The sequence below is a fragment of the Palaemon carinicauda genome, chromosome 22, assembly GCF_036898095.1.
Source record: "Palaemon carinicauda isolate YSFRI2023 chromosome 22, ASM3689809v2, whole genome shotgun sequence".
In the NCBI taxonomy this organism is placed as follows: domain Eukaryota; kingdom Metazoa; phylum Arthropoda; class Malacostraca; order Decapoda; family Palaemonidae; genus Palaemon; species Palaemon carinicauda.
In genome coordinates, this window is record NC_090746.1 from 112224616 (window position 1) to 112287873 (window position 63258).

The 63258-nt window shown below is 35.9% G+C and overlaps 1 protein-coding gene across 5 annotated transcripts; it reads left to right on the top strand.

The window, feature by feature from the left end:
- The first annotated feature begins 9849 nt into the window (after positions 1 to 9849).
- Tao (Serine/threonine-protein kinase Tao) lies at positions 9850 to 59138 on the top strand. Of its 5 annotated transcripts, XM_068346638.1 has the most exons (14): positions 9880 to 10085; positions 20477 to 20710; positions 20833 to 20982; positions 25446 to 25641; positions 26714 to 26826; positions 28113 to 28328; positions 28479 to 28635; positions 37860 to 38452; positions 49347 to 49508; positions 51868 to 51975; positions 54774 to 54866; positions 57241 to 57356; positions 58243 to 58516; positions 58993 to 59138. In XM_068346638.1, exons 2-14 carry the CDS (start codon positions 20555 to 20557, stop codon positions 59116 to 59118), a joined length of 2460 nt encoding a protein of 819 aa, XP_068202739.1. In that variant the 5' UTR covers positions 9880 to 10085; positions 20477 to 20554; the 3' UTR covers positions 59119 to 59138. The 5 variants fall into 5 exon arrangements, 1 of the variants encoding a protein (XP_068202739.1); XR_011039483.1 differs by lacking the exon at positions 58993 to 59138 and having other exon boundaries at positions 9850 to 9919; positions 54774 to 54863; positions 57237 to 57356; positions 58243 to 58308; XR_011039481.1 differs by lacking the exon at positions 58993 to 59138 and having other exon boundaries at positions 54774 to 54863; positions 57237 to 57356; positions 58243 to 58308.
- Positions 59139 to 63258: the final 4120 nt, after the last annotated feature.

Genomic DNA, 63258 nt, shown 5'->3' on the forward strand with positions numbered 1-63258 from the left:
AGCCCTAGTTGGAAAAGCAGGATGCTATAAGCCCAGGGGCCCAACAGGGAAAATAGCATTACGCATTATGCATTACAAAACCCTTTAGAAGGATAAACAACATCGGTGACAACACATTCCCTTGGAGAACTCACCTGTTCACTGGAAATTCACTCGATATGACTCCACTAATATTAACTTTGCACTTCCTATGCTCATGAACAGACTTGATCAAATTTACATATTTAAGAGGAACTCCATAATAACGCAGGACTCTCCACAAAATTCACCGGTGCTCACTATCATAGGCTTTTTCATAGTCCTCAAATGCCATTAGAAGTGGCCTTCTATATTCTACACATTGCTGTACAGCATGTCTTAAAATGAAAACTTGGTCAGTACAACTTTCACCTTTTTGAAATCATACTTTTTCATACCCCAGCTTTTCATCAATCTCTCTCTCTCTCTCTCTCTCTCTCTCTCTCTCTCTCTCTCTCTCTCTCTCTCTCTCTCTCTCTCTCTCTCTCTCTCTCTCTCTCTCTCTCTCTCTCTCTTTATATATATATATATATATATATATATATATATATATATATATATATATATATATATCGTGACACACACAAACATACACACACACACACACACACACACACACATATATATATATATATATATATATGTGTGTGTGTGTGTGTGTGTGTGTATGTATATATATATGTATATATATATACTGCATATATATATATATATATATATATATATATATATATATATATATATGTGAGTGTGTGTGTGTATATGTATATATATACACATATGTATATATGTATATATATATATATATATATATATATATGTGTGTGTGTGTGTGTGTGTGTGTGTGTGTGTGTATATATATGTGTGTGTATGTGCTCTGATACTCAAAATACTTAAAACTGTACACGACAACAAACTATTCTTGTAGGTCCTGCAGGACTCATGAGCGCATTCCCGTGTGTTACAGGAGCAGGATAATATTTCTTAAAGAAAATAAGAATTATGATCAACACATCAGTAGCTTATCAAGTATTTAGAAATATTTGGGTATTTTACCCAATAATATATCAACTCTTAGAGAATTTTCTCAACCAAAATAATAATTACTTTATGAATTGAATACTACGGTATAAGGAAAAAAATTCTGGAAGCAGCAACAGATATTGAGAGACTCATTAACTATGGTGAGCAGCTCTTCTTGGCGAAGGACACTCCAAAATCAAACCATTGTTCTCTAGTCTTGTGTAGTGCCATAGCCTCTGTACTATGGTCTTCCACTGTCTTCGGAAAGAGGTACACTCTGGCACACTAATCTGTCTTCTTGTTCTTCCTCTTTATTTGAAGTTTTTATAGTTTATATATGAAAGATCTACTTTAATGTTTTTACTGTTTTTTTTTTTTAAATATTCTATTTCAATTGTTTATTACTTCTCTTGTAGTTTATTTATTTCTTTATTTCCTTTCTTCACTGGGCTAATTTTCACCCTCATGACATCATAACAAATTATGAAGTCATCAGGATTATTAGTGGGGTAAAGAAAACATATTTTACGATTGGTCCAAGGCCAATGTCTGAAGTAATACGCGGTTAAAAATTTGCTGTAAAAAAAAAAAAAAAAAAAAAAAAAAAAAAAAAAAAAAAAAAAAAAAAAAAAAAAAAACCGGTAAAAATCCTGGAATAAATGTTGCCAGGCATTTACAGTTTTAAACGGATACATTGACGTAGAGTGACAGTACGGTCACCAACCCGTAAAAGAAAATAAGTAGGGTAAAAATTACGGTCACCTGTATTTGAAGATTGGCTTAGCATTGTGTTCATGGATTACATGGTCTTTTAAAAGAGGAACTCAATAAATGGTTTTCAGTCAAAATTTCCAGGGTTTTTTTTTTTCTTTTTTAAGGTATTTAGAGATTTATGCTTTTACAACTGCAGTTAACTTTCAGATTAATAAATGGAATATTTCTACTATTGTGATCATATACAGTATATGATTTGTTTATTATGGGAGGCCTTCATGTTGGCCCATTCTCTGGCATCAATAATTTAGTATGAGTGGTTTATGTATTTTTTTTTTTTTTGGCAATTACTTGTTCCTCCTTGTCATTACTTAGTTTAAATCAGCATATGTTTAACTTCTTTAAATTTCTAAACATACTTAGCTCTTTAACCTATAGTAGCATCTCTGCGTCATTTGCCTGTATATGTACATAATCCTATGTAAATTCACGTTTCTGTTTTAACCCTTTCGCCCCCAAAAGGACGTACCGGTACGTTCTTGCAAAACACTGTTATTTACATGTTTTTGCATATTTTTGATAACTTTATGAGAAACTTCAGGCATTTTCCAAAAGAATGAGACCAACCTGACCTCTCTATGACAAAAATTAAGGCTGTTAGAGCAATTTAAAAAAAAAATATATATATATATAGCAAAATGTGCTCGAAAATTTAACCTTACCTTGGGGGTAAAAGGGGAATTCTTTTACATATTTTCTTTTTATTATGGCGAATTACGCCAAAGCATATCCTGTACCCAAGATCATTATAAACACCTTTATATTGATCTAGTTTAATGAGTGAATAATTTAGTAAGCGACACACTTTTTTTAGTATGCATTTGATAAATCTATTTCCTTACGTACTATATTTCAAATGGTAATATATTTTTTGGACTAAAATAAACTAAATTGATCTAGAATATTCAGATTCCATCGTTTAGAATTCCCCGATCACCATCTTCAATATTTGCACATCTATGTTTATTCTAAATTCCTTTATACCAGTATATTTATATTTCTTTATGGCACTAATCGTCTCATTATCCTTTATTTTAATCTTCCATCTCCCATCCAGTTATTCTTATAGTTTCATTTTGGTTCGAATATCCACTCGGACTTTAAACTGCTTAGCACACAAAATTCCCAATAAAGTCGATATGCCGAATGTAGAATCAAGGATTTTTATCTTTAAGAGCAATACACTCGGTCGATGCGCATTGCTCGCCGACGAGCATGTAGCCGGTGGGGTGATTTCGCCGAAAGGAACCTTTGCTCAATTGCGCCAAAGGGAGATTATTATTATTATTATTATTATTATTATTATTATTATTATTATTATTATTATTATTATTATTATTATTATTATAATTAGTGTTGCTGTTGTTGTTATTATTATTATTACTAATATTGTTATCATTATTATCATTATTATTATTATTATTATTATTATTATTATTACTATTATTTTTATTATTACTACTACTATTATTATTATTACTATTATTATTATTATCATTATTATTATTATTATTACTGTTGTTGTTGTTATTGTTGTTGTTGTTGTTGTTGCTGCTGTTGTTGTTATTATTATTATCATTATTACTATTACTATTATTGTTACTACTATTATTATTATGATGATTATTATTATTATTATTATTATTATTATTATTATTATTATTATTATTACTATCGTCATTATTATTATAATTATTATTATCATTATTATAATTATTATTATTATTAATATTATTAGTTAAGCCACAATCATAGTTGGAAAGGTAGGATGCTATAAGGCCAAGGGCACCAATAGTAAAAATAGCCCAGCGAGGAAAGGAATTAAGGAAACATGGAATATTGTGCCCGAATGTACCCTCAAACAATAGAACCCTAACCCAAGACAATGGAAGACCATGGTACAGAGGCTATGACGTAACTAAAGACTAGAGAACAACGGTTTGATTTTGGAATGTCCTTCTCCTAGAAGAGTTGCTAATCTCGCCAAACGAATGTTATGAACAGAGAATTATTATTATTATTTTTTTTTTTGTATTTTTATATACCTTAAAAAACGGAAAAATTATTTATGCCTTTTAAAAAGGTGACGCAGTTCCGGTAGGCCCTGCTGCTGCCTCCGATGCCTTAGATGACCGCGGAGGTAGCAGCAGTAGGGGATTCAGCATTATGAAGCTTCATCTGTGGTGGATAATGTGGGAGGTTGGGCTGTGGCACCCTAGCAGTACCAGCCGAACTCGGTTGAGTCCATTGTTAGGCTGGAGGAACGTAGAGAGTAGAGGTCCCCTTTTTTGTTTTGTTTCATTTGTTGATGTCGGCTACCCCCCAAATTTGGGGGAAGTGCCTTGGTATATGTATGTATGTAAAAAGGTAATTATCTTTTTCCAGGCGTTAAAATATGATAAAAATACTTTCTCTTTTTTTTTTTTTTTACCATTGCCATATTTAAATATAAACTGGATACGAAAACAATACTCAAGAAATACCTCATGTGTTTGAAGGCCAAACGCCCTTTCCGGTAAAAGCAAATCTGGAATGTCCCTTGGCCCAAACTATTACTTTTCATAGCTAAGATACAACCCTAGTTTGAAAAGCAGGATGCTATAAGCCTAAGGGCTCCAGCAGGGAAAAAATAGCCCTGTGAGGAAAGGAAATGAGGAAATTATTGAACTATATTAGAAGAAATGAATAACGGACATAAAACATTTTAAGGTGAGTAACAACGTTAGATATGAAATATATTATTATTATTATTATCATTATTTTTATTATCATTATTATTATTATTATTATTATTATTATTATTATTATTATTACTATTATTATTATTATTATTAGCTAAGCTACAACTCTAGTTGGAGAAGCAAGCTGCTATAAGCACAAGGGCTCCAACAGGGAAAAAAATAGTCCATTGATGAAAGGAAATAAGAAAATAAATAAACAGTATGAGAAATAGTTAACAATTGATAAAATATTTCAAAAATGCAGCAACAACATCAAAACAGATACTGCATATATAAATTATAAAAAGAGATTTATGTCAGCCTGCCTGTTCAGCATAATAATATTCTCTGAAAGTTTGAGCTTCTCTTGCTTGAGGGTACGCTCGGGCACTAATCTATTTTTATTTCTCTTCCTCTGGTTTTGTTAAAGTTTTTTATAGTTTATATAGGAAATATTTATTTTAATGTTACTGTTCCTAGAATATTTTGTTTCTCCTTTTTTTCCTTTCCTCACAGGGATATTTTCCTTGTTGGAGCTCCTGGGCTTATAGTATCCTACTTTTCCAACTAGGATTGTAGCTCAACAAATAATAATAATAATAATAATAATAATAATAATAATAATAATAATAATAATAATAATAATAATAATAATGAAGTTTCACCAATTAAAATGCTTGATTAGGAAGATCATTCCACAAGCTGGTCACAGCTGGAATAAAACTTCTAGAATACTGTGCAGTGTTAAGTGTTATGATCTAGAAGGAAAAACTGTTAGTACAATAAACCAATACACCAATTCCCTAATATCGCAAGAGGGTCTGCCCCTCTCTATTATTCTTCTCCTGTACTTCTCTTTCTCCCTATTTCCTTAATCTTTCCCATCCCGAGTACCTGCCTTTGATCTATAAACCGGATTGTATCCAGGGGTACTCTTCCTTTCCCCATATTTCCCACTTCCCTATCCTTATTATTATTATTATTATTAATATTATTATTATTATTATTATTATTATTATTATTATTATTATTATTATTATTATTATCATTATTATTATTATTATTAAACAGTATATTGGGTACTACGTACATGATTATTCAATCTGGGAATATTCAAATATAAAGGATGGTCAGAATTATGAAAAAGCTTATGCAACATGTATGAAGAACCAGCTGAACGACGGTGCCAAAGATTAATATATGGATCAGGAATAAGAACTTTATTCTTTATAGTTTCTTCATTTCTTATTATCCTTTTCTCACTGGACTATTTATTATTATTATTATTATTATTATTATTATTATTATTATTATTATTATTATTATTATCCAAGCTACAACCCTAATTGGAAAAGCAAGACGCTATAAGCCCAGGGGCTCCAATAGGGAAAAATAACCCAGTGAAGAAAAGAAATAAGGAAATAAATAACTGAAGATAACAAATTAACAATAAATCATTCTAAAAAAAGTAATGTCAAAAGAGATATGTCATATATAAACTATTAACAACGTTTGGGCTTGTAGTATCCTACTTTTAGCTTACCTTAATAATAATAATAATAATAATAATAATAATAATAATAATAATAATAATAATAATAATAATAGTAATAATAATGATAATAATAATAATAATAATGATAATAATAATAATAATAATAATAATAATGTAATGTATAGCACAGCTTATGATGATCTGAATGCAAAGGATGGTTTGCATTATGAAATATTTTAAACAGCACAATGAGTTGAGTGAACGATATGGTGTCAGAGACTGATATCTCCACTGAGAATAATTAACTTGCTAGAACTCTAGTTTTCATCCAACAATTGACAATGAGATTCATCTGTTGAAGACCAGACGGGAGAACAATAGGTCCACTCCAAACATGGCAGCATTGACAGGTTCCGACAAATCTTGAAATGTTTACTCAATATATTATTTTTTTGCAATTGAGGGAGATACAAATTTGACTTGGTTCTCAATACTTAATTTGTAATAATAGAGGCCATTAGAACTCTAAATGGGTTGCTGTGGCCTGATCGGTAACGTCTCTGCCCGTCGGGGGTTCGAGTCCCGCTCAGACTCGTTAGTGCCATTAGTGTTTGCAACCTTACCATCCTTGTGAGCTAAGGTTGGGGTGGTTTGGGGGAGCCTATAGGTCTATCTGCTGAGTCATCAGCAGCCACTGCCTGGCCCTCCCTGGTCCTAGCTTGGGTGGAGAGGAGGCTTGGGCGCTGATCATGTAATATATGGTCAGTCTCTAGGGCATTGTCCTAATTGCTAGGGCATTGTCACTGTCCCTTGCCTCTGCCATTCATGAACGACCCACGGCGTCAATGACCTCAGATGTCAGGATGCCTGAAAACTTTAAATCAATCAATCAATCATGAACGACCTTTAAACCTTTAAAACGTGGTTAATTTAACACAGTCGGTTAAAATACCTGCGTGTGGGGGATGGAGGAGAGCTACCCAGTATTCCCACTTTACGATTTTTTAATGATTAACTTCTTCCCAATAATTTTCATAATCCACTAATTTTATCTAGATCTCTACAAAGAGATTCAACAATCTCGGGCCTACACTCAAGAAAGGAGAGTGAAGCAAAGAGACAAGAGTAGTATCACCTGCATAAAGTAGGCTAACAATCGTTTTATCAAAGTCCCCATCTCATAAAAGGCTAAAAAACGGTGTCCAAAGGAACATCAGAGATTACAATCCTTTAGTCACTATAGCTCATAAACAACAGTTCTTTGTATTTTATTGGTTTAAATTTCAATAATGATACAAAGAAATTATTAATTATTCATCAATTCCCATCGATATTCGTTTGAAATTAAGGGGCTTATAACTAATATTATCCTATTCATGACTAATCATATGAACTTCATGACCAGATTCTATGCAAGAGCTAAGGACTTTGTGAAAGCCAAATAGCAAACCCAGGAAGTATATATATATATATATATATATATATATATATATATATATATATATATATATATATATATATATATATATATATATATATATATATATATAATCTAGAAGTACTAAGAGGTACACTTAAAAAAACTGTAATTAATCAGAAATTCTCCGTAAAAATATACTTCTTTCATCCGTATTTTAGTAAAATACAGGAGACCGTAATTTTGCCCTACTTTGTTATTACGTTTTACGGGTTGGTGACTGTAATACCACTCCTTTACGTCAATACATCTGTTTTCAAAATGGTATATGCCTAGCAAAATTTATTCATGGATTTTTACCGTTTTTTAGGATGACCTAAAAAAGGAATTAGATAGCGTAGAAGATGTATTGGAAAGAAAAGGATCTAATATTTGGGACAGGAGAGAGTGTGAATTTGTGCGTTTTAATACGTTAATGATGATCCTCCTGCGTAGCGTCCTGACAAGTACAGTGGTAAGGTGTTTGCCTACCATTTGCATGGCAGCAGATCGATCCCCGCCCAGGACTGTAAGTTTAAGCTGTTTACTGGGGAGGCCACTGCTGTGGTAGGGCACTACAGTGGGGGGTTGGGCTTGCCCGGCTGATGTTCTGGTGAGCATCTATTCTGATGGAACTGGAACTGAAACCAGACACCTTCAACCTTTAACCTTAGGACAATGATGTGTAAGTTTTCTGAAAGGGCTGTTCATCCACGCTTCAGCACTTGAAGTCAGCATATGGTATTATTATTATTATTATTATTATTACTCTCTAAGCTACAACTCTAGTTGGAAGAACAGGATGATATAAACCCAGGGGACCCAACAGGGAAAATAACTAAGTGAGGAAAGCAAACAAGGAAAAAATATTTTAAGAAGAGTAACATCATTAAAATAAATATCTCCTATATAAACGATATAAAATTTAATAAAACAAAAGGAAGTGAAATAAGATAGAATAATGTGCCCAAGTGTACCCTCAGGCATGTTGTCTTTTCCTTTGGGTCAATCACTGATGGGGATACTACTGTATATATACAGTATGTATATATATACATATATATATATATATATATATATATATATATATATATATATATATATATATATATATATATATATATATATACACACACACATATATATATATATATATATATATATATATATATATATATATATATGTGTGTGTGTGTGTGTGTATATATATATATATATATATATATATATATATATATATATATATATATATATATATATATATATATGAGAGAGAGAGAGAGAGAGAGAGAGAGAGAGAGAGAGAGAGAGAGAGAGAGAGAGAGAGAGAGAGAGAGAGAGAGAGAGAGAGAGAGATTACCCGAGTACCATATATGGATGAGATCATCATGGTGAGTGGTAGATGGAGATGGTCTGGGCATGCTCTTCATACTCCACGAGAGAGGTTAGTTTACTAAACTTTCAATTGGGCTCCACGAGGCACTAGAAGAGTTGTAAGACCCAGGCCTACACTGCTGAGGACTATGAAGCGTGAAGTAAGAGTTGATGAATGAAGTATTGATTTGAAAGCTCAAGATAGAGACGACTGGCGAAATCTAACTAACCGATGCCCTTTGCGTCCATAGGCGTAGGAGGATATGATGATGATGATGATTATGATGATGAATAGGCTATTGCCCACAAAAATATTGGTATCAAATGTTTCTGATGTTTACTGTTTTTGTTTTTATTACATACTTTGATAACTATGACAATATTAATGACAATGGCTGGGTGAAATCTTGAGAAAATTTTACCTAACAATCATTCATGTATCTTAATGTGACTGCAATTCATGCTGGTCACATTTTCAATATGACATAGAATAATAATTGCAATCATATGATTACTACAGTATTTTAGAATACAAATTCTTTTATTTCTGATGTGCGAATGAAATTCTAACTCTTTCTAAACATGAAGGTATTGACATATCTCATAGTGAACTGCTTTTTTACACATGAACCCGAGTCTAAGATTACTTCTAAGCACTGAACGTAGATCAACAACTACTACAAGTCATCACGCAAGGTTGCAACATCGATTAAGTTTGCTATATAAAACTCTAAATAATGATTTTGACTTTTTATGACGCTGTTAGATATTGTTACGTTACATATATTAACATATAATAGGCTAATTATTACATATTTAACTTTCTACATAACATGAAATTTTGGTTAATGATGTCTTGCGAAACTTATAGTCATGAAAGAAATGAAATTATTGGAATTATTTGTATGAACTCTATTTCACACTTAGTACCGTACTTTTACTTGTGAGTACATTGTTGGAATAGCCGTATATTTTGTACCGTATATCTGTGTGAAGTGAGTGAAGTGCGCATGCGTCAAAAGACGCCATTTTCGTTGAGATCAGTGAGAGAGAGAGAGAGTGAGTAAATTAAATCAAAGTTGGTGTCTCCAGAACGCATTATGATGAGTGGATAACCCAGATACCAGGACTATGACACCACTGAATACGTCAACTGACGGAGAATGTCAATATTGAGGCGATTGCTGGAGGCGTTGTTGTAATATAGCAGGAATATTGTGATGAGGTAGAGTGTTTTGACTGCAACTAAAGATGATGATGTTGGGAGGGGGGTGGGGTGCTCCGACGTCAATTTTAGCTCTATAACTCCTGCAGGGGGCAAGCGGATGTGTCCAGGAGCTTAATAACGATAAAGTGTCGCTCGTTTTGCGTTATGTGAGGTCAGAAGGAGGATTCTGTGGGAGGGGCGAAGAGGGCACAGGCGATAAGAAAGGTGGTGGTGCATTCACCAACGATTTCCTGTGGTGGGAATTCTTTTTGAGACCCTTCACTTTTAAAAGGCCTTCACAAGGCTGCTCATTGACCTTAGTTATCGGCTTTATCTTTCGAGGTGGGATTTTGGACATTTGAATGAGAAACAGCTGAGTTTTCGTGACCTCTCATACACTGGACGTTTGGAACAGGTGTAGTGGTGCTACGTAAGTTTGCTCACAGTGGGCCACGATAGTTTGCAATAGGCAGTTCGAATGACATGTTCTACTAGATCTACTTTAGGGTTTTTTGTAATTAGCTATCTATTGATAATAGATAATGTTAAGAGTACTTTTGAGTTCTAAATTCGTCAATAGATTTGTGAAGGACTTAACATGACAGTAGGATGAAAGATGGTATTGACCAAATTTTAAAAAATTCTATTTATCTTCTATTTATCCTAATTTTAATAGATATTTGAGGGTAGTGTAAGTTATTTGAACTTGTATTTATTTTTTAACTATATAAAATTCTGAACCTTGACATTACATTTAAATTGTACCTTAAATTGTAAGTGCCAAAGTGTGTGCATGCTGATGTAGCCTCACAGTGAATGATGGCTATTAATAAGACTTATTTAGTTAAACACACTTTGCTAAGAATAGATAAACCTAGATAGAGTAACAAAACAAGATTATAACTTGATACTTTATAATTTTGACCCCACGGCTTTGCTGTCGGAAATGTTCAATAGTTATGGTAACTCATTTGAGGTTTTTTTTTTTTATATAAATAAAGTGCTTTAATTGGGAGCATATGGAGCAAGTGAATAATAAAGTGCTTTATTTGCAAGTGGTGGTTAGACCATTTTTGCTTATATTTATTTTATAACCAATTACAAGGAGCCTTTGTATAACAGTGGCCAGTTCCTCATGCGTTGATTAAAAATGAACATCAACTAAACTAAACTTTCTCCCCTAACCTAACCTTCAAGCTGTGTCCTTACCTACATACCATTAGGGGGGGCTGACGCTCCCCTGCGACCCCCTTACACTGCCGTATTCTGAGTTATCCATAATAATACGTACAGATGGCCGCTATCATACATACACCCCAATTACAATATCGTATTTATTAAGAGTTCAATGCATTCCAACCTTTATTTTAGTTTGTCATGCTCCCTATACAAAACAATGGTGGGGGTTCCAAATGGAAAACCTATAAGAATTAGGGGTTTTATTTATGATAGCCGCCGCCTGTATGTATTATTATGGCTAACTTAGAATACGGCATTGTAAGGGGGGTCGTAGGGAGGCGTTAGCCCCTCCCTATTAGGTATGTAGGTAAGGGCACGGCTTGTAGGTTAGGGGGGAATAGTTTAGGTTAGTTGATGTCCATTTCTAAGCAACGTACGAAAAAATGGCCGCTGATATACAAAGGCTCCAAAATTAGTATATTTCACACTGCAATATTGACATGTCAAGGAAAATTCGGGTATTTGGGGTTGGGAAAACGGGGATTATTTTATTGTAACCTAGCCAAGGGTGTCGGGTTCTCCAACTTACCAGGAGTAACTATATGACTTGGTCCACAAAGCTGTACTTGGTGATCCTTTCGTAAAACATCCATGTACTTCACACCTACATTAGATAAATTAATAGATATTAATTTCCTAAAACATTTATTAATGGCAGACTGAGTAAATTACAGGGTTGATAGGCCTGTGTCTCTAGATAAACCTACATTTCAGTTTTTCATTTGCTGAACCCTGTAATAAAGGTCTAATTATAATTAGTTAGGCATGAAGTGAAACACTTACAAAACTCCCAAGTATGATAGTAATTAGGTCGAGGACAATGGCTCCTCAACATCCTGGTCTTTCCATTGCCAATGTCTCTTTAACTACATATCATCTCCTACTCCTATTGGCGCAAAGGGCCTTGGTTAGATTTCGCCAGTCTAACTATATACAACTTTAAAATTCTGTGGGTGATTCTGAATTGTGGATTTTTTTTTTTTTAGAAAAAATTGATTTTTCAAATGCACAAAATATTGACATATTGAGAAAGCCTTTAATGCCTTTTCAGCAATCAATCTATCTTGAGGAAAGGCTTTGATTCTTTCATTCTACCATGTTTGAAATATTGTTCTCCTGTCTGGCCTTCAGCTGCTGACTCTCATCCTAATTTGTTCGATAAAAACTTGTGGTCTATACCTATTCTTGTTATTAATCTCTGTCACTGGTGTTCAGATGGTTCTTTTTGCATGTTGCATAACATGTTTCAATGCTGACCATCCTTCGCTTTTAGATCTCACAGGCTTTACCATTCTGTCTGTAATTAATTCTAACATTCATAGCTTCTCCATCATATGATTAATTACTACACATCATTCTTGAAGTTTTATTCCATATGAACTCTAAAGCAGATGGGTACCCTATGGAAATTTACTAGGCTCAATCTTATTTTATATCTTATCAAAATTTCTACAGAGGTATGAAGTGAAGTTCAAGCTATATGCAGATGATACACAATTTTATTTCTCCATTTATAGTGTCTTGGAATGGACGATAATTAAACAAATGATATCCTTATACACCTTGGTGTATCACTTTACTAATTGTGGAAGGATGATCTTAATCTCTCTGTTGAACAGGTTGTCATGTCTCTTCCCATAGTTTATATATGGCATATTTATTTTAATGTCACTACTGATTTAGAATATTTTATAGTTTTTATAAATTAGTTTCCTCATGGGGCTATAGTACTTCCCTGTTGGAGTAGTAGGGTTTGTGGCATCCTGATTTTCCAATGAGGATTGTAGTGTAGCCAGTAATAATAATAATAGTTCTGTATTATTATCATGTTACATTCTTCATTGGTATGCATAGCTGGCAGTAACTCGGCTACCTCTAGTGTTCAGTGTGTTTTGTGAATATTGTATCATCCTGAAAATCTGAAAATAAACGGAAGCATAACAATTTCATCAGTGATTTGATTGAAAAGAATATTAAAGGTATCAGTTTCTAACAATTTCTCAAAATAGATTAAGCCACTAATATGAACATTTTACATATATCTATGCCATGATTAAATGAAGTACTATGGAATTATAGTAGCCTGGGGAAAAGATGACCTAGATTGTTCACTGTTAGTATTCATGTTATCTATTGAACTACCTTATCTACTGCTTTGTAATGGCTTTTGTTTACTTCTTGATTAATGTATAGGCTAAGAGAGACTTTGTGAGTTGCAAACTATCTTAAGATGCTGATAAAGAAATCTGTGACTCCTGGTACAGGGAAGACTCCTCTGCTTTTTCTGTAGCCATAGGTCAGTCAGTGCTGTAAGGTATTTTCTGTACCTTAATAGACACTACCCGACCGATGTGCGGACATTAGTAGAGGAAGAAGTCATTGTTGTAGAATGATCAGTTGGGTGCTTTTATGTCTTTGATCAACCTCTTCATGCTTATGCTAGGATGGTTCATACCGCTCTAAGAACAGTATGTACCTGGTTTGTACTAAAAACAGTTCTTTCAGTACGTAGCTTCCTCTAGTTCTTGATCTCGTAAAGAAAAGCACTTTCTCCTTAATCAGGAAGTAGGGCTCTGTCCCCTTCCTTTCTCCTTATTCAGAGAATTTCTAAAGTCTTTTAGATTTGGTGACATCCAGGCAGCAGGGAAGGATAAAAGAATACAGTATCTCCTTCAGTAATGTGTTTAATGTACATGCCCTGATGGGAGCATGCCTTCATTTGCTCCTTTGCTCGTGCCCACGAGTTCTCTCCTGTGCATGCTTGTGCTCCTACAAGAGTCAGGATAAAAGTTCTCCTTCAGTCCGCTCCAGTAAGGCTCTCCTGTGTTCCTGCATTCATGAAAACACTCCTGTGCGCTTGAGCCCTCGCTACTTCGTGTGCATCTAAGGGCGCTCTCCTACAATAGCGTGCTCTCACCTGTTTTTGCACACTCTTGTGGGAGCATGCCCTCACCTCTACATGCATCCTCTTCTGCAAGTGCACAATTGTCTTTAGTAAGGCCAGAAACTTGATAGCTCTACATTTGTTAGTGTTTCGTGTGGTGAAAGAATACATACAGGTAATGTTCCTTTCCCAGAAATATGTATCTGTTGCAGACAGCTGTTCACTCTAGAGGAGGTGATCTCTGGCTACCTACAGTATGGTCTTTTCTTACAAAAACCTGTGTGCACACTGCCGGTAGAAATAAGGGCCTCGCCCTTCTCCACCCTTGATGGTCATTCTCTCTCTCTCGGGAGAGAGGGGGAAAAGTTGTATTGAGAGTCCTCCCTTTGGGAATAGACATCTGTACATGCTGCAGTGTCGAATTGTCTGATCACGGTAGCTGCGTGTCTACTACAATCTAAGTACTTCAGGATGTTATGTACTAAAACAGTCAGTACGTACTAAGACTGTACTCGGTGCCAAGCAGTTCATGATACAAGTGCTCACACACCTGTTTCTAGCACTCTGTCTCATAAGAAATGGAGCTCTCTTGTTCGGGAGAAAAGGCTCCTCACCTATTAAGTAAGTTGGACACCTAGTATGTTCTTTCTTCATACACGAGGCAAGAGGCTACATTTCTGTAATGCTGAATTCTAGAGAATTCATTATGCTATGGGGTTCAGGTGTTCATCACTCTTGCTTGTTGCTGCAGGATTGGATACTTCACATACTGTATGTTCCTCTGTGTTTCTAGCATAGAACTTGTGGCATATGTTTCTTTCCTGCTCTTCCATTACATGATACTGTAGAAGAGGAACCTAGGACTGTTCTCTTCGCTTGTATAATACGGAGGTCCCCTTGTGCTTGGTCTCCACGATCTGCATTTCCCATGGGATCGGCCATGCCCTGTGATTGGGAAACTTACTGTTACAGCGACCAGGAACCTTATGAATATTTACTACTGTTGGAAACATTACGATCTGTTTTATGACCCGGAACGACAGTTGGAAGTTAACCTCTTGCATCATGTGATCGTCACTTTTAAGTCACCATGGAATTAATTCTCATGTTCCTGGTATCTGTTCCTTTCCAGCATTTCTACCACCGAAGAGGAGGAAGGACTTATCAAAGTACAGTACGACCAAGAGTCTCAAGACTATGATCGATTCCTCGTCAGTGTTTCATGGGAGTAGCATTTCTATATCAAAACCTAATCCTGAGATTGAGCGTGAGTGCTGCTAGTCAAGACATTGGCAGCTGCCTTCATTTCTCTCCTGCCTTGGGATGTTCCCGAGACTCATCGGTGACACCCTTGTGAGAGATCTCCCTACTCGCTGATATGCTCCTCAACCTAGAACTTCTCACATTTGGAGACTGATCCCAGGGTGAGTTTTCCCAGACGCCAAGATCTTTCATATAGGTCATGCTTGAAAGGTTGAACTAGGTGACTTCTCAAATCTGATCTCAGCACTCGTACAAGCACTGAAATGTCATATTGTGTGCGTGTAATTGTTAACAAGAATCCTCTCCAACCAAGTTCTTATGTGTATTTTCTTCATTGGGTAATAGCAGAAGAAGGCGCTGGAGACAACTGCTTTTTAGTTTACGGGCCCTTGTAGGGAATTCCTCGTAGTAATGGAATTTTTTTTCATTATAGTGGTCATTAGGTTTGTTGATGTCTTGAATTTTCAGATACCAGCCTAATGGTCTAAGCCTGAACAACGTCCCAACACCTAAGTCCACTGCCATAAAAGATATTTCAATGTTCAGCTTCCAAGCTGCATCAAGGTTCAATCGCTGAACAATTATTGTCACGTGTTACAATACGACCCTGGGCTTGTCGAGCCCAATGACGAGGAAATACATGTACTGTATTTGATCTGGTTGAATGTCAAGAACAAAGGCACCTTGAAGTATTATTCAGCTGCCCCATTGGCCATTCGAAAACCAGATGCAGTATGTGGTTTGTCTCGTGTTAATGGAGAATTTTCCCTGTTGCTTCTGCACAGAAGCAGCATAAAGTCTTGTAGGAAGTCCTTTCTTAAGAGGGTTTGGTTTTCTCTTCATTAGGTAATTGGTAATCTTTAGGGATTTATTATTTTAGGAGTGTCGCCTGTTTTTTTTCCCGTGAAGGTGTACAGTGATCTTATCGATCATTTCCTCCTTGAAGAAGCAGTCTCAGTGGGGTTTAAGTGAGTGCAGTACTGTATAATTTCTCTTGGGCATTTGATGAAGAGATTTATAATGAGTAAGAGGGTTCAGATCCCCAGAATGTAAAAGGTCTTGCAGCATATTTGTAGCCCCTAGTTTCCCTCCTGTTGCAATTTGGTGGTAAATGGCCTCACCGGCCCCAGTGCTGGGCCACAAATTCATAAATCCAATCCAACCCAAACGAGCATTTGTAACAATAGCACATGGGCAAGTTGATTAGAGTAGAGAACTTTTGTGATTAATGAAAAAGACCATTTCTGTTACTTTTAAGAGACAGTATTTTGAAACTTCCATTGAAAGGGCTTTAAGAATAAAAAGTGGGTTATTTTTTAATAGGATCAAATCTAAGAAATGACTTCATTATATGTATGGAAGCCAAAGATGCTTTGTGCTGTTATAAGGTCTTTCATGTTTGAGGACTCCTGTGTACCTTTAATCGTTGTGTTTGAAAATGAAAGGGTTGCAATAATACCCTGGCAGGGAGTGTTCAAGTAAAGCTTGGCTTTATATCTGTTAGAGTGCTAAAGTTTAAAGATCTACATTGTTTCAGCCCATGAACAAAGTAGGTATAATTTTGCACCAAAGTGTAATAATACCAATTGAACCATAACTCTTATCTCCAAAGTATGTGAAGAATGTAGATAAGAGGAAGCAACAATAAGTGGTTCTTATGCTGAACATGAGCATTGATGTTCTTAAAAAGCTGATTGGATAGGAAAGTAAGGTACAGCAATGATGAGGGCTCTAAAATCTGTGACTTCTTACCATTTCCTGGATTCTCACTATTAAAAGGGTCTCGTGGACTACAGAAAGAACACACTTATCAGGTGGGTACTATGCCCCCTTAGATAGATGTATCTCCATCAAGTGGAGAAACTTCTCTCTCTCCCGTTAATCACATTCCAAGATGTATCACACAGAATCTCTGCCTCAAGCTTAATTAAGGGAAGGTTTTAGGGGGTGAAATTTTCATTCACGTCATTGCTTGCTCCAAATAAGGGCAATTCTGTCATCAATAGGTTTTAGGCTTTCTACACAAATGAACCTAGTTTGATAAATGGTGCTGGATCAGTAAGGGTAAAGAAACCAAATATTTTGGGTTTGCTATATACTGTAAATACTATGGCCGTGTTCCATTCTCTCCTAAGGCATATAATCCAAAAAGAATCACTTTCAAAAGTACTCTTGGAAATTCATCCATATACATGAATTCAACAACCCCACATCATTAATTCCATGTAGAAATAATGCACAAAAAACTAAAATATTAGTAATGTGGTATGTTTTGTGGCACAGATTTAAGTGTTATACTATTCAAGATCATGTTAGTAAATCAGTGGTAACGTAATTTGTTCCCAGGAAATTAAACCTAGAGACAATCCATACTATCACCTGGAGAGAGAACCTAAGGTAGCAGCATTTTTATCAGTCATAGAGTAATTTCATCTAATTTGACATCACTTAAGGATAGTAGCATTCAAATCTTCATAGATAAAAAACATAAACTAAAAGATAACAGTGTGTTACATTGTATTTCTTTCAATATACAGCTGTAATTCCCTGCAGAATTGCTGCACACTGCAGTCATATAGAAATTACAGCACAGTATTCAAAATGGCCAATATAACTGTCTACACACACTTATTGCACCGATTTCACTAATTTCTTAACATACTAAATTTCCTGGTGATTTTAGGTAATACTGTATCCCAAAGGTCTGCGTTCCACTTGTCACATTGCTCAAAAGATATGAGATTTTTCAAATAGTGCCCATAGATTGGTCCCAAAAAACAATCAACTTAGGTGTCTCAAAAACGAAGTGCCACATGGGTGAGCATTTTTGTAGAAGACAGATTTGTTGGAAACAGGCAAAGAAAAAAAATGAAAAACTATAATGGAGAAAATGTAGTGTCCCTTTGGTCTCTAGCTGCACTCAATTTTATTCTTCTACTGTACTATACCTCTGTTCCAGTTTCTTTTCTTTCATCGTGACCCACCTCTTACCTTTTACTGTACTTCACAGTGAAACTGCGGTGTTTTTTCCAGTCGTGTATGTGCAATCAATGACCTCCAATGCCCTGGCATGGGCTTGAGGGTCTAATCATAAATCATACAATAATAGTGTTGAAAAGTATTGACCCTTTTACCCCCAGAGGACGTACTGGTATGTTTCACAAAACTCATCCCTTTACCCCCATGGACGTACTGGTACGTCCTTGGAAAAAACTGCTGTTAAATTTTTTTTTTTTGCATATTTTTGATAACTTTATGAGAAACTTCAAGCATTTTCCAAAAGAATGAGACCAAGCTGACCTCTCTATGACAAAAATTAAGGCTGTTAGAGTAATTTAAAAATTATATATTGCAAAATGTACTTAAAAAAAAAACGCCTTGGGGTTAAGGGTTGGAAAGTTCCAAATATCCTGGGGATAAAAGGGTTAAACATACTATTTTGATTTATTACATAACTGCTTAGATTAAATATATCTTTGTTTAAGCCAGTCAGAATTTACCTGTCAAATTGATTGATTAGCTTGTAGAAATTTATTTCTTCAAATTATTAGCAAGACATTTTAAATGACAATCTACTTCTTAATCGCAAGGAAAAGTTTACCAAGAGTGAGATTGTAATTTTTTATCACCTTAATGTTTTCAGAAAAAAAAATGGTTTTACCATAAATTTTAATTAATTTTTATTTAGGCCTGAAATTTTAGATTTAATACTGTAAGTAGATTGCTGCTCACTTTACAATGCTGAAAATGGATGGAATTTTTAAAAGTGGGATCTATGAATGTTAAAATTCATGGCTAGTTTATGGTAGGAAGATTTTATTACTAATTAGGAATTGGTGAAGAGATATGGTTTCCAGAAGCTGGAAAATAAGTGCCGAGAGCTCAAAGATTAAGATGATTTGGATGTAATAAGAGGGGATGGGGAATATACTGTCAGTAAAGCAATAGGTACAGAATTGGCTGGGGGTAGATAAGGAAGCATACAAAATAATGGAATTGGACTATAGATGAGGAAGTAGACCTAATGGGGATTCAAGACGACTATATAACAGAAGGGAATGAATTAAACTCGTACTTCTCATTTCTGAAACTCATAAATGGAAAAGCTGATATAAAGATGTTTAGGATGATTTTCTCTAGGGAAAATAAACTGAAGTCATTATCATAGTCCAAACTTTTGAGAGTCCTATTTTTGCCCTGGCTTGCAGGAGGGAAAGTATGGCTTGTCAGTTAGAGGAGTTGGTGGTACCCCTGTCCCTAATTAATTACTATAAGAACTGTATAATCAAACTTCATTGACTCGGACCAGAATGCTCTGAAGGTATAATTTCAAGGAACCCCCCTCTTACTTTTGTATTGCTTCTTGAAGCTGATTAAATTTTGACCTCTACCCAAAAATCAAACAGTTTTTAATTTTCTTTCGCTAATAGTTTTTGCCCTCTTGTGGATTATTGAGATTGTAGTATGACATGAAGTTCTTCCCACAAATCCAGACAGTTTTGATTGTTTTTTAACGCTTTGACAATTCAGTCCTTGGCGGAATAAGAGTTCGACTGAACAAGGCCGCCGCCATGTCAATGTTTCCTACAAAATAGAATAGGAAAGATTACAGTACTTGAACCTTCATTGATACTGACTGTCATTGATGCCTGTTATTCAATAATGGTAGGGTTGCTTTAGAAAGTGACAGAACTATTTAGTGGGACTAAATAGGTGACAAATTACTAGTGAAGCTTTGTACTGTAGGTTTTATACATAAAAATATTTTGTTGGAAATTTCAAGTAAAGTACCCATATGTAAATGCTTGATTTTTGAGGTAGACAACATGATGTTCATGTCTTGTTGACTTTGATGGACTTAGCATGCAGTTCCCTGTGTTTGATAGGGCTTAGCTGAATTTTATTTTGATAGATTAAGAGTCATCATACTCTGTGAGTAAGAAAACAATAAACGATAGATATCCATTATCCACTAGACTCGGGTAGACTGTAATTTATTTACCAAATTATTTGTTTATTTCAGATGTTGGTGTTTGAGTGAGTGATGTAACAAGAAAGGAAACATAATCATCTCGGGAGCTTCGGCCGCCTCACTCCAGAAATGGCCACTCTTTCTCGGCCAGGGAGCCTCCGTAATCCAGAGGTGGCCGATTTATTTGAGAGAGAAGATCCTGACAGGCTGTTTGATGATCTCCGAGAAATTGGCCATGGAAGTTTTGGAGCCGTTTACTATGCACGACATGTGGCATCAAAAGAGGTTTGTCTTTTTCATATAAATAGGGTTTGCATTAGCATGCCTCCTAAAGGGTTACCTAATATTGATATATAAATCTGTAAAATTTTGTTCATCCTTTTCATTGTAGAATTATTTTTATGCAGGTGGTGGCGATTAAGAAAATGTCCTATGGTGGGAAGCAAAGTGCAGAAAAATGGCAGGACATCTTGAAAGAGATCAAATTCTTACGTAGCCTTCGCCATCCAAATACTGTCACATATAGAGGCTGTTACTTAAAGGAATCTACAGTATGGGTGAGTATGATGACAACTAATTTTAAGTTAAGAAATCTAATGGTGTTCAGGGTTGCAAGTTGCTTGCTTTAATTGGTCATGTTCGGTTTAGGAGCCCACATCAAGTGCTTAATTTTTGACGTTTTCAGAGAGACCTTATTGCTTGGAGGATGGTTTTTGCTCCTATTGCATTTGTTGTAGAGACTAATTTTTAAAAATTTATTTAGTGCCTGATGTACAGAAATAATAGATAATTGTTCTGATTCAAGTACAAACCTTCGTTCTTTACATAGAGATAACAAAAATGCCGAATACACGGCAATTAAAATTCTAGAACATGGTGTAAACAGTGGCTGGTAGTTACCGATCACGAGGGAGAATCCCCGCCCACCCATCCAGCTTGCTTACTGGGTAGTCACTTTTGATAGCAGATGTTCACACTGGCTGGAACTTTTGGCAGACATACTAATATTAATTTTCCTCCAGGGTGTTATTGATTGTACAGTATGTTTTTTTCAGTGGGGATGTGCTCAGAGATGCAGAAATGTCTTGGAATGTTGGATCATAAATGTGTCGCCTTTATAAGTGTGAAGGAGATGGATCCTCTTCTTTTGTACTTATGGTCACCCTCCCAGTTGATGGTGTATGGAAGGAGTAAGTGGAAGAAGTTTAAAGATATTCCAACTTCTTTTGACCCTTGGTACGCTACCCTCCGACCCTTTTCCATCAGTTTCCTCTGGAAGCCATTCGGATAAGATTGGTGCCCCTATAACTTTTAGGGCAAACTTCGGGGCAGGAAGACCTTCCCGTTACCCCCAACGAAACAGGAGTGCCTCCTCAATCTGGAATACTCCTGTTCATCAGCTCTCCCCTTCCTCTGATTTAACCACCAGCAATGTTATCATCCTATCACCAGGGATAAGTGGAGGACTTAACCTGTCGGGCAGAGGTTCAGGCTATGGTAGAGAAGGGGGCTCTTCAGCAGGTCAACAATGGCTCCCAGGCTTCTGAGGTCAACATTTTCTTGTATAGGAGATGTTTGGAGGCTGGAGACCAGTCTTAGACCCGTCCGCCTTGAACAAGTTTCTTTTACAAACATAATTCAAGATGAAGACTGCAGCCACAGTCAGGCTGGAGATCAGGCTTTTAGACTTCATTGATAATGATCAATTGATTGATTATGAGTTATCTGGCATCCAATGATCAACCTCAGGCATTTGTACTTCCAGATCCCAGTCTATTCTGCCTCTGTAAAGTACCTCTGTTTTATCATGGCAAACAGTGTACCAGTTCAAAGTTATTTTTTTGGTGTTGACAGCTCCACAAGTCTTCACCAGGGTCTTTACGCTGATATTAGTGTGGGTACACGCCAACGGCATTTGCCTCTAATGATATCTAGATGATTGGTTGATATTGGTGGACTCGAAGGAAGACTTCCACCCCCAAGACAGACTATTCTCGTTTTGACCACATAGGGATTATTGTGAATCAGGAGAAGTTGATTCTAGTGCCGAAACACCAACTAGTGTCCCTCTGAATGGACCTCAACACATTCCTCGGGAAAGCCTTTCAATCTCGGGAAAGAATAGCATGCCCCATCTTCAGCTCACCAGTTGCAGAAGGTACTGGGACATATAGTCTTTCTAGTACGTCTTGTTCCAAATGGTCGTCTTCCTCTATAGTCCAGTCACTTTAATGGGAGTTAAAGGGACACTGGTCTTTACACATCAACCCCCCCTCTATCATTAATCCCAATAGGGAAGAAGCCAAAAACGTTCATGAACAGTGGCTAGACAATACAAACCTTCTAAGGGGCTCCCCTTTTCAGACACTTTCACCAGAGCTCTTTTTGTTCATATTGGTGTTAAATGAAGATTGGGGAGCGCACCTCTATCAGCATATGGCATCAGGTTAGTGGTTCAACTAAGATTGTTGTTGCCATAACGTGGAACTTCGAGCAGTTCTTCTTGCACTCCAACTCTTGTGCTCTCTTTAACCTATCACTACTTGGTGTTGATAAGCGACACCACCACCAGAGTGGCATATGTAAACAAGCAAGGAGGGACTGTGTTGCTGTAGCTCTCCCAGCTAATAATAGAGATCCGTGAGTGGATGGTGCTCAACTCGACCATTCTAACAGCCTGTTTCATTCCAGGCAGTAGGATGCAAATACTACTACTACTTTTTTTTTTATCCGCATCCTGGGATAATTGCAAATTCTTGGTATACTGTTAACTGATGCCAGACCTAGAAGCAGCATTCGAGGGCACGTTTCAACACCCTTGAGACGGCCTCGATGTATATGCTTTTCACAATTTTGCTTTATAAGGAGTGTTCTAAATGGAGTCCAAACCACTCCCGACCTCAATATGACTCTTTTGCTGATAGAGACTCCGAGTGAATTGCCTCCTTTTGACTACCTGTTGTCCCAATCACACACCCAGATATTCTACAGCATAATGGAATTGCTTAAGCTTCATGTGTGAAAGTTATCCAGCATCCCTTCTCAGATAAATGCTTTTTTCACAAAGCTGTGTAATGGATGTTTGGATGCATCAGAAGTCTTCAACCTCTGTTAATTAAGCCAAGTGGACCATCTTTTGTTGTTGGTGTCGTGGAAGGCATGTTTCTCCTTTCAGAGCCTCTATCCCATTAATAGCTGAAATTTTACTTTATCTCTGAAAGAAAAGATCTGCTCAATATAAGTACTGAAAGGCTTTTTGCTTAGCCTTGAGCCAGGTCTTTAGACTTCAGGATTGATGTTTCCTCTTTGGTAGAACGTTTGTGGTGAGACCACCACCTTGGTACATTTCCTAAAGAGGGCACTGTATGAACCAATGAGGCCTGCCTCAAATAGGAACCTCACTCGCTTTTCCCTCCGTAAAGCAGGTTAGCAAGCTGCAAGATCTCATACTGGGAAATTGAGACAGGTCCTGTTCTCTTGTCCCTGAGTTAATTGCCAAAACCCAGATTCTGTCAGTTCCTGATTCCAGGGTTTTTATCTTTTTAGATCGTGAGCCTTACTGAAGTTACAAGCAATCCTAATCTGCTGTTTTTGTCATGTGAAGGGGCTGAGGCAATACCTTGAACATATGCAATTTGACCACCTTGAACCTATGCAATTTGACCACCTTGAACCTATGAAATTTGACCACACCTGCAACACCTGTTCATCAGCACTAGGAGAATTGAGGTGGTGGTGATGAAGAATACAATATCATCTTGGCTAAGAAAGGTCATTGAATGTACTCTTTTGCCACCCCCACTTTCCACCCCAGGTAGAGCTCGAATTAGAGCACACAATGTTAGGGGATTAGTACGACCCTGGCATTTAGAAAGAATGTCTGTTGTGCATGTATTACAGGCAGCCATGACGAAACTTCAAACTACGATTACTGCCCATTACTTTCGGGAATTGACCCACAGGTCTCTGGACACCTTTTCTTTAGGGCCTGTAATAGCTGCACAGTAGGTGGTATGGCTACCTGAGCTCTTTACCATTAGCATCAGATCGAAGGTGAAAGTTACATGTTAGTCTGGGATGAAGTAAAGAATGACTGGCCTTTCCTTTTCCTTTCAATTTTCCCTTTTTTGGGGGCATAACATCAAAACCCCCGTCAGCTGGAATTTGACAGCAGGTAAGCCCTACTTGGCCTGCAGCTATTTTATAATGTAATATAGAAGAGTTATTCCCCCTACTCCATATGAGGGGTGTTGTGTAGTAACCAGGCATATACATGGCACATGGTTGAAACCAGGCAAACCCATTGATATACATGCGCCTTATTGTTACAGCACAGACTTTCTTTTCAGTATCCTTTATTGCATGGACCATGGACCCACTGCTATGATCACACCTCTAGTGTATTAGGTGTAAGGAACCTGAACTCTTATCACTTGTATGTCCGAGTTTGGAAATCCCGGGATGAGTTTCCAGTCGGTCAGAACAGGGACTTCCTCTTGGTCCCTATCTCGGTCGTAACTCGACGATTACTTGTACTGAATACCTGAACTTGGTAAATATCCCTGGTTTTGAATGTCAATAGACGATAAACCTATGTCAATTGGGTGAATAAGTCCCTCTCCTACCTGATTTCTTAAATACCTTGTTAAGAGGTCAGCAGTCATTTCTATCTTGCTCTGAGTGAACTCTCACTTTAAAGGACTCTGTTTTGTTGAAAAAATTACACAAAGGTAGATATACGTATGTAACACACTGCTTGATGGTATTTATTTTGAATTAGGGACAGTCAATGTACTTAATTAGAAATATGTATTGGACTTTATAATTAAGTAATTTATGAATGGTAAAGGGGTACAGTACTTGCAATTTCAGTGTTTTGGACACAGCATTTTAAAGATTTATAACTTATAAATTGTTTTGATGTTTTTCACTGAAAAAGTCAAAACTACTTTTATGTGCATTGTAATAGATTTAAAAAAAAAAAATTTATTGTTAATTTGATGTAATATTTTAATTTTAGCTGGTAATGGAATATTGTCTTGGATCAGCGTCGGATATCATTGAGGTTCACAGGCAGCCCTTGAGGGAAGATGAAATTAGTGCCATATGTGAAGGATGTCTCCAGGGTCTCTCTTATCTCCACTCTTTAGGCAAAATTCATCGGGATATAAAAGCCGGCAATATTCTGCTCACAGAAAATGGCACTGTCAAATTAGGTAAGTGGTTGAAATAACTCATTATTTGAGGTAAAGAGTAACCCCTCTTTTAAATGGAATATTCAAATAATTGCGTAGTTTAGCCAGAACTCAACTGGACGAGTTAGTTAACTCACTCAAGGTAAATTATTTATTTCTTGTTCATTAATATTGTAACCGTTGAGGTTAACACGTAAGAAATCTTTTTCCTCCATATTCACTTTCTTTAATATCATTGTGTGCTTGGTCACCTTTAACTTTATATCACATTTTGTAAAGAAACTTGTACCCTTTGGTTCAATAATCTTAGCAAATTATGTCGTAACTGTTTAGAGGAACCACATCTCGCTATTCTGTCAGTATCTGCATTTGCCTTTATTGATACAAGAGAGGACTGTCCTTGGTACTTCCACACACTTCTTATGATCATGGAAATTTAAAAGACCACAAATGAAATGCAATTTTTTAGTTTTGCTTTCTTCGTGGTTGCTACAGTACCCAGTACAAGCCATGAGGTGTGTAAATGCACGGATACTATTTTGATCTATTTTAGCATCAAGCACAGCTTCTGGATTTGGTATACAGCTCATATCTGTGGGACACACATGAGGTCATACTCCCTCCTGGAAATGATTCGGGCATCATATGATTTGAGTAATCAAATGTTTTAAATGTTTAAAAACAGAAGAAACTAAAAGATGGGAAGATAAAAAATTATAAGACTAATGAAAATAGAAAAGGCAATATGAAAATAGCTTTCCTGGAAAGAGAAATAAAAAAAGAGTGGAGGTTTCTTAATCTTGATCTATACAAGCTGAAATGACTGGTTTTCCGGCCTGTTTTGGTTGGCAGCGTAATATGACATTCCACTTTTGGAGAGCTATTTGCAGTGGAACTTTCCTGATCTTGATCTCTTGGAATCTGGTGTGAGTGGAATTTCCATATCCATGTAAAGAATGCAATAGTATTATTAAAAGGTCTTCAAGAATACCTGGTGTTATGTTAAAAATCTAAGTATCAAAGTTACATTTTTTCTTTTGGGTGTTTGAATTTTGTTGTATCTGTCTAAAGTAGTTTTTTCTTCCTTTTACAGCTGATTTTGGCAGTGCCAGTATTAACTCTCCAGCTAATAGCTTTGTTGGTACACCATACTGGATGGCCCCAGAAGTTATTTTAGCAATGGATGAAGGGCAGTATGATGGAAAGGTAAGCATTTGGATTTTAACCCTTTTACCCCCAAAGGACGTACTGGTACGTTTCACAAAACTCATCCTTTTACCCCCATGGACGTACCGGTACGTCCTTGCAAAAAACTACTATTTAAATTTTTTTTTGCATATTTTTTATAATTTTTTGAGAACTTTCAGGCATTTTCCAAGAGAATGAGACCAACCTGACCTCTCTATGACAAAAATTAAGGCTGTTAGAGCAATTTAAAATAAATGTACTGCAAAATGAGCTTGAAAAAAAATAACCCCTGGGGGTTAAGGGTTGGAAATTTCCAAATAGCCTGGGGGTAAAAGGGATAATCACAGATTTTTTAGAAATTTATATTGCTTTTTTAAAAGCGGTAGAATAACACCAGAAATTATTAATTACCCTTGAAGATAACATTAATATTATAAACATTAGAATTTTAATCTGTGACGTGGTAAAAACAATTCTTTTTGAAAGTTTCAAGGTATACAAAACAGAAGGGCCAAAGGATTTTACTGTTTTTTTTTTTTTTTAAGTATTCCAGCTTGACTTTGGCACTTCTATTTATTCTTTAATGTATCATATCCTACAAGAAGCTTTCTTTGTAGCTGGTGCCTAGATGTACTAGGGATCCTTTGCAGCTACCATTCATCCCTTGCTGCATTATCTCGTACATTTATTTGTTGCTATCAACCTCTTTCCTTTTACCCCTTGAAACTTCAATTTATTCTTTTCCCTAGGTTTTGTTCCTTCATTTAAGGATTAAGGACAAATTTTTTGTGGAAGTCTTAACACATTTTGTTTATGCAGATAATTTTTAGTACCTTCATTATTATTTGTGAGGTGTATTACTATAGTCAAATTATTTGGCATAGATCAACCTAAAATTGAGTTAGTAAAGATTTATTTACCTATACAGTACATAGACAAAAGTGAAAGTGATAAAATTTAACCCTTTTTTCAAGGCCTTAGAGTTGACAGTATGATATAGATTTTTATTTATAAACCATTTCTTGCTAATGAAGTAATATTGAGCATAACAATATTAATCCATAAGGAATTTAATTTTCAAAGTCTCTTAATGAGCATTTAGAAAATCAATAGATCTTAATAGGTTTAGTGGGAGGAGTGAGAAAAATGTATCTTTGTGTCATACACTTCTCTTAGTAACACCATTTTAGAAATAATGTTCCATGTCAAGACCATAAAAACCATTACTCACTAGGTAGCATTTGTAAAGAATCACCATTCAGCTTTTGACAAGGTAATAATTATTTTTTTCCCTATTTGTACAGGTTGATGTTTGGTCTTTAGGCATCACGTGCATAGAATTAGCCGAGCGCAAACCTCCCTACTTTAATATGAACGCAATGAGTGCCTTGTACCATATTGCGCAAAATGATGCACCGAAGGTGTCCGCCCCAGATTGGTCAAAAGATTTTCAGCATTTTGTAGAATCTTGTCTTCAAAAAGCACCCCCAGATAGACCTACCTCTGCCAGACTTCTTTCTGTAAGTTTTCGTTTACAATTTCGCTCTTTAGTAATTTTTCATTATGTATAGCAAAAGTCTTCTTAAAATGTTGATGAAAATGACATGTTGAACAAAACAAAATTTCAGTGTCCACGCTAGTTTCAAAACTATTCTTATTTTTCTCTACAGCATGAGTTCATCTTGAGACACAGATCGTCACCTCACATTATATTGGATTTAATTGCTCGAACCAAAAAGGCAGTACGTGAGTTTGATAACCTGAATTATAGGAAAATGAAAAAAATTCTTCTCTATGAGACAGAAAGTCAGCAGGGGGATGTGGAAGGTGAGTTGAAATTTGCATCTTTTCTGTTTTGCAATTATAATTGTTGTGGTTCAGCTTATAGTTTCATTTGATCTGCTTAACACTTCAATATTACATATGTGTAGCAACGAAGATTTGGTTGCCTAAGGTTTTTTTTTTGTTGAATGCAGGTACTTCAATAAATACAAGGTTATCTTATTCAATAATCGTTGATATGTTGAATTTGTCAACTGAAATCGTAAATTTAATTTAAGATATGGTTAGAAAATTTTTTTATTCCCTTGTAGGTATGTCAGGTTGATCATCTGTAGTGGGGATGAGAAATAGATTAGTCTGACTAATGTGCACATTAGCTATCTTAGGGCTGTTCAAAATCTTTTTTATATGCATTGGAGAAGCTCGAGTTTTTGTTGAAGTTATAACTTGTACTGTCTCATTATCAAATCAATGGTAATCTTTTTAGCCCTCTACTAAGTCAGAGTCAGTATCCCATAAAAGTATTTATATTGGAAGAGTTTGTTTGAGGCTGTGCACTCTCTCTCTCCCTCCTAAGTATGGGACTTTAAGTATTTATGTACTGTATACTTACGATCGATGCTCTCGTTCTCAGGGAGTTAGCTATGATTTTGCTCAGGGAGTTAGCTATGATTTTGCTCAGGGAGTTAGCTATGATTTTGCTCAGGGAGTTAGCTATGATTTTGCTCAGGGAGTTAGCTATGATTTTGCTCAGGGAGTTAGCTATGATTTTGCTCAGGGAGTTAGCTATGATTTTGCTCAAACGTGAGAAAGAAGGTTTTGTATGAGCCTTTGGTTCCTCTAACAACAGCACTAATGCCTCCTAAAAACAATTGGAGTTATTTATTGGTCATTATTGTCTAAAGCCAAAAACTTGAGGTAACAGGTTTAAAGGTAAAGAAAAGAGGATAAACTAAAGAATCCAAAAAATTGTTCTGTCAATCCTGCATTAAGACAAAAATTGTTTTGTTAGTTCTCTGTCATGAAGACTCCTTAGTACCTGTAGCTGAGGAACCCGTTACTCATTTTGCTTCCTGAATAATGGACGGTAATTTTTGGCAAATTTAGCATTGACATTAATATTATACATTGTGACTAAATTGCAATTTATTAAAAGTTCACTTATATTTTTGTGGTTTACTTTAACCACGTTTAAGGAAATGTTAGGTTAGATTTCTAGAAGAATTAACAGTAACCCAGGAAGGGTGATAGCTCATGAAACAACTTTAGATGCTCTTTAGATTGATAAATTACAAAAATATAACGACTAAATGAAAGTGAAATAAAATATAAGGAGCAAGATTAGAATGATTTGAGAAATCATTAAAAATGAAGATGCTGTTTTAGCAAAGGTAATCCTAGAAAAGTTAAATAAGTACAGTAGAGGATTTCTGGTGAGACTGCTATTTCCAAAACTGTGGAAGTAATGTATTAGTACAGTATGTGAGGAAACAAATATACGGTATGGAATTGTCTTAGTATATTTTGGTAATTTATTTGAATGACTAAGACAATGATGGGCGATTGTGTAGTATTGAAGTGTTGTTATCGTAGTATTTCAGTAGACCACGAGTGAAGAGATTAGTTTTTATAGGAATAATATATGTTGCATGATGCATGACTGTTAATTTGTTAAGTCATATATTGATGTAGCAATGTTAGTATTAATTAGAAGAGGTTGGATAATAATGATGATAATTTTTGTGAAGATATCAGTGCTTGTATTTTTTTTCCTAATATTGTTTAGATAACTAAGAAGTTATTTAATATATCCTATGTAGGTTTTCTTTTTAATGTGATTTTAATTACAGTAACTTTGTAATATTGCAGCTAAAGTAAATTTTTGTAGTCTTTTTGGATAATTAAGTTGCTGCCATACCAGATGAGATCATATGCTCTACAGCATTTTGATAGACTAATTAGTAGTGGTTTATTCTTGAAGGTCCACAAAATACCAGCGCTTGTAACAAGAATTTTGTCATCTTTTGCTTTTGATAGTAGAGTTTGCTTAAGATTTTATTCTGGAGTCATTTGGTGTCTATCGAACCTTACTTCAACCTTATATAATACACATTGGACAAGTGCTGGATATTGATAATAGTAAAGCAAATTGGGTTGCTACCTTACAAATAGCTGTTTCCTTTTAGTAACTATTACCTTTTAAATTATTTCTGTAAAATATACTTTGTATTACTGTATAGCTAGTTTTAAAGTCAAGTAGCTTTGTCTTATATGGTTATTAATTTTAAAGCTGGCTGTGCTTTCCTATCTCAAAATGTTTACTGATGATTGGAATATTTTCATGCAACTTGGTTCCACTATTTTCCCTCCCCTGAGACCCTGTAACGGGTCAAGTACGAGTCCCTTCTTGGCATTCCGTCCTGGGTAAGATGCTCATTCATGCAAACCCAGCTGGTGGGGACTTAAACTGGCTCTTGTATATAAATTATTATATACTTTGCCCTGTTAATTACAAGCCGACTATACATACAAGATAATTCATGACTTAGATTCAAATGTTAAAGGCTAGTGTTACCTTGTTAATTGCTAGGGAAAAAATTAAAAAGTAATAGATTTTCCAAGAGGATTGGTCCCAAGACATGATCTTAGAGCAGTAAAAAGTCGTGAATAGAAACTGATTGTATATTGCTATTTGATTGCTTTCTGGGAAGTGAGGGTAAATGCCATTTATACATTCCTTATTCGAAAGGTAGAGCAGATTAACATTGACAAGAGAGGCTTTGCAGTAATGAGACTAAATGTGGAAGGGAGTATTTGCATTATATTTTCTAATTTGAAGTAGCTTATGAAAAATTAGGTACAGGGAAGCAGGGTGGTGAAACTTTGATCAACATTATATCTTTATTTTTCGAGTGCGGTTCAATTTTTTTTTTTTTTTTTTTTAGCAGTAATGTTTTACTTTTGTGTTTTTTTTTTTCCGTTTTGTAAAATATTTGACATTCTGTAAGATTTTGATTCCTTGTATGAAAGAAAGTCCTTGTCTGCCTGTACTATTATATATGAAAAGGCCTGCTGTGTAGGGGTACCACTGTGAAAGGGTCTACTGTGTAGAAGTACCATTGTGAAAGGGTCTGCTGTGTAGGGGTACAACTGTGAAAGGGTCTGCTGTGTATGGGGCACCACTGTGAAAGGGTCTGCTGTGTAGGGGTACCACTGGGAAAGGGTCTGCTGTGTAGGGGCACTACTGTGAAAGAGTCTGCTGTGTAGAAGTACCATTGTGAAAGGGTTTGCTGTGTAGGGGTACCACTGTGAAAGGGTCTGCTGTGTAGAAGTACCATTCTGAAATGGTCTGCTGTGTAGAAGTACCATTGTGAAAGGGTCTGCTGTGTAGGGGTACCACTGTGAAAGGGTCTGCTGTGTAGGGGCACTACTGTGAAAGAGTCTGCTGTGTAGAAGTACCATTGTGAAAGGGTTTGCTGTGTAGGGGTACCAATGTGAAAGGGTCTGCTGTGTAGAAGTACCATTCTGAAATGGTCTGCTGTGTAGAAGTACCATTGTGAAAGGGTCTGCTGTGTAGGGGTACCACTGGGAAAGGGTCTGCTGTGTAGGGGTACCTCTGTGAAAGGGTCTGCTGTGTAGGGGCACCACTGTGAAAGAGTGCTGTGTAGGGGTACCACTGGGAAAGGGTCTGCTGTGTAAGGGTACCACTGTGAAAGGGTCTGCTGTTTAGGGGCACCACTGTGAAAGGGTCTGCTGTGTAGAATTACCATTGTGAAAGGGTCTGCTGTGGAGGGGTACCACTGTGAAAGGGTCTGCTGTGTAGAAGTACTATTCTGAAATGGTCTGCTGTGTAGAAGTACCATTGTGTAAGGGTCTGCTGTGTAGGGGTACCACTGTGAAAGGGTCTGCTGTGTAGGGGCACCACTGTGAAAGAGTGCTGTGTAGGGGTACCACTGGGAAAGGGTCTGCTGTTTAGGGGCACCACTGTGAAAGGGTCTGCTGTGTAGAATTACCATTGTGAAAGGGTCTGCTGTGGAGGGGTACCACTGTGAAAGGGTCTGCTGTGTAGGGGTACCACTGTGAAAGGGTTTTTTTTATTTTGTGAGATATTTGACATTCTGTAAGATTTTGATTCCTTGTATGAAAGAAAGTCCTTGTCTGCCTGTACCATTATATATGAAAAGGCCTGCTGTGTAGGGGTACCACTGTGAAAGGGTCTGCTGTGTAGGGGCACCACTGTGAAAGGGTCTACTGTGTAGAAGTACCATTGTGAAAGGGTCTGTTGTGTAGAAGTACCATTCTGAAATGGTCTGCTGTGTAGAAGTACCATTCTGAAATGGTCTGCTGTGTATGGGTACCACTGGGAAAGGGTCTGCTGTGTAGGGGTACCACTGGGAAAGGGTCTGCTGTGTAGGGGTACCACTGTGAAAGGGTATGCTGTGTAGGGGTACCATTGTGAAAGGGTCTGCTGTGTAGGGGTACCACTGGGAAAGGGTCTGCTGTGTAGGGGTACCACTGTGAAAGGGTCTGCTGTGTAGGGGTACCACCGTGAAAGGGTCTGCTGTGTAGGGGTACCACTGTGTAAGGGTCTGCTGTGTAGGGGTACCACTGTGTAAGGGTCTGCTGTGTAGAAGTACCATTGTGAAATGGTCTGCTGTGTGGAAGTACCATTCTGAAATGGTCTGCTGAGTAGAAGTACCATTCTGAAATGGTCTGCTGAGTAGAAGTACCATTGCGAAAGGGTCTGCTGTGCCGAGGTACCACTTGTGACCTGGTGACCCTTATGTCCCCAGCTCCGTTGCCTTTGGCTTATTTCTCTTTATCGGTTTCCTTTGGTCTCTTCAACTTTATCATATTTCAATTTTTAGTTCTTGTTTTTAAGAACTCATCTTTATGGAAAGCCATTTGATAGTCTGGGTATGACCTGATTGTAAAATCAGTCTATTTGTAATAGATGCTTAGGCAGTTTAATGCAGTATCCCATATGGCCTTTCTACACTTGATTTCAAACATTTTATTTTCTTTCAATTTAGGTTGTTTCATTTGTTTTTCCATATTGTTCCTAGTTAAGAGTCAACAGAGTTTATTAATCTCTTTATCTGAACATAACACACCTGGCATCACTTCGAATTGCACATTCACAACTTCTCTGGGCCACCAGCAGTGAATTTACACCTGCATTTTGCCTCTCCAAAGGCAGTTTGGTAATGTATGTAATGAAATGAAGTAAATAATTTCCTTGTATATTTGAGCCACATGCTTTGGATTATGTATTTCAACACTATATTCTTTCCACAATGCAAGTCATAAAGGAGTAGAGCCTTGTATGCTATTGATGGGCTAACTTGAAAATATTAGCTTGATTTTCTGTAATTACATTTGTTTGCTGTGATTGTTATGAAATGTAGTAAAAATATGAAGTCTAATTACATTTCAAAGATACTGATAAGAAAGCAAAGCGAAAATAGGACCACATAAAGCTAGATGAGCTAAAGATGATGATTCAGTACATAACCAAATTGCTTATTCATATAATTGTATTGGAAACCGTGCAAGGCCAAGTAGAAAGGGCAAAGTTACCGATGAGGATAAAAACGTATTGCCTAAGAGTGGCTTCCTGCCTTCATTGGGTTCTCACCGCTTCACTGTGTCCCAACATAAGTGGAAACTTTTATATAAATATGTAGTGAAAGTGAGATTTTTTTTTTTTAAAGCAGAGACAGTGACAAATACAAGATAGTAATAAAAGGTACATAAAATCATTCTTCCATCTTCATGCCGCCTTTTATAATTCTGCACTGGCAATTATCAAACAGTATAGTATGGGAGGTATGAAAATTAGGTGGTAACATTACCATTAATCCAAGAAGTGCAAAAAGAACCTCTTGTTGCTAACTTGCAAAAATTAAATGACAACTTAGGAGCTAATAAATTGGCTGTCTTTGTTGAAAACCATTTAGGTCTACTCCCATCGTATGAAAGTGGTGTGATTGGTTCTTTTAGGTTGAAATGATAACAAATGACATGAGTGTATGTAGAGGGTTGATTAATTTGTATCAAATAGCATTGTATGGCCTGTGATGGCTCCAGTGCTTGGCTTGAGGCCTAAATTTTATAATCCAATCCAATCCATGAGCATCAAGGTCCAGAGTCATCTGGTTTAAGTAGAGGAAGAACTGTTAACTCTACATCAAAGAGTGCAAATTGGGGGTTAGCCCACCATATATGCTCCTGGGTTGTACCATAATGGCTTTCTTTTATGGTTAAATTGTATAGTACTCTATTTCAGTTGAATTATAAACTGTGTGACAGCAATACTGATCTTTTTTAATTCTGTATGTATGTGATTTACTCCCCTAGTGTTATATTAACCTTGTCTTCATTATTTTTTTTACCCGTTGCGATTTTTTTAAAATTCTTCCACATAGATTTTCTTTAGTTTACACAACTCTTAATTGTTTGATATCACTAAATCAACATTTTCTCTATGATGCATCAGATGTGTTGATTAAGCTTTTTCTCTTTTCTTTCTCTTTGAATTTATTCAATTGATATTTTACACAAAATTCTCTCAGTACTGATTTGAGTTACTTTTAGTTTGAAATGCAATAGTTAAATTTTAGAAATTATTGTTAAACCCATAATCCTTAGGATAAACTCAGTAAAACTTTAGTTTAGTTTTTAATTCTAATGTAGCGTAGTGAATAATTATGGTGAAAATTCTTAGTTTGCATTGTAGGAGCATTATATATAGACTTGAAAGAATTTACATACATTTTTGAAGGGTCACTGCCTTAATTTTGATATTTATATTTTTATTTTATTTGTGGAAAGAATCAATTTTAAGGGAGTTGATGAGGCTGACATTATTTTTTCTGGTCGTTCCGTAGAAATCTAGTAGGACGTTAGGTGAACTAACCTGTGTGGCATAGTGATTTTGGTTTTGATTATATGTTATACAATTATTTGAATTTATTTTGAATGCCACTTTTTAAGAAGATACTGTATTCAAATTTTTTAGTGACATTTATAGAATATGCAGTATTCAAGTTTTTGAGTTCAAGAAAATGAAATAAGTAAGCCAAGCTGCTGTTGATGTAGGAAAAAAACTTAAAATTGTAGTTGTTCCAACACGGTTACTTACCTAGAACTACCTTCTTAGGAGTTACTGGTTAACTCTACCTAACCGACCAGCTTTTTGTATAGTTTATCTCCCTCTTCCCGTTTTCTACGGGGTCAACCTCTGGCAGTGTGGTACATGCCCGAGGCGACCCCGGGGTCAGGCAGCCGGCTAGCTCATAGGTTTTTGTTTTGTTATTTGTGTTAGGTTAGCAACTGTTACTAATTACATGCAGGAATATAATGTAAAAAAATATGTATTGTCCGGGGTTTAAATGTTTTCCTTACGTAAAGGGCCCAGTTTGTCCCCTCCAGACTTGGTGTTTGATATGGATAAATGTAAGAAGCCTCTCAGAGAATATTACTTATGAGGATTACTTGCATAACTAGAATTAATAATGTTTCAGTGAATTTTTTATGCTCTCTTGGCTTTAAATTCTTGGGCATTTACTTGTGAATAGAAATTTTACTTGACTATACCAGTGTACTGTTTGAAATATGTGATGCATGCAGAAAATCCATGCAATTTTATGCATAATAAAGTTATAGGGTTTTAATTGAGGGAAGTGTTATTTTTTGAAGAAAGTAACTGCTGCTTATTTTTGTTTTATTCCAATGCTGTGTATCCAGTGATTTGTCTATAACTATTTTTTATCAAATATGTTAGAATATTCAGTTTAGATTTATATCGCTCACTATGCATAGTCTCATATGCATAGTCTCAATTTTATAATAAATCCTGCATTTGAAGTGTATTGTTGGGGCTTGCAATAATTTAGGTGTTTTTTAATAGATACAGTTTGGGTTGGTCTTCAAACTTAGGCTATTTACAGTTAATCTATTCAGTTGTAGGTAGAGAACATTGTTGAATTACACAACTATAGTCCATTTCTTTTAGCGAGGCATATTTGCACCGACTCGCAGCGGCGCCCTTTTAGGTCGGAAAAATTTCCTGATCGCTGATTGGTTGGACAAGATAATTCTAACCAATCAGCGATCAGGAAACTTTTCCGAGCTAAAGGGGAACCCCAGCGAGTCGGTGCAAATATGCCTCGCTTAAAGAAATGGACTATAGTAAGTTGTTGCAATAAATGAAAGTTACCCCTCTGGATATGTACTGTACTCACATTTCAACAAGAAAAAAAATGGGATGCAAGCAATCGTCTTGTTAGGGTTCATTTTAAGTGACGTAAGCTTATCATTCCTTGAAATATTCAAGTAACCCCTCTGTTTTTTAAGATATGAATTATAAATCCCCCCTCTCTCACTTTCACAATCATCCTCTTAAGGTATTGTATTTTGAAGCATCTTACCTACCTGTATTAAATACTGTATTACTGTTAGAGGTGAGAGGAGCCTGTAGATTTTTCCCTCCCAAAATTCTAATTTTTCAAGATCATTAATATCATACTCATGATTGTGTGTAAGCAAGGCCTCGGTTTTAGCGTTTATTTCTGTAGTGCATAGTTTATGAAATGAATGTTTTATTAAAATTGAATCTCATCCATCCCTGTGAGAACTTGCTTTTAAAATGTTTTGTCAAGTTAAACTTACAAATAATGATAGAAAAGTTAAGGTAATACAGTCATTCCTTTTTTAATTGTTCTTTATTAGTCAATAGTTTTCAGTATATGACTTATTTCAGAGTACGCTGGAAGTTGTCTTTCATATATATTTTTGGCTGCATTTGATATATAATAAATTTCTTTAGTTTTATTTAATAATGGGAAAATATGTATAAGATAAAGTGTCGCATTTGTTTTGCGCTATTTATATCAAGATACTATTAGTGGTCTAAAGTTCTTATGTTTGTGTGTTTGTCCGTAGTTTGTGAATATAGAGTAACAGTTAGTTAAATTTATTTCAATTCCCCTTTTTTTTTCTTAATTAGTGCAGTTTTATTTTCGCCCATAATTTTATATGTTGATATTTATGTTTTTTGCATGCATCACTTTTGAAATCAGTATATAAATTAAATTTATGTGATAAAACCATGAAGGTCAGTACCATATTAAATAATTTTAATTTTCTGAATTAAGAAATCTTGCTAGTTATATACAGGAAGTTGTAATTATTCCCTTATAACTATAACATTATTTTTTTAGAATAGGAATTATTTGTGTAACAAGGAATTTTTCACTAACTGACAGACTCCACAGAGGAAGACGCGGCTGGTGGAGATAGCAGTAAGAGCAACAGCATCACGTCGGAACAGTCTGTGCAGTCAGCTGGGGTCAGTCACTCGTCACAGTCCCAGTCATCCTCTACCAATTCCCTTCATCACCATCATCTACTTCATCATCCTTCCCATCAGTATCAATCATCACAGTGCATATTACAGCCACATTCACCTTACAGTTCCCCTCCAGCAGTGCCGCCTCACCATCATCATCCATCGCATCACCATCATCCGCCATATTCACCTCAACAGCAGCATCATGCGTTGCCATATCATCCATCCAGTACTCCATCGATATCACCCTCATTGTCATCCTCATCATTACATCAAGCAGATTTAGGTATTCCAAATAACAATCACCATCCATTAACACCTCCATCATCACGTTCGCCTCCATCAGTCATTGACACTTCCACCATGTCCACCATCACTAGTACCAACGCGGCTTCCTCTGCTACCCCGACCCTTCTCCTCCAGCTTCCGGGGCAGAATGCCCCCTCCTCCACCATCACCAACAACGCCACCAACAACGCGTCTTCTACCGTCAAGTCGCGTCGTGGACGGGTAGGCGGCTGCTCCCCTTTGCCTTCACCACTCATGTTGCCACCTGCTCGCTAGCTTGACGGTGCACACCACACTCCCACATTAACTTTTGTCCTCAATAGTTATTATCATGCTGCCAGACTAACCAGCCAGCCATGCAGTTTGCCTGGCATTGTTTGTTTGAAATGCTAACTTATCTTAAAATGGCTTCTACTGACCTCTTGTTTAAGTTCAGCTTTTGCATCCACTCACTAACATGGAGAGGAAAGGTTATCATTTATTACTGTCTTAGTTTGGATTTTCATTAACATTACCTTCACTTAAATAGACATAGTTAACATATGTGGTGGCCGGAACGGAATAGCTAACATTGCTTTTATGAAAGTGCTGCACAGGTGTATTTTTAGAGTGATATGTGAGCACATTTGTTTTTATTGAAGTTTTATATTATGTAACTTGTAACATGAGTATTTCCCATGTTTTGTTTCAGTTGTCATAGCCAACACTGCCCTTGAATGATCAGTTTTCCAATAATATGTTAGTGAGGTAACATTTCCAGGTAGCAGAAATAGTCAAGAGAAATTACATATCAGTTGCTTGTCATTGAAAGAGATAGCTACATCTGAAGGAGATGTTTAGTGTCTGCGTTCATATAATACAAATAGAAGAATATTTGTGAATACGTAATCAAATAGCTTGAATTTTTATGTATACAGTACATGAAAATGCTGTGTATATATTGTCACATGTCAGTCATTATTACCCCTCCTCATGGTTAAGTCATATATAACAAGTTGGAAAATAAAAGTGATGTTTGAAGTCATGTGCAAGAAGCTTATAAACATTTCTCTGGCTCATAACCAACCCCTACTCCCCTTGTTTCTTACTTACCTGATTCTAAAGTGATGGATGTACTTAGTAGTAGAAACTCCCCCTACCCTCCCAGATAATTCTTCCTTCCATAGTGAGAAGTTAATAGGTCATGGTAATGCTGGAGAAAAGAGCTTTTAATCTTACCTTCTGTATTATGCCTTTCGTGCCTAAATCAGCAGGAATTGCATCTCTGATTGGCATTGCCTAAGCCTCTTGTAGGTAGTAGTCAAATGCTTGACATTACATAGAAAATTTTAGTGTTATGACCGTTGCTAAAGTGCTTGCTTTCAATTTATATAAAAATTGAATCTTAATTAGGATAGATACTGAATATTATTCTCTGCTGTGGCTGCAGCTATAGAACAAGCTGCATGTGTGCCAACGTTTTCTCACTAACATGTTTTGGTTGCTGTTTAGCTGCACCACCTTTTGTTATTAATTGTTTGTATTTGAGGGCTTTCATTTGCTTCAGTTGAATGCCCCAATATCATCTGAGAACATCAACAAGCATATGAGTAGAAGGTGGCTGGAGGCAAATAGGGGAGTGTATGCTCTTTGCTAGGCATTATGGCGGGAGAGTAAGATATGAAATTTGGAGGGTGGTTCTCTTATTAGAATGACCCAGATTTATGTTGACTTTTTGGAATAAGGAAATTGAGTGAAATTCTTATGTGAAAGATGTTCAGTCCCAGACAAGAAGTGGTGTTTGGTAAGAAATTCAATTTGTAGTGGGATGTATGAAGAAATGATTAAAGGAATCCTCTTTTAAAGGAGGTGTTGATGGAGTGGTAGATTTGATCTTAGATTATGCAATTATTGGCTAATTTTTTTTTTTTCAAATACTACAAATAAACCTAAATGCCAATATCTGCAATGAAATTAAATACCTTAAATATCTTACAGCTTATGCATTGAAAATCTTAATACATCCTTTGAAATGTGGAAAGTCTAGGTGTATGGGGTGCTGATCTCTTGCGCTTGCTTAGCTTAGCTTAGCATAATTTCAACCGATGCGATAGATTTTGCTCAAAATGTTATCAGTAGAAATACTCTAATTATATTAAAGTGAGAAAAGTTTGCTTTGATCGGGATTTTTTTTTTTTTTTATAAAAGTAAAATGGCTGAGAATTACTGTAAGTATCATTTAACATTGTTTTAAATTTTGTCTATACAGTATATAGTGACAGAACCTGATGTGTGTATAGTTTAAATCCATTTATATCTGTAAATTGCTGATACGGTTATTTTCATAAAACACTAAGCATGTAGAAAATTAAACTGAAATTGCTTTTGTGAACAATAAGCTAAAATTTAAGTAAACCCGAATAAACTATCAATAGTCAAACTATGATAAATAATTTGGCAGTAGGTAGGTAAGATAAAAACTTTATTAAAAGGAAAGTTAAAAGGGTTAAGTTAGTACACTATAGAAATTGTTTCTTTTCTAAACTTAGGAAAAAATATTGGATCTATATTGAGAACTGTGTGAATCGAAAGGTTTGATTTAGTATTCATAATATACATTGGCGGAAATTATTAGAGCACAAGATCTTCAGATATCAAGATTTTGACCAATCAATACTTTTGGTGTATGAAAGATGGTCATAATAGTTTCAGACCTTTCCTCAGTTAAAAATGGATTGAAGAAGTATAGGATTTTTAAAGTTAGTAATTTTTGTTCTTAGCCATTTTAATTTCATAATTGTTCAGTTAATCAGTTTTAGAATAAGACCAAAACCAATGTTATATTTCGAAAACTAAAATTATAGTTCGCGGTTAAAGGAAAATGAGTATCGAACTCATAACTGTGTTTTATACCGTGAACAAATTTGGATCCCCTGGAAATAGTTGATTGCATAAAAATGCAGTAATGGGGTTTTTTCGCTTATTTCATAATTTGAGGTAAATTCCGAAATTAACATCTTGCGTTTTCCCTTTTGTTCAGTCCAGAGAGGAATTCTGTAGGTAGTTTTTGTATGTTATATAAGATATTTGTATTAATGATGAACCAAGACTTTCCAACTGTTGCAAAGGATGTAAATATACAAGGCGAACCCTTCATGTATTTTTCTGGGATTTTTGGTATAATAAGATTATGTACTATTCATTACAAAAGTATTCAATTTTTTTTTTAAGTCAAACAATCAGTTGTAATGCTAATCCAGACGCGTTGGTGAGCTGGGCGTGGTTGTTATGTGGACAGCAGTGGACCTAACCCTAATCCAAATTCTTGCACTGAATATGAATTGTATTCGTAGTGTTTATCACTGCCGTACTGAATCACATTTTTTTACACATGTAAAATACAGCCACTGAGTTTATAATTTTTAGGTAATTTTTGTGAAAAGTACAGTATGGCTTTTTGTACATTTCCATGCACTTTTTTAGTGTCATCAATGTTTAAATGCCTGTTCTCCACAAAGATATTAATCTTGTTACATGTAATGTTAATGTCCTGTTCAGTACTAAAGGATGTAATGCTTTATACACTGTTTAGGCAATACATGTATTAACTCTCTTTTTTTTGTCTGTGATGCTTGTTATAGGTTATCACCATGACGTATGATGAGGCTTAGCCTCTTGGCTAACTTATGTCATTGTTAAAATGCCATTACATTGCTGAGTTAATCAAATTAATAGAAGATAAGGCAAGGCTAAAGGTGCAGTTGTGATTGACACTACAAGATACAGGTTCAATTCAGTGTACAGAATACCCTTAAAATCAATTTAGAATACAACATAATGGCATTTGAAGACTGAAGTTTGATAATGGCCTTATAGATTTTTTATATTTTTTATTTTTTTTTTTTTATCCGTACCCCCATAAAGTTCATTAGGGGTAGCAGGTATGTAGAAGCATTTTATTCTTTATAGTGTAAGATTTTTATTGTAAGTGTTTTGACTTAAATTTTTTATGAATAGTTTTTACGGTACTTTTAAAAGGTAAAATTTTAGGAATTTGAAGTATTGACTTGGATTTTTATCTTGTTGTTATTGTGTGAATGAATAGACTGATTGATAATTTTTCACGGGTGCTTTTTCAGAAAAATATATTTTAATGTGCAAGCCGTAAACTGTTGGTATATCAGTGTTTAGACATACAGCTTGATATAACTTTAGAGTTAATCAGATGATGGTGTAAAAATGTGATTTGATACTTATTGCTCCATCCCGGTGTCTTCTGAAATTTTGCTTTCTTTGCTGCAATCGTTAGGTGGTACTGAGGGTTCTTACTGCCCCAGCTGAAATGATATCTGCTGCCTTTCACTTTTTTCACCTGTTTCTTTTAGTCTCTTCCCATCTATAGTCCATTTCTTTTAGCGATGCAGATTTGCACCGACTCTCAGCGGTGCCCTTTTAGCTCGGAAAAGTTTCCTGGTCGCTGATTGATTAGAATTATCTCGTCCAACCAATCAGCGATCAGGAAACTTTTCCGAGCTAAAAGGGCACCGCTACGAGACGGTGCAAATCTGCATCTCTAAAAGAAATTGACTATAGCTGTCCATTTATTCCTAAGTTTTTACCTTCAATTATTGGAGACCTGTTTTGGAACCACAGTAAAACTAATGTCTTGAAAGAATTTTTACATACAGCAAACTAATTCTTTCACAATTTTCTGAAGGTGGTATAAATATGGAAATGTGTTGAATTTTTGCTTGTAGAATGAAGGAAATTTTATAATTTTCAAGTTGGGTTAGAATTGCAATACTTGTCAAATCATATGGGGGATACTTATTAGTGCTCATAGATACTAACTACACTACCCATAGCATTATACCTAAGTATTTGGAATTAATTCACTATATCTCGGTACCCCTCTCTGAAATACTTACATCATTCATGCTTTGTGTCTTTCACATTGGCACCGTTCTTATTTTTGTATGATCTATCCAATGTTTTACTTACAGTTAAAGGCTTTTGTCAATTTGGAATGTTAGGTAACGTGGTACTTATAAAGTACTAATTGTTTGAAACAGTTTTTCATCACAAATCTATTGCTATATTTTGCCATTTTTGTTTGTCCTAAAAGTTCTAAATGGTTAAGTCCTAGTGGAAAAGATGACAAAAATGGTAGTTATTTGGTAACCATATACAGGCCGTGGTCAGAGCTATCAGTCCTAAGATTCTTTGACCAGGCGAGTCACCATATCACTCAGGGAGAAATTTCCTCAAGTATCTTCTGCATTTTTTTTCTTTCTTTAATTTTATAATGGATTATTTGTTTACTGTTATTTTGGATTCTCTGTCCTTGCATGTCAATGCCACATCCTTCTACTATGTGGACTATAGTTTGTCCAGCACTTTTTAAGGAACAGGTCTGCTCCCACTCATGCTTAGCGCTACTGAAACGCTCAAAGACTTGTTCATGCAATTGATTATAAACTCGCAGTATACACACTTCATCGATTATTTTGTGAGAAACTACTGTGCAGTATCTTTGATACTTGCTGTAGTTGATTAATACCCAGCTCCATGAGGAAAACATTGACCTATCTCCTAGGGCCCATCCCCAGAGACAATTCAAGCCAACATTCATGGTATGGAGGTAAATTTACTCTTGTGTTGAGGGAGATCTTTACACTGTACCTGTAGTTCTGTAGTTAGACCAGGTGGTAGCGTTTTTATATCCGAGAAGGCGATATCAAGGCTTTCTGGACCTCCATGATGTATACTCCTAACATTACTGAAGATGCTACCTGAAGGAAGCTTATCCACTTTGGCTGGGTAGACAAGAAGTATCAGTTAAAAGTATAGTATTTTGAGAGAGTCATAGTTTCTAAAAGTTTCACCGGGAAATGCTGTGGTTACTACGTGATCTCTCAGGAGTTAATTAATACTCTGTTGATACGTAGATGACAGACTTGATGTTTTGAGTCTGACAGATGTTTGCTAATGTCTTGGTTCTCATCTCCACCTCTGTCGAGACTTAGTTTTTGGCTCAACTGTAAGTGGAATCTTGAACTGTAAACAAGGTTTACCCACCAGGCCATTGATAAGGTCACAGTGGAAGCTTTTGCTCCCACAGTAGACATAAATAAGTTTTTTCTTGCAAGCAATTCAGGGTCTACAGGCCATATTTTTAGCTGAGCCATTCTTGGCTAGAATTTTCTTTTGTTGACAGAATCCTCAGAATCTCTCCCTTAGAACTCGTGTTATATTTTTTTTTCTCTAGATCACAACAATATATGCTGTAGAAGGTCAATAGTTTTGATTCTAACGTGAACTTTGGAAGGACCCTTCTCTCTGGTTACGGTTCTTTCCCTTTGCCTACACATACACCGAATAGTCTGGCCTATTCTTTACAGATTCTCCTGTTCTCATACACCTGACGACACTGAGATTGCCATACAATTCTTCTTCACCCAAGGGGTTAACTACTGCACTGTAATTGTTCAGTGGCTACTTTCCTCTTGGTAAGAGTAGAAGAGAGACTTTAGCTATGGTAAGCAGCTCTTCTAGGAGAAGGACACTCCAAAATCAAACTGTTGTTCTCTAGTCTTGGGTAGTGCCATAACCTCTGTGCCATGGTCTTCCACTGTGTTGGGTTAGAGTTCTCTTGCTTGAGGGTACACTCGGGCACACTTCTATCTAGTTTCTCTTCCTCTTGTTTTGTTAAAGTTTTTATAGTTTAAATAGGAAATATTTATTTTAATGTTACTATACTTAAAATATTTTATTTTTCTTTATTTCCTTTCCTCACTGGGCTATTTTCCCTGTTGGAGCCCTTGGGCTTATAGCATCCTGCTTTTCCTACTAGGGTTGTAGCTTAGCATTTAATAATAATAATAATAATAATAATAATAATCCATTCAACTAACTTAGGCAGAGTTTGGTTTCAGCCTTTTGATTTGTTTTGCTTGAATTGTACTACAGTATTTATTTGACCAATAAGTACAGTATTGGGATTTGGATAATGTTTTTTTTTATTTATGAACTGAAAATTCTAGTCCAGCTCTGCTTGTACAAGGTTCCCAATTTACAAACATGAAGATACAAACAAATCCAACTGAAAATAAATAAGAGAAGATGAAGAAATACTGTAATAAAACAATATTATATCATTTAAACAGTAAGCAAAACTACATTTGTAACAGCCTGCTATCTACTAAATGTGAAACACAACCGTATGTTGACTTTTCTAGCTTGAAATCCTAGGCATTGGATTCAAATTAGGCTTACTCTAGGCCAAAATCTAAGAAAATTCAACTTACAAACCATTTCTTGGAAGCTAAAAAGTTTGTAAGTTAAGTTAAGTACCTTCTGTATTCACTAACTAGACAAGCTAAGGAGGAAGAAGTTTGCTCAGACTGATGTGCTCACCTGAGGGTTCCCAGTGCTACCAACTAACTGCCATTTTCTTTTCATTTTATCAAAGACCAAATTGTGCAGGACTTCTTCAGTGACAGATGAAAAAGGGAAATTATAAGTTTATTTTTTTTTTTTAAAGAAAGTCTTGTATTTTAGAAAAGTCATTCAGGGAATATACATATGCTTTATTTAAGCTTATATCAGTTTATTGTAATTGATGTAAGTTAGAAAGCATGTCTTTGAAACATTGGATTGCGTTTCATACAGTTTTCACTGTCAAATCTATCTACAAAGCGGATTTCTATTGTTGAATGTCTACCAATTCATTTGCTTTCTGTATTGATGGGAATAGAAATATCTTTGCAATTTTACTTAACCAAAGCTTTATACTCTATCTAGATTTTGGATTTGAGAATCGATGCAAGAATGGATGACAGCGAGTGAAGTTTTGTAGTGGTTATGTGACGTGTGTTATGTGAAAGGTTTTATTTGTTCTGACTAAGCAGATTCTAGTTTTTTCTTCAGATGCAAGTTGTACTAAATATGAATATTTAGAAATTGGATTTTTAAAGAAATTTCATGATATACTAAAGAAACATCTTGTTTCTTTGGTAATTATTAATTTGGAAAGGTGCTGTCGTTTGTAATTTAGAAAGAAATTGAGGGAACATTTAAGCTTCATGATTTTAAGTGATTAAAGATTGTATAACCAGACCACTGATCCAAAATTCTCTTCTCTTCCAAATTATTTGAAAAGGTTTTAAGTTTGAGGAAAACTATAAACCTTCAGATTATTGAGTTTCGGGTACATTATTTTCCCCTCATTTCACACACCATGGATATAAGTGAGATTACCAATGATGCAGTTCTTGAGACCAATTAGGCTACAATTTCCACATTTAGCCAGGAAAATCCAAAATCCTCCGATTTCATGGTTTAATAAATTTCCTGCTGTTGCCAAATCTTCCAGTCGTCATGTTTTCGTTAAGCTCTTCCAGCCTTTAAAAGGGAGCTCACTTTCCATATTTTTTCCTCTTGCTCAGGATTCAGTAAAAGCGTTAGATATTCTGACTCGTTTGCATTTTTGTAAATACTTCAAAGTTTTACCATACAAATTTTTGTGGTTACTTCCCCTTCACAATTTTACGGCAGAGCTTTTCATGTTACATTTGATTACCTTACTGGTAGATTTTGCCTAAAATTGGTAAAAGTAGAGATCTTTAGTAAAATTCCAGGTAATTTTAAACATATCAAAATTGAAAATGTCAGACATTTGAATAATATAGTTTTTTTAGAAATAAAGTTTCCTCTTTTATTGTAAAGTTTATCGATAACTCAGTATACCTTTATAACTGTGAAGATGAGCCAGTGCTATTTGTAGTAAATTCAGAATTTGCTCTTTTGTCTGCATTGTATTGTTGCTCCTAATCATATACAGCTTATATATTATTATTTAGTTACAGCATATTTGATTTCATAGGTTTTCATATTTTCTTGGCTATTGGAGAATAAGCATTGTTGGATCAAGTCTCATATATCATTGAAATACTCGTTATTCATGACTGTCGTCAGTGGTAAAACTTCCACTATAGTCCATTTCTTTTAGCGATGCATATTTGCACCGACTCGCAGCGGTGCCCTTTTAGCTCGGAAAAGTTTCCGGATCGCTGATTGGTTGGACAAGATAATTCTAACCAATCAGCGATCAGGAAACTTTAACGAGCTAAAAGGGCACCGCCGCTAGTCGGTGCAAATATGCATCGCTAAAAGAAATGGACTATAGTACATAGTACAACTCGTCTGGTTCAGTTTGAATATCCTTTTTGAAATTTTTTTTTTTTGTACTTTTGCATCATAATTGAAATGGTGACATGATGAATTCTATGTGCAAGGAGAAGGCATGTTGAAGTTGGTTGACATGTTTTTGAAAGTAGGGATGTTGGGTGTGGTATTTGTGTAAATATTGTTGGTTATCCCTGTTCTGTAAAATTCATCCTGTCATATATCCACTTTTAATAAATCCTTTTAATACTTCTTGACCATTTACAATAATCTGCTTGGATAGAACCCATTAGTAGATGCAAACTCCATAGAGACTAGTCTTAGATTATAAGGAAATTATCGTCACACACCCATTTATGGTCGGCCCTTGACCATCTTTACTGATCAGAGTTTTTATAATGAGTATTTAGTCTATATAAAATGTATGAACAATTGTATGTACATATACTGTATTTGTGTAAGAAACAATAAGAATTGAGTGTTAGAACAGACTTGAATATTATATAGCTTAGACATGTTACGTCTGGTGATAGGGACAAAGTTAAGAATTATAATACTGTAGTTCTCAAACTTTATTTCAATATGTGTAGTATGTGCAGAAGGTACAAAACAGACAAGGAAATGCCATATCGTCACCCTCATAAACTAACTGCCTAAGTCATTTTCTCCACTTGTTGGGCAATAAAAAAAAAACCTCCTCATTTACTACATCTTTATATCATTGTATTGAGCTTCAATTAACATATCCTAATTCACAAATTCTTCTGTTAAGCATTTGTGAATTGAAGCTGAAGACAGTGATATAAAGAATTAGGAAATGAGAAGGTATTTTTTTTATTTCCCAACAAGTGGAGAAAATGACTTAGGCAGTTAGTTTATGAGGGTGACGATATGCAAGGAGACCTGTATTTAGGATGAGGTTTAGGTAGTTGATTAAGCTCATGCTTAAAAAAATCATGACTAGCCCTTTTCTATGAATCTACCAAGCTTTGTCTTGTTTTTCTACATTCATAGTCAAAGAAGAATTGATAGGATTAACTTTATTCTAATAGTTTTTCAACCCCCCTTAGTGCCAACTTTCAATACCCAAAAGGGTTCATAAATTGGCTTTGAAAGTACAATACCCATAGGTATACATCTACTGTGTCTATCTATATATTGTATTAATGACCTGTATATTTAATTGAAATATATTTACTAATATTCTTTCTGTGGTTATATAGCATATTTCTAAAACTGAATTAGGATATGCACTGTATATCTCGCACTGTATTGAATGAGATCTTTGGTGGCAGATACTGTGTACGTACATACTGTACATACATACATAAGCTGTTGAATGTTTCTCTACATTTTCCTCTTAATTGTAAATCATGTCTCTTAAATTTGTTCTGGGCAACATACTGGTGGTGTGGTGATAATTTATTGCAAGTTCATGATTTATGGTTTTAAATTTACTATTTTTAAGAAAACTGCCAAATGAAGATTCCTAAATATTTTCTAGATTTCTTTCCAGCATACAACCATCAAAATTACAGTTAATGGAAAATAAAAGGTTAAATATATTAAGAGATTATGCATCTTCTTAATACTTAAAATTAGATTAATTTTCTTAAAATAATAAAATAACTATATTAATGAAAAGCTGATTGCAGTAAAGCACCAATGTTATTTAAGAACTAGTATTATATTGGCAGCATTGTCTAATGAAACTCTGATTAATATCTTGTTACTGTTTGCAAAGTTGAGCTTTTTGATGGTTATATCAGTGTTTAGCGTATGTACAGTAGCTGGCGGAAAATATTGAAGCATATTTCTGATTATGAATGAATATATTCTTGCGCTTGCCATATTTAATATCATAATTGAATAGTTTGTTAGGTCATTAATTTTTGAAGCAGACCTTATACTTAAGATTCTCGTGGCTAAAATCTCTCCTGGTGAAATACAGCCGAGTGGTAATCCTGGAGAACCGGCAAACAGTAATTTTGCCACCATCAAGACGACGTCCATTGTGAGCAAGCAGCAGAAGGAACATCTTCAGGAAGATATGCATGCTGCCATGTCTGGGTACAAGCGCATGCGACAGGAGCACCAAAGAGCTCAGGCTAAGGTACGTTTCTTTACCGTTATTTTTTATGCATTGAATTAGTGATTGGTTGGTAATTATTCCGAATAGATTTGAAACTATGCAGCCTTGTGCTGTATGCTGTGCAGTCTTATCTTACAAGTTCTTGTCATTTTTTTAATAACCCTTTAACCCCCAGGCTATTTGGAAATTTCCAACCCTTAACCCCCAGGGGGTTATTTTTTTCCCAGCACATTTTGCAGTATATTTTTTTTAAATTGTTCTAACAGCCTTAGTTTTTGTCATAGAGAGGTCAGGTTGGTCTCATTCTCTTGGAAAATGCCTGAATTTTTTTCAAAAAATTATCAAAAATATGAAGAAAAAAAAAAATTTATTGTATTTTTTTGCAAGGACGTACCGGTACGTCCTTTTGGGGGTAAAAGGGTTAAGTGCCATTGCATGAATTCTACATCTGGATATTTTTACTCCTTTTAGTGCTATTAGACTCATTTTACACTCAGTTTTCATTTTTTCTCTTATTGCATATATGAAAATTATACAATTTTTTAGTTATAAATATCAGTAGGAATGAATTTTATACAGCTACACAATAATGATAAATTTTCAGTCTTATTTAGATAGTATTTATGCTAATATGAGTTTAGTACAATTTCCCTTAAAATGGCCTGGGTCTTCAGTGCCTAATTTTTGGATGAAGGCTTGGTGCTTAAAGCATTAAAAATATCAGTTTAAAGTTTGTCTGACACCTTTCTGTATACAGTGATATAAATTTTATTTGCTTTTCCCTTTACTACATAAGGTCCAATTGTATATTCTAACGACTAGACTTTTATAAAGAGGTTCCATAGTTTAGACTATTTTAGCTGGTGAGACAGAAGGGAGAAGTATTTTATGTAAATGACTTGCAACTACTCCACTGTAACAAGATTAAACATTATTAGATAATTAAATGTTTATAATTTAATTCAAATTATTGAATGTTTTGGGGGAGATTTAAGAGTATCATCTGCAGGTTGCTCAAATTATGCAAAGAATGGGTGCAGTTATTTCACAAATTGGAGTAGTTCAAGCAGTCGACGATGTTTCGTAGCTACAACTCAGATCCCATAAAAGAATTGTATCATAGTTTTTATTCCAATTTCATTTTATTGTTTATTTATGTCCTCCATATATTTTTTTAGCCGTAGCTATATTTCCATGTTATCAAGTATTTTTATGTCCTATATTATGACTACTGCATTAGCATAGGCGAGTGTCACCGGTGCTTGTGTACAGTACTGAATTTAGGTGTGTTTCGACTTGCATCAAAACTATTTACAATACGTCTTAGGAACAGTTCTTCGTTATAACCAAAAACTTCAATGCAGTAATCAGAGCTTCATTGCTGAGTACCAATTAATTCTATGTCTATGGTGGTAACTTGTATTCTTCTTCTTGGGCGTTATAACTCATCCTCCCAACCTTAGATCCCATACAGGATTATTTCTGTCAGTGCATTGTAGGTCATTACCAAAGGGCCCTTTAGCTGCACCCATTTTTCAGCTCTGTACTTTGCTTACATACCTTTATTATAAGAATAGATTCCTTCCCATCCTAGTTGTCATTTGATTCCCTTACTGAGTGCAACAGAGTAAAGGTTAAAGTGTATGAATAACTGGGTCAAGCTACAAGAAGGTGGGATAGTTGTTTCAAAATTTTTAATAAGACTCAAGAGGGCAGTTTCACAAGGGATAAGTTGACATAGAATTAATGGGTTTGTAATTTATATACTGTAACATATTTTTGTGTTTGGAGATAAACATTCTTTGCTTCTTAGCTTGAGTGTCAAGTCTGCAACAATTTATGTAATAAATTACCTCTCTGTCTTGTTTTGATTTTCTTTCCTCTTTGGTGGGACTTTTATTGGTATATTTTCATCTCGTTCAACTTAAGGGAAACCTTCGTTTAGAAGTTTCTTGTAACTCGTGTCAGGCCACTTCTTTTAATATTTACTAAATTGTAGAAAATAGCACTCTTAGATAGCTCTCTCCTTTTGTGGTTATTCATGGGACTACTAGGCTTTTGAATAGTCTTAAGAGGTGGGTGTATTGCTTTGGTATAAGGTTGAGCCTCACTTTTCCATTTTCTTATGGTTGAGCTGAACATTGTAAAGTCATGAGACTACCTATCCTAGTGGACTTTTTGAAATATAGCACAAGAGTGGGTTTGTGTGTGTGAAACCATCATGAAAAAAAAAATTGCAATAGGAATAAAGCAATTTTATATAGGTAGTAGTGCATTATTTTATTTTTATTGGTGGATGGTGTACTTTTCCATAGGGTAAGTCTTAATGATCCATTTAATTGTTTTTACAGTTTTCCCTTTTATTTTTTATATATTTCAGCTTGAGGAAAAATGTCGTGTAGAGATGGACAACCACAAGCACATGCTGGACAAAGAGTATGAAAACCTTCTAACACAATTTAGTAAAGAACTTGAAAAGTTAAGACAGGTGAGTGGTTTGTATTTGTTTATCCCAGGTACAAGGTCTTCCAAACTATAGTAAAATAAGTCTTTAGTTGCATTCCAACCTAACGCTTGTCATTTGATTACTAGTAAATCTTGTTTGTTCCATAACTAGAATACAAACCAACGCTATTTATAGGGGTATCATTTTCAGCGAAGCTGAAAGGACGAGTCGTTAGATTTCTAGCGAGTGGTAACCACCTATCCCGCTAGTTAGTGGGGGGCATGCTCTGCACCGTTCGATGGACCACCCCTCCTCTCTTGCTCACCGAAGAACTACGGTTGGTGGCTAGCCGGCTGATTCAAGCCTCCCTGTCGTTTCACCTACGAAGATCCGCTCGCGATGTTTACCAGATGCTGATTCCCTTTCCAAGGGTCACAGCCTTTGACCCACGAATCACCAGTGTGCCGATCTCCAGCTCACCGATCGATGCCTCGCTGATCACACCGATCGCGGACTCGCTGATCGGTTGCTTTACCAATCTGAAGGGTCCTCCCTATGTATGAACCACTGCGCCAGGCAACAGATTGCCACCTCAGTTGAAGACGGTGTTCCTACTCGCTTCGGCTTCGGCCAAGAGAGTCGGCGAACTGCATGGTCTCTCGTATGACATCGCCCATTCAAGGGGATGGGGAGGGTTAAGCTTCAACTTTGTCTTTAAGTTTATAGCCAAGACACTAATTCCAGGGGTATCGGATCTTAGATTCAATTCCTTCCGTATAACGAGTCTCCATTCTGTAACCGATGACCCAGACCATTTGTTACTATTCCCAGTAAGGAGTTTTAGGTACTACCTCAAAGGAACTGGAGCAACAGCTTGCCCCCGTGTACCACCTCTCTTCATCAGCATGGGAAGGGTCAAGAAAGGATCACAAAGAACACCATTTCTGCTTGGATTCGCACCTTGCACTTAATCCAGATCCTCCTCCAACACGTCGACCCAGAGCCGACAACGTCAGGTGTATTGCTACGTCCCCGCCCTTCAAACGAAACTACTTTGTAGCGCAGGTTCTACAAGTGGGCGTGTGGAACATCAGATGACCTTCACCAACCATTACCTGCAATACGTAACCCACATCAGACTACATTTTCTATCGGTCCTGTGGTGGCTGCAAAACGGCTGGATTAACACCTCAAGCTCCCCAATGGACAAGTAGCAGGAGGTTGAGGGCATTGTTTACCTAGTTTTAGTGTGAGTGAATGAACAAGAATGACTGGCTCTTTCTTCTCTTTATCCTCCCCTCTCGTGGGAAAATCTGCATCCAGGTTCCTCTACAAAGCTGACCTCAACCATAGCAGGTAAACCATTGTTTCCTTGTGTAACCTAGTATTGTGTTAATACTGTTGCGTCCCCATACCCTGGCGAGGTTTTATTGGGAATGTCTTAGTGACTTTGGACGAATCTTATGATTCGAAAGAACTCTTTCACATTGCTTACATCACAAACACACAGCTTGTGTAGGCCCCACACTATGCATACCAAGGTTTAGCGAGATGTTAAGGATTTAATTTTTCATGTGCTAACACATGAAGAGGAATCCCCAGGTAAAGACAAAAAGCCACATCGGCAGGGACGTCCCCCCTCCGAATAGGTGAGTCAACCCCTAAAAATAGCATTAGTTTGTAATCTAGTTATGGAAAAAATAACAAATTTGGAAGTAATTTGTAATTTTCCTTACGATACAAACCTTAGATATTTATACATACTTGTCCGCCAACCCTGTCTCCCGTCAAAGTCCTACCTGCAAGCAAAGTGAAGCTTAGTCACAGGTGTGTGAGTGATGGGTTTAGCTAACTAACCCCCCTACCCCTTTAACTAGCGGTATGGGTGGTTAACCCTCACTAGAAATCTAATGGCTCGTCCTTTGAGCTTCACTGAAAGTAATACCCCTATTAATAGCTACAGGTTTATATCGTTAGGAAAAATACAACTTCTGTTTTGTTATTCTGTAACCATTACATTGTTGTTCATGTTCGTTGTTTAAATTAATTGAAGTTACATCCTTTAAAATTACACTAATCCCAGTTGACTAGGAAGTAATGCAGTTTCAGTAAACTTGTCAGACATCAGTCTTGTCAGGGTAAAGAGAAGTTCAAATTTACAGAATTATTTACTCTTACTTTTCAATAATATTATATGCCCTTGACAGTGCAGTTGGTAGCAATTTTGTTGTTTGAATAGCCAACATAGAGAGTTGAATGCTTTCAAGTTTGATAACCCCTGGTATGTTTCCTAGGAATCATGGGATGTTTTGATATCCTGTATTAGCTTAGTGTTACTTTAGCTGACAAGCATAGAAAATGTGTTCTCTCTCTGAAAGGAAACAATCTTTTGTGATTGACCATGTATTCCATTCAATATTTTTGAATGTTGATAATATTAAATCATAGTTGATTTCTAAAACAGAGCCAACAATTTTTTCTTTCAAGAAAATTATTAATATGAAGGTCAATAAGATCTTAAAGTGCAGTAAGTCTTGTTATCTCTATTCCAAAATAGTCCATATATAGTAAAAGTATTTGTAATTAATTTTCATAAAAACTGAGCTAATTCAGTTTATTATCAAGGAAGTCAGACACTCAATTTGTGTAGTATTGTAATCAGCATCTTCGTCTTATTAATTAACACAAAATATGCTGCATTTTATCTATAATGTTTAAGGAAATGCCATTATATGTGTGTGTAAAGGTGTTTAGATTTGTATTTTTTCAGTAGTTAAACTTGAATGATTCAAATTAGTCTTAAAATATTTTTGCGTACTCATTCCTTATTTCAATTTCAGAAACACGAAAAAGAACAAGAAAAGAAGCTGGATTTGTGTAACATCACGGAAAAGAACTTGCAGAAGGATATAAATAACCGGCATGTTCAGGTAATTTAGCTAAATGAGTGGTTGTGTTTCCTTTGTCCTAGAACAGCAACCCACCTTTTTTATTTTTTATTAGCATACATGCAGATAACTGAAATATGCCAGTGCGAGTTTTTGAAGGGAAGTATGACTAGTCTGCAATTCCCAGATAATGCCACCAGGTAGCACAGCTAGTGTGTAAACCACACGTTTTTTCTGTACAATACCTTCTCTAGTTTTTGAAAATATCTATTTGCAGGTACTGTGCCTTCTCGCATATTATGATCTCTGAAATACTGTTACCTACTATAGCTGTTTCTCGTATATCAAAATTAAATACGATTTTCTTACCTCTTCAATTGTCTTGAGTTCTTGTCTTATTACGTTTGTTCCATTTTCCCATTCCGTTATGCTTGACTGGATCATACACATTCACACTATTCCCAAACATTGCCATTATCATTTTTATTCTCAATATTGTTGTGCTCCTCAGTATTTGTTTTTAGGTCATTATCATTTTTATTCTCAATATTGTTGTGCTCCTCAGTATTTGTTTTTAGGTCATTACTATCACCAACCTTTTTAGGCTATTTCTTGTATGTATTAATACCAAAAACTCAAAGGTAAAACTAAGTTGAAAAAAACAACCTGACAATAATATTTTGCAGGTATGGATATGGAGGTTGCTGTGTAAACCGAGTATTTAGTACCATAGTTACATTTGAATATCTTTAGACCTTTGGTGAAATACTTCTCGACTTTCTCAAAAAAATCTTTGCTAAAGCAATCAAAGCTTTCATCACAATATTGGACTACAGCCTTTTTCAAAACTAAAGAATGCCATTAGTCCTCGTTTATTCATGTCATATTGACTGCTGCTATTAAATACAGTAAATTTATTCTTAAAATATTGATACTATAACTGTTTACACTTGTGATGTATTTTTCTCCTGCCTTGCTAATTCTTTTCTATATGCGTTAAGTGATGAATAGAACTTTTCTCAGGTCTCACAGTATTGGTCGTTCCTCTTCTCGTCATTCACGCTTAGGGCACTTTCCGACATTATTGTTTACTTGTCTAACCGCACACCACAACCTACACTCTGCCTCAGTCTCCCAGTTGCCGTCATAGTGGTAACATTTGGTGTGCTATCCATCTTTTGGAACCACTTTTTTATTTTAAAGTTGCCATGATGTCCAAGAGAGGATCTACATCATGTGCCAAGGCACCAGCTGAAGGTGATAAAAGGTTAATGTTGAGTAGGTGTATGCTTCTTGAACGAGAACGCTGTACAGTACATGAGAAAATTAGACTAATGTTTCCAATACTAATTCTTATGACACCCAAATTTTTTTTTTTTTTTTGCCATAGCATACTTTATAAAGAAACAGGGGGAGTTGGATTAAGAGTGTTAGACAACAAAGGATTATAGGCTATCTCACCACCATTACTAAGTCACTGTGGTTGCTGTGGTGGATTCACCACCCCATAGTTAACCTCAAAATGGCAGTGATTGTCAAGGAAAGATTTACTGTTAATGTGTAAGATTACAACGTTCCTACTAAATCACATGAATTACATTATACTACACACAAAATATTAACATGAATTGCATTATACTACACATTAGTATTACAGTAAACCTTTCAGCTTTGCCAGATCCCGTTACCAACTCACCATTTTTTGGATTACCATGGATAGAGTCAAATGGTGCCTTGGTAAGGGCAGCAAGGCATCCTTTTATTTTTGTGTGTGTGTGGGAGGGGGAAGGGGGGGGATTAGCAGAATCTAGCTTTTTCACGTGTGTCTGTTACATAACGAAGGCCCATCTGAAACAAACCAAAGTCTTGGGGTTTTGATGTTGCATTGGATTCTCTGTTTTAGCCTTGGAGAGGAAAGTCTTTGAAGACCGCACAGCAGTTTTATTCCCTCAAAATATGTTAAAATATGTAAATAGTTTTTGGACTATAAGGTAAGCAATAGAAGACAAAAAGTAAAGTAAAAGAACAGAGAAACAGTTTTAATATATTCTACTTTGCTGCCTGTGGCTTTTATATTGTACCTGTTTTTGTTGCATATACAGTACAATAAAGAATATACTTAGCTGTACAGTATTTTACTTGTGTATGTTGCACTTCATCTGTTATTAGTGGCTTTTTATCAGATGATGCAAATAGGTTTATCGTCATTAGAAAAAAAGAAAGATAAATGTTGCACATGTAAAAATTAAATTACATTGCAATGTAAATATTAATGAAGGTCTATTAAGGTGCAGAACAGTGAATCACACATTTTTTTTATATTTTTATTTAGTTTACTTTAAGCAGTGATATTTTCCTCCACCTATGGAATACATCTGAATTGGTTATATCTTTTTTTTATTCTTTTCTTTTCAGGAACTTAAACAGTTTCCAGTCCATGTACAAGAAGCAGTACAAGGAAAATATTGAGAAGTGGAAGCGAGAATTATCACAAGATCCTAATACCCCAAAAAAGCAGCGAGAGGCACAGTTACAGTAAGTGTTATTTTTATAAACCTCCCTTGAAGCTCAGTACTGCTTTTATCCGCGGAAGCTTGGTATGTTGACATTAACTTATGAAAACTTAAAAATTTCTTGCATTCTTTCCTTCCAATAAAGCAATGCCTCTGGTAAATTAGTGGCACATAGTGTCTAGCAAGAATAACATGCTCCACTTGTCGCATTGGTGCTTCAGTCTCAGGGTCAACTTAGAAGTAACACTACATCCTCTATGGATTTCCATGATTTTCTATGTTTTTTATTTTATTGGTTTAAAGATGTTGTCATCTGGATTTGTTAGCAGTAGTGCAGCTTTGAAAAGGAATCTTTTGGGGTGATTTTTCAATTTAAAGAATTGTTGAGGAGTGTGAAGGCTCTCTCTCTCTCTCTCTCTCTCTCTCTCTCTCTCTCTCTCTCTCTCTCTCTCTCTCTCTCTCTCTCTCTCTCTCTCTCTTTTTTTTTTTTTTTTTTTTTTTTTTTTTTTTTTTTTTTTTTTTTTTTTTTTTTTGAATAGAATAGATGCTTATTTGATAATTTTCTAAACATGGTGATGCCTGTCTGCTAGTGATTGGATGAGGGACTCTGAATATGTTGATATATTAGAAATTGATTACATGAATACTGGAAACTTGATAAAACATAATTCTAAATTCTATAATGATATGTAAAAAGGTTAGATAGGATCTATGTTCTACAAGATTTTGCTATTAGTACTAATTGTATGTTGACATTTTAGAATTTCTATTGTATATTTTTACATTAATCTTATGCGTTAAAGACATCTATGGACACTTAATTATTTAAAAATGGTTTCTTTAACATGATAATTTTTCCAGGAGCAGATATTTAAAAAAGGTTGCTAACTTGATGTTTTTTTTCCCAGGAGCCAAAAAGAATACTTGAAGGCATCAGAGCGACAAGAAGAACAAAAACTAGTACAACAACAAGGGGAGTATTTACAATTAGAAACTAGGAAATTTAGACGGCGTGGTTTGTTAGCCTACTACGTTAAAGAGCAATCTTTACTTAAAGAGGAGCTCACAAAGAGAGAGCAGCAGCTTGAGGCGGCTCATTCCATGCTTTTAAGACATCACCAACTTACACAGGATCTTGAGTATCGCCAACAAAGAAATATTCACGCTCTGAAGGAGGAGCAGGTGAGTTGGAGGGAGGACATTTTAACATACCTTGTTTTTAGAATTACATTACGTTCCTTGAATGTTACAGGTCTTCTACTTACAAGCATCTGACTGAAAAACATTAGGAGATGCAAACACAAATCCTACTGAAAATAACCAACATAAAGAAATACTGTGATAAAAAAATATTGCTACATTTGTAGTAACTTGATATCTTTCATATGAAACCTGACTATTTGTTAACTTTTGTAGCTGGAAGTCATTGGAAAGAGTTTCAGGTTAGACCTAGTTACAAACAGCTTCTTGGTACCAATAAAGTTTGTAAGTTGAGCACCTTCTGTATTTTACAGTCCATTCAAAGGAAATGTAGGAATGACTTAAAATTAGTGCCTCTATTAGCATACATTGTAATTTGTAAATACAAAAACTAGTTGAATGCTTTTGCTAAAAGTGTTTTACATTTTAACTAACACCTTGTTATTTATTACTCCTAGATGAACAAACAACATCAAACCGAGTTGAGTAGTCAGCATGAATACATGAAGAGAGTTGAAAGAGACCTACGGAAAAAGCACGCATTGCAACAGAAACAACAGCCTAAAAGTCTAAAGGTATGTTAAGTACTCTTGAAGTGAAATCTCGCATTTCATAGGATTATTCATAATTTTTATTACATTAAGTTTTGAAAACTAATATTTTACAGAATTAAGGGAGGGGTTGATTAGTAAGGATTTTTTTGTCCAATGGATAAATTTATAAATTAATAATTGTTGAGAACATATTTCAGTATTATTTAAAGTTGTTTCATGTCTTTACTGTAGATCATGTATTGTAATAGACTTGCTATCAATTGTAACAGTCCAAGTACATTTTCCATGTGGATCATTCAGTTTGTAGATAGGTTTGATTGAATGCTAATATTGAAGAGAGTTTACTGATCCATCTGTCATGAATTCATATTATAACTAAAGTCATGTTGTTTGCAGATTATGGAAGGTAACTTTGTTGCATTAAAAGGTAATTTAAAGGAATATGTCTTGGTCACTGGGTTGAGTGGTTGTTCATGAAATCTTTACTTTCAGAACTTTGGAAAAATTTCACATTTTCCACTCCCAAATAATTTTGTTCCTACATGAATATAATCCTTCATACTTTGATAGGAGTATGCTTTCAGGTAAGCTTGATAGGGCTCTTAAAACTTAAGGTGGCAGTAGTTATGTGGAGAGTGGTTAAGCCCATACCAGTCACCGAGCTACCACTATGTTTTCAGCTGCCAGCTAGTACACACTTCCAGTGTCCTCATCTGACTCTTTAGATATTACCCTTGCTTTCAACCCGGTAAGGATGGTGCAAGAAGAAGATTTCTCTAGGAGCTGAGAGGCTTCAGGGTTCAGCTTATATTGAAGTGCAGCAGCCAGCACCCTTAGACTTCAGTTCAGTAGTCCCTCCTGTCAAGTCATTGCTTGAATGTTCTAGCTGTATTCATCTCATCATTCTTTCTGTACTCCCCATACCAATCCAGCATGGTTATCATCCTCTCTATCAAATTGAAGATCTTTCACAACCTCATGCAGGACATTTGTACAGCCTCTTTCTACGTGGTGTCAACACAAACATGGGGTTGATCGTAACCCATCAAGAAAGTTTTTTTTTAATCTTTGGCTTTTTCTGTTAGATAATTTTATGGGGAAATTGTTGGGTGCAGGGGATATTAAAAAAGAGGATTTGCAGTGTTAGCAGATAACTAGCTGTGTTAGAGTTGTCTGTGCAAACCAGTCAGTATTAACATTCTTGTTCTTGTTAGACAGCATTCCTGTTTGCTGTTTATTTCCTTGCGAGTGTAATGACATAATAATCCTGAGTAGATTGGTATTCCTTAGATATAAGTGTGTTCCATCGGAGGAGAGTTTTTCTGCCTCCAAGTGTGGAGCAGAAAGCTACCGCCTTTCATATCTATATTGTCTTCCCATTCCTGAAAGACACTAAGGACATATACCCTGAGATTTCTTTTCCCAGGGGAGTGTCATCATCAACCTGTATAAGCCCATTCATTCTCATCTACATTGGAGAGTCTTCAGTGCTACTTCCATAAGAATGAGTAGAATATGTCATAGAAGAAATTCAGGAAGTCTGATTGATAGGAGTGACGTATATGTAGCTGCCACTGTTTCTCTCCCTGCGGGAGAGAGAATGCAATGCATAATAGAACCTCTCTTCTTGAGTGAGTTCTGAGAGTTGTATGTGACTGTAACCAGCACTCAGTGTCGTAAGAGACTGAGCACTTGTACCCTCGTCCGAAATGAAGATCACCGTCCTCTTTCCCGTCCTTCTTCTAAGAGTTCCCGAGAGACAGCATGATTACCACTAAGGGAGACAACAGCTCAGCAGAAGAATAATGGTGATCCAGGTCCTCTCTCATACAAGCTACGTAGGAGGAAAGCTGAACGTCTCAACTCTGTCACCAAGACAGCCCTCCAGGCACGAGCTCTTCACAAGTACGGGCTCAAACCATACTTGAACTACCTTCCATGCGCACCTTAGATTCACTCGCTCGGTCTCCATGATAGGCAAACATGAGTATGGTGACATTGGCAGACTGTCTGTCTCCTGATGATCAACCCTACATGTACTTTGGTTCCACGCACACCTGGGATCCAAATGTTCGATGAACATGATGACAACGATGACTATGACGACATAGGCAGACTTTCTTGTCATAGACCTCTTGTATTTTTCCTAACCACATAAACCCGAGTCTTTTAAGTTACACTTCCTGCCTCAACCCTGCAAGTTTTTGGTTTAAGGTCAATGTGCGAGCTCAGTGACCTGCCCGGTGGGTACAGTTCAACGGCCACCCTCCAGCTAACTAATACTACCTTGTTATGATTTCATAGCCGTATCCAGCTTCGCTGAAACCATACTCCTATTCAAGGATTGGTAAATATGATTTAGTTTAAAAATTTGTCATGTTGCAGAGATCTTGACACTTACATTTATGATTATTTTCAAAAGGCATAGTTCAAATAAGATAAAGAAATTAGCCATATTCAAATTTTATGCTAATATTTGGCCAATTGAAAGCAGGATCCACTAGAGTAAGCAAGCAAGTTGATATTCATGAAGATTCTCTCTGGAGCAGTTGTTCTGTGAAGAAAATTCAAAAGATTCATAAATTGTCATGTAGAAGAAACTGTCAGGATTATATATTTACTGAACATATTTCCCAGAGACATTGTTTATAACCAAAGGCTGTGTAAACATTATAACATTATATGAGTATAATGTCATAAGGTAAATGGCATTTAAACATTTATACCTAAATCTTTTAGTCTAGAAGAAAAGGGGAAAATTATATTAACATGTATTTTTATGCACAGAGTTTTGAGACTACCTTTTAGAGCAAAACTGTTATTTGGGTAGTGGGGAAGCTAGACCTGATTGATAATTCTTATATTGATAGTGATGAAAACATATAGGTTCTTGAATTTTATTCCCTATTCCCCCCCCCCCCCCAAAAGAAAAAAACTTACAAGTGCTTACATGACAGATCCATTAATGATATACTGCATTGCCTAATATTAGTAGAGGAGGGAAAAACTACTTGCACCAACTTTTAATGCTCATGATAGTGAGGCCTCTACTGTCATTGGTAACATCCCTGACTGGTGATCGCTAGAATGGGGTTAGAGTCCCGCTCAGACTCATTAGTTCCTTTGGTCGCTGCAACCTCACCATTCTTGTGAGCTAAGGATGGAGTCATCAGTAGCCATTGCCTGGCCCTCCTTGGTCCTAGCTTGTGTGGAGAGGGGCTTGGGTATTGATCATTTGTTTATATGGTCAGTCTCAAGGGCATTGTCCTGCTTGATAGGGCAATGTCACTGTCCCTTGCCTCTGCCATTCATGAGTGGCCTTGAAACCATTAAACTGCTTCCCTTCAAATTGTGTGTGACATTCATAGAGCCAGCCTGTTTCTCTTCTCAATGCCTCTTCCATGGTTTCCCAGTGTTTTCATTATTATTCACATTCCTCTCATTTAATCAGTAATAGTTTATTTTATAGTATTTGTATTACAGAAGTTGCTCAGGTTTTACAGTATTAGTACATAGGTGTGTACCGACAATATTTTAATACTGCTACTTCAGACTCAGTTTATTCAGTTTTTCATTTTCTGGTCAGGCTAGTAGTTTTTTGGATAATGGATTTTTTCTCCATGAATATGCTTTTGCTATTTAAACTTTTCAATGAGTGTACACCCTTGTAAGAATGGAAGGATGATCATTAGTTTCCTTTTAAAGAAGAAATTATTCCTGTCAAGGCAATGGGCTAGGGAAGTGCTCTTTCTTGTATTTTCATCCGTCGGGGTCTATATTTAGGTTCCACCTTGAATATTTGAACAGATTAAAGTACTAAGTGTTCTTCATCTCTGGCCTTTAAACTTTAATCTTTTTGGATCATAGCAATGCTACACTGCCCTCACTAAATTCAAATTGAGATATGTGATGCTTAACATTATGGTTGTTACTGGGAATCATTTGCATAAGAAATTAGTTATGGTGGGTTCTTTGCTACCTACTACAGGAAGGGCTTATTAACCTCATTTACTTTTACCTTAAATTTCATTAATTCTATCTTTGGGAGTAGCAGAGGGTGTCATTAATTCTATCTTTGGGAGTAGCAGAGGGTGTGGCTGTATACAAGGTATCAATATTAACTCATGTTAGCAAATGCTCTCATATATAATTATGTGCACTAATTACCAT

What these genes read in the sequence shown, in the direction of transcription:
- Tao (XM_068346638.1), top strand. Translation starts at nt 20,555, where the DNA reads ATGGCCACTCTTTCTCGGCCAGGGAGCCTCCGTAATCCAGAGGTGGCC. An exon ending in AAGGGCAGTATGATGGAAAG is followed by an intron (nt 26,827 to 28,112) that starts GTAAGCATTTGG and finishes CTATTTGTACAG; the next exon opens with GTTGATGTTTGGTCTTTAGG. An exon ending in TCAAGTCGCGTCGTGGACGG is followed by an intron (nt 38,453 to 49,346) that starts GTAGGCGGCTGC and finishes GGTGAAATACAG; the next exon opens with CCGAGTGGTAATCCTGGAGA.